General features: G+C 35.7%; 1 protein-coding gene across 2 annotated transcripts; it reads left to right on the top strand.

The window, feature by feature from the left end:
• The first annotated feature begins 878 nt into the window (after positions 1-878).
• On the top strand, positions 879-50,653 carry LOC142354377 (uncharacterized). 2 transcript variants are annotated; one of them, XM_075406652.1, is made up of 5 exons: positions 879-1,281; positions 7,344-7,519; positions 47,547-47,677; positions 49,689-49,785; positions 50,429-50,653. In XM_075406652.1, the coding sequence occupies exons 1-5, from the start codon at positions 1,136-1,138 to the stop codon at positions 50,572-50,574; spliced, it is 696 nt and encodes a 231-aa protein (XP_075262767.1). In that variant the 5' UTR covers positions 879-1,135; the 3' UTR covers positions 50,575-50,653. The 2 variants fall into 2 exon arrangements, with proteins under 2 accessions (XP_075262767.1, XP_075262768.1); XM_075406653.1 differs by having other exon boundaries at positions 50,497-50,653.
• Positions 50,654-58,414: the final 7,761 nt, after the last annotated feature.

Below are 58,414 nucleotides of genomic sequence, written 5' to 3' on the forward strand. Positions count from 1 at the left end.
TTCAGTAACGTGTCAACGATTTTCGAGTTTCTTGTTATTCTCTCATTACAATTCAATAAAACGTCTTGTGATTGAATAAAAATACCAATACTGCAAAAATTGGTCTTTGGCATCTATGCAATTTCAAAAACAAGTCAGAAAAATTGACTTTAGTTAATTTTCGGAGGGTTGCGGGCTTGTTTTTAGGAACATTTCAATATCCCAGCTGTGGAAAAACAAAAGAGCTAATTGTTTTCCAGATTGTTGTTAATGAGCGAAATTGGCTACCCAAAGATTTCTAGGAGCCTTTGGAAAGCATCTTGTAACTCCTGTTGTAAGGTTTGAAGTTGAAGTCTGAAATAAGTGAAATAACCTTTTAAAAAAGGTTTCTCTCAAGCCATTGCTTCATTTGTTTCTCTTAAACAAATCGTTTTTTATATGACATGTTTTCAAATTTGTATGTATATTATTTTCAGAATTTTGCGGTTATAGTAACAGGCAGCATTGCCTTTAAGGCCTTGGAGTGAATCTCTGAGGGACAGTCACGACTGCATACACACCAAACACCACATTCAAACACTCGCTCAATCACGCGTGCTCACAGACGCACAGAACACGTTCATACACTTTCTTAAGACCTCAAAGCCCAAGTTGAGGTTTAAACTTGGATATGTAAAATCTTGTTGTTGGTTCGTGACCAGGGTTAAGTCTAAGATCAAGCTTGGACTGTCATAAGACTTGAGTTCTCAAATCTGATTGGGTAATGTCTCCTTTTGGGCTAATTTTCCTTTTGACTAATTCTCCTTTTGGCTTATATTCACGGCACCGGTCTGGACTAATCGACTTTTGGTTTTAGACCTCTCTCTGGGAAATATTAACATTAACTTGATTCCCTTTGAAATAGATCATACTGCAAATCGATTAAACCTTATTGATACCGGATTAGTGTCATAAATTAAACTATTGTTTTAACTAGGCCTAGTTATAACAAACAAGCCATTAAGCAAACTTCCAAATTTGTCTTATAAACCATTGCTATCATAGAAGACATTTAGAATATTGAAAATTCTAGTTATCGAGGATAAGTTAATTAAAGTTCAAGGTTGAACTTTGATTGTTTTTAGTAAAAATAATAAACGTTCAAATCTAGTTCAGAATGAAATTGAATTTGGCTCCTGTTTTGTTTATAACTGCTGTGCTTTTTTTGTCTGCCGAGACAACTTTTAGGCCAGAGTGGGGTTCACTTTTGTTTTTAATTCCCAATCAACTGACAGACTTGGGGAGAAAATGCGCAACTAAAAGGTACAGCTATTTATCTATTTACTATCCTTCACCTGGGTCGAATTTTTTCGCCCATAAGAACGCAAGAGTGGGGCTGCAATGGGAGGATTTTTTAATGGAAAATGCAGCTCAAAACTTTTACATCTTCTTGGTCTGTCAAGGAGGGTAAAACGGTTTAAGAGTCGGGGTAGTTTCTCCATTACCCTCCGATTCTTACATCCTTTTACCCCCTTTTAGGCCCCCGTTTTTAAACCCAATTTTAGGTCATGGTAATTCCTCAAAAATCCTCCCATTGCACCCCATTGTACCCGACTCTTACATCTAAATTTTGATCAGGAGGATATTTCCTCAAAAGTCCTCGCATTGCAGCCCATTTCAGCCCACTCCTACATCGCAATTTTGGCAGGGGGTAATTCCTCAAAAGTCCTGCCATTGCAGACCTTCTCTTACATCCTTTTGCCCCTGACCAAATTACCCCCTCACTCTTACATCAAGTTACCCCCATAAACAATCTTCCTCTTTCTCCTACTTTTACAACAAAATGGAAGGATCTAAGGGAGGACTTTCGACCCGGGCCAGGAACTAGTAAGAATATACGACATAGCCCGAAAAAGCTGGACTGAAAGCCGAATAGGTTAGATAAAAAATTTTGGAAAACCGACCACTGCAGATAAAACAGATTCATGCAGATAATTCAACTTTAATTTGAGAACAAAACTGATTTCGTCCCCAAAGAAAAAATTTGAGAACAAAATATAAAAACACTCGGAAATCTGCTGTCAAGCACAGTTCTGCAACAAACGGCACAAGAAACTTGGACTTAATATTTAAAATCAACAAAGTTGCAATTAAAAACGTTGGCGAAAAACACAACTACTGATAAAAGGCACATAACAGAACAAAACTGAAAATAAGACGATTTCAGTGCAACATAATCACTTAAAAAAGCTACAATTTAAAAATAAAATTAAGTAGCCCAAAATCTCTTAGTAAGTCACAGCGTAGAACCCAACAAATTAGAGCGAACAACAGCCATATTGGCAAAAGTATCTTTAAAAAGCAACTAATTAAAGCTCTTATTTTTAAGATAAAATTTATGAGTTTAGAGCATTATTATTTTGAAAAAAAAATAGTGACACAAAATCTGAGTGATTGAAATGAGATGAGGAGAAATCAAGAAAGAATTTAAAAAAACAATGCCGAATTTTTAGATCGTAGATTTGCTTTCAGACTTTGGAATCATTGTAATGGGCTTGATCGTTTTATCTTTTTTCCTCTTGTTTATTATAAATGACAGTTTTATTCCGTTTTTATTTTTTCGCTAATTTTTATTTTGTTGTCATGATGCGTAGGTGACAATCTCGAGTGGTGTCAAATTGTGTCAAAAAATTGTTAATAAACCTTTATTCGTGGCACTCCTATTTCAATAATTATGTCTCCTTATTATCAAATTTGACTTTCAAACGTGACGAAACTTCTCACGCCCTCCCAAACAAAAGTCAACTGATAACAGGTTTTGAAATCAAATATACTGCCAGCTGTGATTAAACGAGAAATCCATGAAAATGTTGCTGTGGGCATTCGACATACAAAATTTTGAGATTCGCAAACCTGCAACGCACCAAAATTTGATTTAATTGTTTTTTAGCCGATTCCAATTAGATCAGAACCTATAAAACAGTGCTATGCATGCTTGTTTTCTACTATAACAATAACTATAAAGTATAAAAAATTCTACTACTGAAACATTTTAGGAACCCAATGTTTTCGCCTTGTAAAGTTTTAAAGTTTTCAAAATTGGGCAAACTAAAAAAAAAACAGTAAAGAGAGACAAATTGAGATGAATTCTCGCGATTGGTTTGATAAAACGTTCCTAATTATAAAAAAGAGCCTTCAGATCTACCAATTTATTGACAACTATGTGCATTGTCATCGCCAGTTAAAAAGTTTTTGAGGACTGTAAGTCACGTTTGTCCACATATACCCGTTAATTGGGCAGTGTTGAGAGCAAAACAGGAAATTCATGCTAAACATTAAGTCAAAAATCCCCGAAAATACCAATTTTTGTTTGTCAACAGGCCAATAAAACAGCCTATTACAACAGCTGTCTGTTGATAGGTAAAAATAAACTTTCATGTCAAGGAAAAGCTCTATTTGTAAGACAGCTTAATTAACTTCGGTTGAAGTCCCAGACCAAATCAAGTATGTTTGGAACTAGGATGAACTCACAATGGGGGCGCCGTTCGATAAAAATTGTATAGTCTAAGAACATAAAAAAACGTGCAAAAATCTGCACGTGAACACAAAAAAATCTGGTGAGCACAAGAAATTTTAGACACAACGCTGCAATCTCCGTGGAGTGAAGAAGGCCAAAGGAAAAGAAACTAAATTTAAATGGGATTTCTCAACAGATACTTTTTATAATTTGAAACCAAAGATTTGTAAGGGGGTAACGACGCAAAAATCTGGACACACAATGCTAATTAAGCATCAAGATCTGAACAAAGACGAGAAAATGTGTATATGAAAGTCTGAAAGTCTAAAAGTCTATTTGAGCACAAAAATTTGAAAATAAGCACGTTCCGTCCGGGACGCTCTCGACGTAGATACTAACTATTGGTCTGGGATGGTCTGGATGTGGGAAATTTTGGTCTGTGTTGATGTTGATATTGACAAATTTTATCGGCTACCATGTTGACATAGACACCTTTGTGACATACCAGATTTCATTTTTACATCTAAGAATTTAGCTCGGCTTTTGGTCTCTTTTCCAATAATAACCCGTTTAATATACATTAATACGTACAAGAAGACCGTGGTTGCTCTAATTTTTATTAGAATATACCTAAACTTAGATCATTTCGGAAGTTGGATATTTTGCAAACGAATGTAGTTTGTGTCTATTACTGAAACAATACTGCCAAATTCTCCAATAGAATTGGGCATTAACTCAACTATGCAACAATGGGACTCTAAAATCTTGAATTTTTGACTACAACACTACAAACATTGAAAATACTCCGGTAAAACTATCTAAGGCTAGTTTGGGCCATTTTTATCGTCTGGTCCGATCGTCCAACCAGGATTGACTTTTGCAATTTTGAGTATAATTGTGCCACGGGACAACACCGGAACTTTCACAGCGGAGCTCTGAGTTATTTTACTTCTGTTTGACGATATCAAGATCTGATATGCGCTTTGAGTTCAGTCAATTTGCAAGAAAATAATAATAATGAATAAATTTGTTTTCAGTACCAAATATTCAAGCTTCGAATAATTTCACCAAATTAGAGTATAAAGCGTCGTACTGAACGAATGGTAGGAGGCAATTTGCCTGTTTCAGCACCGTGACAAAGGTATTCATAATTAGATTAAATGTTCGAAATTCATTTAGTTACGTATACTGGGACCATTCAAGAGGAACAGCAAAAGAAGGGGGGTTTAATAACCAATTTTACGCACCAACTGTCTAATTGTTTTTAACTTCACAAAGTTTTCAATACAAGTTTCCCAAAAAATCGGAATCGATTAGGTAATTGTTCAGAAAGGAGTGCAGCAGTTTTTTCAAATCCTTTTCTTTGCAGATTCTCAAAATTTTTATTATATCAAAGTCAAGAGCAGATATGCTATTGTAGAGTATTCTCAATCAAACTGAGATTAGTTTTCGTTTCTTGCGTGGTAATTTTTCTATGAGAGGTATTGTTTTGATTCTCCGTTCAGTGTAGAATAATCTGTCGACTTCCTTGTCAGTTATGAACGAGTTAGTAGATTCACTAGGATGTGATCTTCGGATTACTTTTGATAAAAAATTCCGAAGTCTGCAGCTCAAATGTTGATGGAATTTTGTTTTTTGATCTACAATTACGGAATTCTTTATGTTTTGGGAAACCAAAAACCATTTTGATGAGAAGTTTTGTTGATGTTGTAGTCTTTCAAAAACATTTTTTAATCGCCGTGCCATATTTTAGAATTCCATATTGATACTGTGGTTGAACGTATTGTTTATAAATTTTCAGAGGTAATTCTCTTTGCAGGTATCTTTTTTGTTTGATAAAAAATCGAAATGTATTGGTTACATTTCATTTGAACATAGTCTATGTGCTCTTCAAATGTGAGTTTGTTGTCAATTTTAGCGTCTAAATATTTAACGCATTTGCTCTCCTCAGCTTCATCCCATTTCCAATTAATTTTTTTGTCTGATAAATTGTTGGGTCCTAGCAGAAGTAGTAGTGTTTTCTAATATTTGGTGTCAATTTGTTATTCTCTAGCCAGCTGTAATTAAATTTCAGATCATTTGTATGTTCAGTTTACTCATATTTGCCAAATATGTTTGTGTCATCTGCGTATAACAGAATATTATTGTGCTTTGTATGTCTACGATATCGTTTATATATAATAGAAAAAGAAATGGTCCCAATACTGATCCTTGAGGGACTCCGCACACAATTTTTTTAGTTGAGGATGTTTCTCCTTTATATCGAACGAATTGTTTGAGATCTTTAAGACAAGACTTGAAAAACTCTTCGATTTTGCCTCTCAAACCACAATTGGAACATTTGTTTAGCAATATGCTGTGGTCAACAGTATCAAATGCATTTGAGAGCTGCAGCAAGGTACAATGAGCCCGAACGTTTTTCTCACGTAATCTCTGAATGTTTTCCAGCTTTTCTGTTATGGCATCGACCTTTGATCTCTTACTCAGGAAACCAAATTGTTTTCTGGAGAAAATTTTTTCCCGACAGAAATGACATCAGTCTTCGTTTAATAATTTTTTTTCAAAAATTTTGCCAAAAAGTGGTACTAAATAAATTGGTCTGTAATTGTTAGGCTCATTTGGATCTTCATCCTTGAAAATTGGCACAACTTTTGAAACTTTTAGGCTTTCGGGATAATGTGATTCATCTATGACTTTGTTGAAAATATCTGTGAGGTGTCCAATTATGACTCGATTAATTTTTTTAAAAGATGGTTTATTAAACCCATATAATCGGAACCCTTTTTTCCAACAAGTTGCTGTTTTCGAACTTCACTTCGTCGTTTTGGACCGGCTTTAAAACAAAGGAATCAACAAACCTATTAATCATATTCCCATTATATGGTTTCTCAATTATCTTTGCAAGTGAGGGCCCAGTATTTACAAAGAAAAATAGGGCAAATTCAAGCTGAAATGATTGCAAAACGGTCAAAAACGGCTGAAACCCCTTAATGTGATCGGCTGAAACCCCTTAATGTGATCTCTTGTGACCCTTTGGGTCGTTATTTTATTGTTTCAGATAGCTCTGGGGCGTTATAAAAGCAGCATGAGAAAGTGACTAATGTTTTATTTTGAAAATGTGACACGTTCCAAAGTTTTTCGCAATTCGAAATTTTCTCTGAAGCATATTTGAAAATTTGATCTTGGCTGGTGACTCAACTTGCAAGTGTGATCCAAATCTTGGCCGAGAATTGTCACACTTACAAGACTCGTAATAAAAAGCGCCCTGTACTGGACCCTGTTTTCTGATTTGCCTAAGACCGATATTGATTTGGGTTTCGTTCCCCGGCGGTACACGTGTAGATTTAGACTACTCCTTTCGACATTCGTTATCAATTGTTTCATTTGGTCTTCGGCCTCATTTGAATCAATTAACAATTCATACTTTGCAAAACAGTACTATAATACATACCTGAATAACTTTACCAATTAATTAGTTTTTTAGCTCGTCCGATGATTACTAAGAAAACGTGAAACAATGGTAGCAACAAAAACATCCATTAAACCCATAATTTATATGCACCGTTATAAATATGTAAAATTATCAATTATGGGATAGTCTAGGTTCCTGAAACATATTAGATCCCAGCAAAGATTAAAACCGTTATTTTGTTTACTCATACATAACCTATTCCTGTGCCCCTAGTACGTTATGCACCCCCCCCCCCCCAGTTACAGAGCACGTGCCATTACATAGTAAATCATTATGTCAAAATATAGCACGTGCGTCCGTTGGGGGGGGGGGGGGTGCAAATATTATTCACCCTCTAATTTGGGGGCAAGGGTGGCTCAGAAGGAAAAGAAGTCACCTATGATAACTTGGTTTTAGTTCACATTATTGTCTGGATTGCTACCGAACTTTCCACAGCAAAGCAGAAGACGGTGATTATGAAACCAACATTGATTACGATGCAAGTTTTCCCACTCAGGAAATCGTGACTGAGTTTGGCGTGAAGGTGGCAGAGATTTATGAGAAGATAAATTTCTTCAGCGACTTGATGTCAGGTAATTTTTGAATCCTTTCCCTAAGAATGGGCGCATATTGTTTGTTTTATACGTTTGCTTGTATACAATGCATGCATTTTGTGAAGAGTTTTCGGTCACAAAAAAGCAACCTTCCTAGTTTTTTTTGCACTTTTAAGTATCGTATGAGACAGCATGCTAAGCAAAAAAAACCTGAATTTTTTTTTTGTGCCCCCCCCCCCCAGCTTAGTGGGTGTATTTTATTTACACCCCCAGACACAAATTCCATGTTTTTTACATAATTATTTAGTACGTAATCGCACGTGTTCTGTAATTGTGGCGTGCATAACATACTGGGTGGCACAAACGGGAAACATCCAGAAAAACTATTGGAAACGAATCGGCAGCCTTAATCTAAACCAGCAGAATATTAATAAGGAGCGTTACCAAACAGTGTTCAACAACGGCAAATTAATAAATGCAGCAAAAAAACTAAGAATAAACCTGGGCTGGCCACCCAAAGTGTTTCAGTACTGAACCTCCTTATTTCAATATTAACTTGTTAAATCAGTACTGAAACATCTTATTTACATCAAAAAAGTAGGTCATTATGTCCAGAAAAAACCAGACCTGCTATTCAGACAGTTCAGAAGAATTTCATAGTAAAAACAGTACAGTAAAATTTACAAAAACAAGAAGGCGCCTGCGCATGTCAGAAAAGCATGCCTTGAACTGAAATTTTCTCATTAAGATTTTTGTGTTCTCATCACTTTGCAATGAAAACTCTTTTTGTTGTTGTTTTGATTTTATGTAGCTTTATCAGTACACTTGCATTCTGTCACTATTTGCAAAGTCTCTCGCCCGTCTGCTGAGTTGACTTCTATTCGATGTATATTTACTTTTGTACATTGTCTTCTAAATTGTGATGTGATGTGAAAATGGATTTGGTGTGATGTCGTATGATGTGAATATGCCTGTTGTATGATGTAATACAATATGAATACACCGGTGGTGTGATGCACAATTAGTGCTGTAACTGGTTAAAAACAGTGAGTTTTATGCTCAAATTCAGAGCTGAAACAGGTTCAAAACAGAAAGATTTTAGGCTGACAAGAGTTAAAAGATAACGTTAATCAGGCTGAAAATTGCATGATAATATTTATGAACAGATAAAAATCAGGTTAAAATCAGAATTACAATTTTACTCTGAAAAAGATTTATCACCTTAGGTTTTGACATGAAAAAAATCTATACAATTGTAAAAAATGTATATATACAGTCACTGGATTTACAATGGTTCAGAACTGCAATGTTCAGGGTCAGTCAGGGTAATAATTAAAAACATTAGCTTCACTTTGTAATACATTAATTTATCTTCTAAGTACGTTACCCTAACATATTTGTAAAACATTAAATTGGATTTGAAATATTTTATCTCATTTTTAATTGATTAAATTTTGCCTCTATTAAATCATTAACTCGTTACCTTGTTGTACATTAGGGTAACCTTTTAAATACCTTATCTATTTTTTTAATTCATTCAATTAACTTTGTAATACATTAACTTAACTTTACAATACACAACTTTAACAATTTCATGCAGTAAGTGAAACTTGCAGTATATTAAACTATTTTTAATGCATTATCTCAAAAAAGGTGTGTTTTGACTTCTACAACTTGCTACGTCTGAATATGTCAGTACTAATCGCTCTTGGTTATCTTGCCAAGATCTTTTTTTATGATACCCATGCAAAGATCCTGCAATTTTCCTTATATCTTGATGATATATTGTCATGCAACTTGACAGGATATTGTTAAGATTAACCTACCTTTAGTATGTTTCTTATAAAAATTTCTGTTCATTGTTGTTGCATCAAAAAAGTACGTTGCCTTGCAGAGAAAAATGTAACTTCTAAACCACCATCTCTTTCAAGAAATAATTAATGGTGTTTTTTTATCATTATAACTCAGGGAACCTATTGGTCCTTTATATGATTATTTAAATCAGAGAGTTCAGGTTTGCTCTCTCTCTCTCTCTCTCTCTCGTTTCATTGGATACTGCCAATTATGTTCCAATTAGCTCTTGCTGTCTTGACAATTTTTCATACCCTTTTGATTGAATAATTTTCTAAAATGCTAAATAACAGAACAAAACTTCAGCGTTGTCATAAATCTCTACTTATAATTCCACAATAAAAAGAAAGTGAGATAAGAGTGGCAAAAATTTGCAGCCTGACCAAAAAAACATTGATCCTAGTTGCGTAAGTAATGTAAAGTGTACAGGACCACAACACGGCTGCTATCGCAGTAGAGAGATTCACAAGCAGAGCTTTAACAAAAGTGTAATTGTTTTTTTAAAGTTCCTTTCGGCTTATATTAGTTGCACTACCTACAAATTTCTCTAGATGATTAGGGTATTTTCTCTCAACTTTTTCTCACCGCTGTTAATTTAGCAGAAGTGACATGAAATAGTGACAGAAAATAAAAATGTAATCTAAAAACCTAGTTCTTACACTCCCTACTTTATGTTTTTGAAGTATTAATAAGGAACTGACGATCTATTTTATCAATGAAATTTGCAACTCCTCCAATTGCAACGAGAATGATTTTGCGAATACCGCTATATGGTTTACAGTCAACGAGAAATCATCAAATTGTGAGGCGAATTCGAATAGTTAAATATCCTTGAGAGGGTAACCGTTTGCTATTTTTTCAAATCAACTACCGTTCTGTTTGTAACATCCGCACATTATGCATCTCTGTGTCCTTGATTAGACTATTTTTTCCGGCGTAGCACTATTTTTTTATCAACTCTTCATATAGCATTACTTGACAACAACAGCTAAAAATTGCCGGAATCAGAAAGCAAGACTTCACCGCTGTTTCGGCTTTTTTGTTGAATCCTAATAAGTTATTTCATCAATAATTTTTTGAACAGTTCTTATGGCAATAATAGTTGGCAAAAAAACTACACGGTGGTTGACGCCCGGCCAACGTTAATGTATGACAAATTTAAAGTAAGGTCCGAACTCAAGCTAATGCAGTAATAAGTTAAGTTAATGTATTCGAAACACGAAATAAGATACTAAATTAGTTGAGTTAAAACATTAAAAATGGTTTAATGCATTAAGTGGGCGCAACGCTTAAAACTCCAGCGAAGATTATTTAATGGAAACCGCTAAAAACGATGTTGCTGTGCAACTCACAGACTTACAGATAATATAGTTTGAAAGTACTCTGGTTTTTATACGGTATCTAGGCAACCAATGCTTTCAAGTACAGTGCGACAGATCGCTCAAAGAAATCAGCAAAACCAAACTCAAATCTCAACATTTAAAAACTCAAAATAAGTGGCTTTTTTCGCAACGGCATGTTGGCAAAAATTTAAACATAAAACGCGAGAAAAACGGAAGTTTTTAATTTGCAATAAATTATTCATATTCAATCAACAAAATTAGCACAAACATTTGGCTGGATCTGTGGTATTACCCAACTGTGCTATTAGCTAACTCCATGTAATGTTAAAGAATTAGAGCTTAAATGACCCAAACCTTCTATCCCCATCTATTATTGCGATGAAAGAGAATTACAAATATCATTTATTCCCTAGACGAGCAAGGATGGTTATCTTACAAGATCTTGCAAGATTCTTGCAAATAACGTTTATCTTGCAAGATCTTGCAAGATACTTGCAAATAACGCTAATCTTGCAAGATGCAAGATCCGGACGCTTACCTTGCAAGAATCTTACAAGAATCTTGCAAGATAGACGTCCCAAAATTTTAAATATAAAAGAAGAATTCTAAACCCCAATTAACTCAAAGACCATGTTATCTTATGATTTCAGTCCATTGAAGGGAGCTCTCGGTTCAACGGAAAGTTCTATATTGATGATATTGACGAAAATCGTAAATGGTCACATTTCTCATCCTTCTAATCCTTTCTAAGTTCTTCCTATAGCCAATTGACACTCCCACTGAGGTTTGCACACAGTTTAAAATCAAAAAATGGGGTCCAAAAATTTTTTGCCTTATATTAATTTTTCTCTCTGTCCTCAACGGAAAGTTTCATATAAACTTTGCCGTCGATAACGTATTTGACATACTCTTTTCCACAAAAATAATTCAATGATCATTTTAATGGTTTGTTCTGTTCACACCAAGCGTGAATGATGTGTTAAGCACTAAAAATGGTCATAAGAAAGCCCCCAGAACGTTTCAGTTTATCATATATAATGATTTAATCGACTTTTTTTTATCTGTAAACGATAATTTTCTGTGAGTGCATTCGCTTTGGATCATTATTATGTTGCCATTACCACCAGAAACAATTGTCAGTGTTAATTTGATACTGATAAAAGACATATTTCCTGCTAAAATGTCAATCAAACGTTTTGACTGGTGATAACATAGCATTTTTCACTGGTTCGAGGTGTACCTGGCGAAAATCGTAAATGGTCACATTTCTCATCCTTCTAATCCCTTCTAAATTCCTCCTATAGCCAAAAGACACTCCCACTGAAGTTTGCACACAGTTTAAAATCAAAAAATGGGGTCGAAAAGTTTTTTGCCTAATATTAATTTTTCTCTCGGTCCTCAACGGAAAGTTTCATATAAACTTTGCCTCGATAACGTATTTGACATACTCGTCTCCACAAAAATAATTCAATGATCCTTTAAATGGTTTGTTCTGTTCACACCAAGCGTGAATGATGTCGTAAGCACTAAAAATGGTCATAAAAAAGCCCCCAGAATGTTTCAGCTTATGATATATAATGATTTAATCGACTTTTTTATCGGTAAACGATAATTTTCTGTGAGTGCATTCGCTTTGGATCATTATTATTATGTTGCGATTACCACCAGAAACAATTGTCAGTGTTAACTTGAGACTGATAAAAGACATATTTCTTGCTAAAAAGTCAATCAAACGATTTGACTGGTGATAACATAGCATTTTTCACTGGTTCAAGGTGTACCTGGCGAAAATCGTAAATGGTCACATTTCTCATCCTTCTAATCCTTTCTAAATTCTTCCTATAGCCAAAAGACACTCCCACTGAGGTTTGCACACAGTTTAAAATCAAAAAATGGGGTCCAAAAATTTTTTGCCTAATATTAATTTTTCTCTCGGTCCTCAACGGAAAGTTTCATTAAAACTTTGCCTCGGTAACGTATTTGACATACTCGTCTCCACAAAAATATTTCAATGATCCTTTTAATGGTTTGTTCTGTTCACACCAAGCGTGAATGGTGTCGTAAGCACTAAAAATGGTCATAAAAAATCACCCAGAAGGCTTCAGCTTATGATATATAATGATTTAATCGGCTTTTTTATCGGTAAACGATAATTTTCTGTGAGTGCATTCGCTTTGGATCATTATTATGTTGCGATTACCACCAGAAACAATTGTCAGTGTTAATTTGAGACTGATAAAAGACATATTTCTTGCTAAAAAGTCAATCAAACGATTTGACTGGTGATAACATAGCATTTTTCACTGGTTCAAGGTGTACCTAGCGAAAATCGTAAATGGTCACATTTCTCATCCTTCTAATCCTTTCTAAATTCTTCCTATAGCCAAAAGACACTCCCACTGAGGTTTGCACACAGTTTAAAATCAAAAAATGGGTTCCAAAAATTTTTTGCCTAATATTAATTTTTCTCTCGGTCCTCAACGGAAAGTTTCATATAAACTTTGCCTCGATAACGTATTTGACATACTCGTTTCCACAAAAATAACTCAATGATCATTTTAATGGTTTGTTCTGTTCACACCAAGCGTGAATGATGTCGTAAGCACTAAAAATGGTCATAAAAAAGCACCCAGAAGGTTTCAGCTTATGATATATAATGATTTAATCGACTTTTTTATCGGTAAACGATAATTTTCTGTGAGTGCATTCGCTTTGGATCATTATTATGTTGCGATTACCACCAGAAACAATTGTCAGTGTTAATTTGAGACTGATAAAAGACATATTTCTTGCTAAAAAGTCAATCAAACGATTTGACTGGTGATAACATAGCATTTTTCACTGGTTCGAGGTGTACCTGGCGAAAATCGTAAATGGTCACATTTCTCATCCTTCTAATCCCTTCTAAATTCCTCCTATAGCCAAAAGACACTCCCACTGAAGTTTGCACACAGTTTAAAATCAAAAAATGGGGTCGAAAAGTTTTTTGCCTAATATTAATTTTTCTCTCGGTCCTCAACGGAAAGTTTCATATAAACTTTGCCTCGATAACGTATTTGACATACTCGTCTCCACAAAAATAATTCAATGATCCTTTAAATGGTTTGTTCTGTTCACACCAAGCGTGAATGATGTCGTAAGCACTAAAAATGGTCATAAAAAAGCCCCCAGAATGTTTCAGCTTATGATATATAATGATTTAATCGACTTTTTTATCGGTAAACGATAATTTTCTGTGAGTGCATTCGCTTTGGATCATTATTATGTTGCGATTACCACCAGAAACAATTGTCAGTGTTAACTTGAGACTGATAAAAGACATATTTCTTGCTAAAAAGTCAATCAAACGATTTGACTGGTGATAACATAGCATTTTTCACTGGTTCAAGGTGTACCTGGCGAAAATCGTAAATGGTCACATTTCTCATCCTTCTAATCCTTTCTAAATTCTTCCTATAGCCAAAAGACACTCCCACTGAGGTTTGCACACAGTTTAAAATCAAAAAATGGGGTCCAAAAATTTTTTGCCTAATATTAATTTTTCTCTCGGTCCTCAACGGAAAGTTTCATTAAAACTTTGCCTCGGTAACGTATTTGACATACTCGTCTCCACAAAAATAATTCAATGATCCTTTTAATGGTTTGTTCTGTTCACACCAAGCGTGAATGGTGTCGTAAGCACTAAAAATGGTCATAAAAAATCACCCAGAAGGCTTCAGCTTATGATATATAATGATTTAATCGACTTTTTTATCGGTAAACGATAATTTTCTGTGAGTGCATTCGCTTTGGATCATTATTATGTTGCGATTACCACCAGAAACAATTGTCAGTGTTAATTTGAGACTGATAAAAGACATATTTCTTGCTAAAAAGTCAATCAAACGATTTGACTGGTGATAACATAGCATTTTTCACTGGTTCAAGGTGTACCTAGCGAAAATCGTAAATGGCCACATTTCTCATCCTTCTAATCCTTTCTAAATTCTTCCTATAGCCAAAAGACACTCCCACTGAGGTTTGCACACAGTTTAAAATCAAAAAATGGGTTCCAAAAATTTTTTGCCTAATATTAATTTTTCTCTCGGTCCTCAACGGAAAGTTTCATATAAACTTTGCCTCGATAACGTATTTGACATACTCGTTTCCACAAAAATAACTCAAAGATCATTTTAATGGTTTGTTCTGTTCACACCAAGCGTGAATGATGTCGTAAGCACTAAAAATGGTCATAAAAAAGCACCCAGAAGGTTTCAGCTTATGATATATAATGATTTAATCGACTTTTTTATCGGTAAACGATAATTTTCTGTGAGTGCATTCGCTTTGGATCACTATTATGTTGCAATTACCACCAGAAACAATTGTCAGTGTTAATTTGAGACTGATAAAAGACATATTTCTTGCTAAAAAGTCAATCAAACGATTTGACTGGTGATAACATAGCATTTTTCACTGGTTCAAGGTGTACCTAGCGAAAATCGTAAATGGTCACATTTCTCACCCTTCTAATCCTTTCTAAGTTCTTCCTATAGCCAAACGACACTCCCACTGAGGTTTGCACACAGTTTAAAATCAAAAAATGGGGTCCAAAAAATTTTTGCCTTATATTAATTTTTCTCTCGGTCCTCAACGGAAAGTTTCATATAAACTTTGCCGTCGATAACGTATTTGACATACTCTTTTCCACAAAAAATAGTTCAATGATCACTTTAATGGTTTGCTCGGTTCACACCAAGCGTGAATGATGTGTTAAGCACTAAAAATTGTCATAAAAAAGCCCCCAGAACGTTTCAGTTTATGATATATAATGATTTAATCGACTTTTTTATCTGTAAACGATAATTTTCTGTGAGTGCATTCGCTTTGGATCATTATTATGTTGCGATTACCACCAGAAACAAATGTCAGTGTTAATTTGAGACTGATAAAAGACATTTTTCTTGCTAAAAAGTCAATCAAACGTTTTGACTGGTGATAACATAGCATTTTTCACTGGTTCGAGGTGTACCTGGCGAAAATCGTAAATGGTCACATTTCTCATCCTTCTAATCCCTTCTAAATTCCTCCTATAGCCAAAAGACACTCCCACTGAAGTTTGCACACAGTTTAAAATCAAAAAATGGGGTCGAAAAGTTTTTTGCCTAATATTAATTTTTCTCTCGGTCCTCAACGGAAAGTTTCATATAAACTTTGCCTCGGTAACGTATTTGACATACTCGTCTCCACAAAAAATAGTTCAATGATCACTTTAATGGTTTGTTCGGTTCACACCAAGCGTGAAGGATGTGTTAAGCACTAAAAATGGTCATAAAAAAGCCCCCAGAACGTTTCAGTTTTTGATATATAATGATTTAATCGACTTTTTTTATCTGTAAACGATAATTTTCTGTGAGTGCAATCGCTTTGGATCATTATTATGTTGCGATTACCACCAGAAACAAATGTCAGTGTTAATTTGAGACTGATAAAAGACATTTTTCTTGCTAAAAAGTCAATCAAACGTTTTGACTGGTGATAACATAGCATTTTTCACTGGTTCGAGGTGTACCTGGCGAAAATCGTAAATGGTCACATTTCTCATCCTTCTAATCCCTTCTAAATTCCTCCTATAGCCAAAAGACACTCCCACTGAAGTTTGCACACAGTTTAAAATCAAAAAATGGGGTCGAAAAGTTTTTTGCCTAATATTAATTTTTCTCTCGGTCCTCAACGGAAAGTTTCATATAAACTTTGCCTCGGTAACGTATTTGACATACTCGTCTCCACAAAAAATAGTTCAATGATCACTTTAATGGTTTGTTCGGTTCACACCAAGCGTGAAGGATGTGTTAAGCACTAAAAATGGTCATAAAAAAGCCCCCAGAACGTTTCAGTTTATGATATATAATGATTTAATCGACTTTTTTATCTGTAAACGATAATTTTCTGTGAGTGCATTCGCTTTGGATCATTATTATGTTGCGATTACCACCAGAAACAAATGTCAGTGTTAATTTGAGACTGATAAAAGACATTTTTCTTGCTAAAAAGTCAATCAAACGTTTTGACTGGTGATAACATAGCATTTTTCACTGGTTCGAGGTGTACCTGGCGAAAATCGTAAATGGTCACATTTCTCATCCTTCTAATCCCTTCTAAATTCCTCCTATAGCCTAAAGACACTCCCACTGAAGTTTGCACACAGTTTAAAATCAAAAAATGGGGTCGAAAAGTTTTTTGCCTAATATTAATTTTTCTCTCGGTCCTCAACGGAAAGTTTCATATAAACTTTGCCTCGGTAACGTATTTGACATACTCGTCTCCACAAAAAATAGTTCAATGATCACTTTAATGGTTTGTTCGGTTCACACCAAGCGTGAAGGATGTGTTAAGCACTAAAAATGGTCATAAAAAAGCCCCCAGAACGTTTCAGTTTTTGATATATAATGATTTAATCGACTTTTTTTATCTGTAAACGATAATTTTCTGTGAGTGCAATCGCTTTGGATCATTATTATGTTGCGATTACCACCAGAAACAAATGTCAGTGTTAATTTGAGACTGATAAAAGACATTTTTCTTGCTAAAAAGTCAATCAAACGTTTTGACTGGTGATAACATAGCATTTTTCACTGGTTCGAGGTGTACCTGGCGAAAATCGTAAATGGTCACATTTCTCATCCTTCTAATCCCTTCTAAATTCCTCCTATAGCCAAAAGACACTCCCACTGAAGTTTGCACACAGTTTAAAATCAAAAAAAGGGTCCAAAAATTTTTTGCCTTTTATTAATTTTTCTCTCGGTCCTCAACGGAAATTTTCATATAAACTTTGCCGTCGATAACGTATTTGACATACTCTTTTCCACAAAAATAGTTCAATGATCATTTTAATGGTTTGTTCGGTTCACACCAAGCGTGAATGATGTGTTAAGCACTAAAAATTGTCATAAAAAAGCCCCCAGAACGTTTCAGTTTATGATATATAATGATTTAATCGACTTTTTTATCTGTAAACGATAATTTTCTGTGAGTGCATTCGCTTTGGATCATTATTATGTTGCGATTACCACCAGAAACAAATGTCAGTGTTAATTTGAGACTGATAAAAGACATTTTTCTTGCTAAAAAGTCAATCAAACGTTTTGACTGGTGATAACATAGCATTTTTCACTGGTTCAAGGTGTACCTAGCGAAAATCGTAAATGGTCACATTTCTCACCCTTCTAATCCTTTCTAAGTTCTTCCTATAGCCAAACGACACTCCCACTGAGGTTTGCACACAGTTTAAAATCAAAAAATGGGGTCCAAAAATTTTTTGCCTTATATTAATTTTTCTCTCGGTCCTCAACGGAAAGTTTCATATAAACTTTGCCGTCGATAACGTATTTGACATACTCTTTTCCACAAAAAATAGTTCAATGATCACTTTAATGGTTTGTTCGGTTCACACCAAGCGTGAAGGATGTGTTAAGCAGTAAAAATGGTCATAAAAAAGCCCCCAGAACGTTTCAGTTTTTGATATATAATGATTTAATCGACTTTTTTTATCTGTAAACGATAATTTTCTGTGAGTGCATTCGCTTTGGATCATTATTATGTTGCGATTACCACCAGAAACAATTGTCAGTGTTAATTTGAGACTGATAAAAGACATATTTCCTGCTAAAAAGTCAATCAAACGTTTTGACTGGTGATAACATAGCATTTTTCACTGGTTCAAGGTGTACCTGGCGAAAATCGTAAATGGTCGCATTTCTCATCCTTCTAATCCTTTCTAAGTTCTTCCTATAGCCAAACGACACTCCCACTGAGGTTTGCACACAGTTTAAAATCAAAAAAAGGGGTCCAAAAATTTTTTGCCTTTTATTAATTTTTCTCTCGGTCCTCAACGGAAATTTTCATATAAACTTTGCCGTCGATAACGTATTTGACATACTCTTTTCCACAAAAATAGTTCAATGATCATTTTAATGGTTTGTTCGGTTTACACCAAGCGTGAATGATGTCGTAAGCACTAAAAATGGTCATACAAAAGCATCCAGTACGTTTCAGCTTATGATATATAATGATTTAATCGACTTTTTTATCTGTAAACGATAATTTTCTGTGAGTGCATTCGCTTTGGATCATTATTATGTTGCGATTACCACCAGAAACAAATGTCAGTGTTAGTTTGAGACTGATAAAAGACATTTTTCTTGCTAAAAAGTCAATCAAACGTTTTGACTGGTGATAACATAGCATTTTTCACTGGTTCAAGGTGTAATTGGCGAAAATCGTAAATGGTCGCATTTCTCATCCTTCTAATCCTTTCTAAGTTCCTCCTATAGCCAAACGACACTCCCACTGAGGTTTGCACACAGTTTAAAATCAAAAAAAGGGGTCCAAAAATTTTTTGCCTTATTTTAATTTTTCTCTCCGTCCTCAACGGAAAGTTTCATATAAACTTTGCCGTCGATAACGTATTTGAAATACTCATTTCCAAAAACATAGTTCAATGATACTTTTAATGGTTTGTTCGGTTCACACCAAGCGTGAATGATGTGTTAAGCACTAAAAATTGTCATAAAAAAGCCCCCAGAACGTTTCAGTTTATGATATATAATGATTTAATCGACTTTTTTATCTGTAAACGATAATTTTCTGTGAGTGCATTCGCTTTGGATCATTATTATGTTGCGATTACCACCAGAAACAAATGTCAGTGTTAATTTGAGACTGATAAAAGACATTTTTCTTGCTAAAAAGTCAATCAAACGTTTTGACTGGTGATAACATAGCATTTTTCACTGGTTCAAGGTGTAATTGGCGAAAATCGTAAATGGTCGCATTTCTCATCCTTCTAATCCTTTCTAAGTTCTTCCTATAGCCAAACGACACTCCCACTGAGGTTTGCACACAGTTTAAAATCAAAAAAAGGGGTCCAAAAATTTTTTGCCTTATTTTAATTTTTCTCTCGGTCCTCAACGGAAAGTTTCATATAAACTTTGCCGTCGATAACGTATTTGAAATACTCATTTCCAAAAACATAGTTCAATGATCTTTTTAATGGTTTGTTCGGTTCACACCAAGCGTGAATGATGTGTTAAGCACTAAAAATTGTCATAAAAAAGCCCCCAGAACGTTTCAGTTTATGATATATAATGATTTAGTCGACTTTTTTATCTGTAAACGATAATTTTCTGTGAGTGCATTCGCTTTGGATCATTATTATGTTGCCATTACCACCAGAAACAATTGTCAGTGTTAATTTGAGACTGATACAAGACATATTTTCCGCTAAAAAGTCAATTAAACGTTTTGATTGGTGATAACATAGCATTTTTCACTAGGTTCAAGGTGTACCTGGCGAAAATCGTAAATGGTCACATTTCTCATCCTTCTAATCCTTTCTAAGTTCTTCCTATAGCCAAACGACACTCTCACTGAAACTTGCACACAGTTTAAAATCAAAAAATGGGGTCCAAAATTGTTTTGCCTTATATTAATTTTTCTCTCGGTCCTCAACGGAAAGTTTCATTAAAACTTTGCCTCGATAACGTATTTGACATACTCGTTTCCACAAAAATAATTCAATGATCTTTTTAATGGTTTGTTCGGTTCACACCAAGCGTGAATGATGTGTTAAGCACTAAAAATTGTCATAAAAAAGCCCCCAGAACGTTTCAGTTTATGATATATAATGATTTAATCGACTTTTTTATCTGTAAACGATAATTTTCTGTGAGTGCATTCGCTTTGGATCATTATTATGTTGCGATTACCACCAGAAACAAATGTCAGTGTTAATATGAGACTGATAAAAGACATTTTTCTTGCTAAAAAGTCAATCAAACATTTTGACTGGTGATAACATAGCATTTTTCACTGGTTCAAGGTGTAATTGGCGAAAATCGTAAATGGTCGCATTTCTCATCCTTCTAATCCTTTCTAAGTTCTTCCTATAGCCAAACGACACTCCCACTGAGGTTTGCACACAGTTTAAAATCAAAAAAAGGGGTCCAAAAATTTTTTGCCTTATTTTAATTTTTCTCTCGGTCCTCAACGGAAAGTTTCATATAAACTTTGCCGTCGATAACGTATTTGAAATACTCATTTCCAAAAACATAGTTCAATGATACTTTTAATGATTTGTTCTGTTCACACCAAGCGTGAATGATGTGTTAAGCACTAAAAGTGGTCATAAAAAAGCCCCCAGAACGTTTCAGTTTATGATATATAATGATTTAATCGACTTTATATCTGTAAACGATAATTTTCTGTGAGTGCATTCGCTTTGGATCATTATTATGTTGCGATTACCACCAGAAACAATTGTCAGTGTTAATTTGAGACTGATACAAGACATATTTTCCGCTAAAAAGTCAATCAAACGTTTTGATTGGTGATAACATAGCATTTTTCACTAGGTTCAAGGTGTACCTGGCGAAAATCGTAAATGGTCACATTTCTCATCCTTCTAATCCTTTCTAAGTTCTTCCTATAGCCAAACGACACTCTCACTGAAACTTGCACACAGTTTAAAATCAAAAAATGGGGTCCAAAATTTTTTTGCCTTATATTAATTTTTCTCTCGGTCCTCAACGGAAAGTTTCATTAAAACTTTGCCTCGATAACGTATTTGACATACTCGTTTCCACAAAAATAATTCAATGATCTTTTTAATGGTTTGTCCTGTTCACACCAAGCGTGAATGATGTCGCAAGCACTAAAAATGGTCATACAAAAGCATCCAGTACGTTTCAGCTTATGATATATAATGATTTAATCGACTTTATATCTGTAAACGATAATTTTCTGTGAGTGCATTCGCTTTGGATCATTATTATGTTGCGATTACCACCAGAAACAATTGTCAGTGTTAATTTGAGACTGATACAAGACATATTTTCCGCTAAAAAGTCAATCAAACGTTTTGATTGGTGATAACATAGCATTTTTCACTAGGTTCAAGGTGTACCTGGCGAAAATCGTAAATGGTCACATTTCTCATCCTTCTAATCCTTTCTAAGTTCTTCCTATAGCCAAACGACACTCTCACTGAAACTTGCACACAGTTTAAAATCAAAAAATGGGGTCCAAAATTTTTTTGCCTTATATTAATTTTTCTCTCGGTCCTCAACGGAAAGTTTCATTAAAACTTTGCCTCGATAACGTATTTGACATACTCGTTTCCACAAAAATAATTCAATGATCTTTTTAATGGTTTGTCCTGTTCACACCAAGCGTGAATGATGTCGCAAGCACTAAAAATGGTCATACAAAAGCATCCAGTACGTTTCAGCTTATGATATATAATGATTTAATCGACTTTTTTATCGGTAAACGATAATTTTCTGTGAGTGCATTCGCTTTGGATCATTATTATGTTGCAATTACCACCAGAAACAATTGTCAGTGTTAATTTGAGACTGACAAAAGACATATTTCTTGCTAAATAGTCAATCAAACGTTTTGACTGGTGATAACATAGCATTTTTCACTGGTTCAAGGTGTACCTGGCGAAAATCGTAAATGGTCGCATTTCTCATCCTTCTAATCCTTTCTAAGTTCTTCCTATAGCGAAACGACACTCCCACTGAGGTTTGCACACAGTTTAAAATCAAAAAAAGGGGTCCAAAAATTTTTTGCTTTATTTTAATTTTTCTCTCGGTCCTCAACGGAAAGTTTCATATAAACTTTGCCGTCGATAACGTATTTGAAATACTCATTTCCAAAAACATAGTTCAATGATACTTTTAATGATTTGTTCTGTTCACACCAAGCGTGAATGATGTGTTAAGCACTAAAAGTGGTCATAAAAAAGCCCCCAGAACGTTTCAGTTTATGATATATAATGATTTAATCGACTTTTTATCTGTAAACGATAATTTTCTGTGAGTGCATTCGCTTTGGATCATTATTATGTTGCGATTACCACCAGAAACAATTGTCAGTGTTAATTTGAGACTGATACAAGACATATTTTCTGCTAAAAAGTCAATCAAACGTTTTGATTGGTGATAACATAGCATTTTTCACTAGGTTCAAGGTGTACCTGGCGAAAATCGTAAATGGTCACATTTCTCATCCTTCTAATCCTTTCTAAGTTCTTCCTATAGACAAACGACACTCTCACTGAAACTTGCACACAGTTTAAAATCAAAAAATGGGGCCCAAAATTTTTTTGCCTTATATTAATTTTTCTCTCGGTCCTCAACGGAAAGTTTCATTAAAACTTTGCCTCGATAACGTATTTGACATACTCGTTTCCACAAAAATAATTCAATGATCATTTTAATGGTTTGTCCTGTTCACACCAAGCGTGAATGATGTCGTAAGCACTGAAAATGGTCATACAAAAGCATCCAGTACGTTTCAGCTTATGATATATAATGATTTAAACGACTTTTTTTTATCGGTAAACGATAATTTTCTGTGAGTGCATTCGCTTTGGATCATTTTTATGTTGCAATTACCACCAGAAACAATTGTCAGTGTTAATTTGAGACTGACAAAAGACATATTTCTTGCTAAAAAGTCAATCAAACGTTTTGACTGGTGATAACATAGCATTTTTCACTGGTTCAAGGTGTACCTGGCGAAAATCGTAAATGGTCACATTTCTCATCCTTCTAATCCTTTCTAAGTTCTTCCTATAGCCAAACGACACTCCCACTGAGGTTTGCACACAGTTTAAAATCAAAAAAAGAGGTCCAAAAATTTTTTGCCTTTTATTAATTTTTCTCTCGGTCCTCAACGGAAAGTTTCATATAAACTTTGCCGTCGATAACGTATTTGACATACTCATTTAAAAAAAAAATAGTTCAATGATCGTTTTATGGGTTTGTTCTGTTCACAGCAAGCATGAATGATGTGTTAAGCACTAAAAATGGTCATAAAAAAGCCCCCAGAACGTTTCAGCTTATGATATATAATGATTTAATCGACTTTTTTATCGGTAAACGATAATTTTCAGAGAGTGCATTCGCTTTGGATCATTATTATGTTGCAATTTCCACCAGAAACAATTGTCAGTGTTCATTTGAGACTGACAAAAGACATATTTCTTGCTAAAAAGTCAATCAAACGTTTTGACTGGTGATAACATAGCATTTTTCACTGGTTCAAGGTGTACCTGGCGAAAATCGTAAATGGTCACATTTCTCATCCTTCTAATCCTTTCTAAGTTCTTCCTATAGCCAAACGACACTCCCACTGAGGTTTGCACACAGTTTAAAATCAAAAAAAGAGGTCCAAAAATTTTTTGCCTTTTATTAATTTTTCTCTCGGTCCTCAACGGAAAGTTTCATATAAACTTTGCCGTCGATAACGTATTTGACATACTCATTTAAAAAAAAAATAGTTCAATGATCGTTTTAATGGTTTGTTCTGTTCACAGCAAGCATGAATGATGTGTTAAGCACTAAAAATGGTCATAAAAAAGCCCCCAGAACGTTTCAGCTTATGATATATAATGATTTAATCGACTTTTTTTATCGGTAAACGATAATTTTCAGAGAGTGCATTCGCTTTGGATCATTATTATGTTGCAATTTCCACCAGAAACAATTGTCAGTGTTCATTTGAGACTGACAAAAGACATATTTCCTGCTAAAAAGTCAATCAAACGATTTGACTGGTGATAACATAGCATTTTTCACTGGTTCAAGGTGTACCTAGCGAAAATCGTAAATGGTCACATTTCTCATCCTTCTAATCCTTTCTAAATTCTTCCTATAGCCAAAAGACACTCCCACTGAGGTTTGCACACAGTTTAAAATCAAAAAATGGGGTCCAAAAATTTTTTGCCTAATATTAATTTTTCTCTCGGTCCTCAACGGAAAGTTTCATATAAACTTTGCCTCGATAACGTATTTGACATACTCGTTTCCACAAAAATAACTCAATGATCATTTTAATGGTTTGTTCTGTTCACACCAAGCGTGAATGATGTCGTAAGCACTAAAAATGGTCATAAAAAAGCACCCAGAAGGTTTCAGCTTATGATATATATTGAATTAATCGACTTTTTTATCGGTAAACGATAATTTTCTGTGAGTGCATTCGCTTTGGATCCTTATTATGTTGCAATTACCACCAGAAACAATTGTCAGTGTTAATTTGAGACTGAAAAAAGACATATTTCCTGCTAAAAATTCAATCAAACGTTTTGACTGGTGATAACATAGCATTTTTCACTGGTTCAAAGTGAACCTGGCGAAAATCGTAAATGGTCACATTTCTCATCCTTCAAATCACTTCTAAGTTCTTCCTATAGCCAAACGACACTCCCACTGAGGTTTGCACACAGTTTAAAATAAAAAAATGGGGTCCAAAAATTTTTTGCCTTATATTAATTTTTCTCTCGGTCCTCAACGGAAAGTTTCATTAAAACTTTGCCTCGATAACGTATTTGACATACTCGTTTCCACAAAAATAATTCAATGATCATTTTAATGGTTTGTCCTGTTCACACCAAGCGTGAATGATGTCGTAAGCACTAAAAATGGTCATACAAAAGCATCCAGTACGTTTCAGCTTATGATATAAAATGATTTAATCGACTTTTTTATCGGTAAACGATAATTTTCTGTGAGTGCATTCGCTTTGGATCATTATTATGTTGCAATTACCACCAGAAACAATTGTCAGTGTTAATTTGAGACTGATAAAATACATATTTCCTGCTAAGAAGTCAATCAAACGTTTTGACTGGTGATAACATAGCATTTTTCACTGGTTCAAGGTGTACCTGGCGAAAATCGTAAATGGTCACATTTCTCATCCTTCTAATCCTTTCTAAGTTCTTCCTATAGCCAAACGACACTCCCACTGAGGTTTGCACACAGTTTAAAATCAAAAAAAGGGGTCCAAAAATTTTTTGCCTTATATTAATTTTTCTCTCGGTCCTCAACGGAAAGTTTCATATAAACTTTGCCGTCGATAACGTATTTGAAATACTCTTTTCCACAAAAAATAGTTCAATGATCATTTTAATGGTTTGTTCGGTTCACACCAAGCGTGAAAGATGTGTTAAGCACTAAAATGGTCATAAAAAAGCCCCCAGAACGTTTCAGTTTTTGATATATAATGATTTAATCGACTTTTTTTATCTGTAAACGATAATTTTCTGTGAGTGCATTCGCTTTGGATCATTATTATGTTGCAATTACCACCAGAAACAGTTGTCAGTGTTAATTTGAGACTGATAAAAGACATATTTCCTGCTAAAAAGTCAATCAAACGTTTTGACTGGTGATAACATAGCATTTTTCACTGGTTCAAGGTGTACCTGGCGAAAATCGTAAATGGTCGCATTTCTCATCCTTCTAATCCTTTCTAAGTTCTTCCTATAGCCAAACGACACTCCCACTGAGGTTTGCACACAGTTTAAAATAAAAAAAGGGGTCCAAAAATTTTTTGCCTTATATTAATTTTTCTCTCGGTCCTCAACGGAAATTTTCATATAAACTTTGCCGTCGATAACGTATTTGACATACTCTTTTCCACAAAAATAGTTCAATGATCATTTTAATGGTTTGTTCGGTTCACACCAAGCGTGAATGATGTGTTAAGCACTAAAAATTGTCATAAAAAAGCCCCCAAAACGTTTCAGTTTATGATATATAATGATTTAATCGACTTTTTTATCTGTAAACGATAATTTTCTGTGAGTGCATTCGCTTTGGATCATTATTATGTTGCGATTACCACCAGAAACAATTGTCAGTGTTAATTTGAGACTGATAAAAGACATATTTCCTGCTAAAAAGTCAATCAAACGTTTTGACTGGTGATAACATAGCATTTTTCACTGGTTCAAGGTGTAATTGGCGAAAATCGTAAATGGTCGCATTTCTCATCCTTCTAATCCTTTCTAAGTTCTTCCTATAGCCAAACGACACTCCCACTGAGGTTTGCACACAGTTTAAAATCAAAAAAAGGGGTCCAAAAAATTTTTGCCATATTTTAATTTTTCTCTCGGTCCTCAACGGAAAGTTTCATATAAACTTTGCCGTCGATAACGTATTTGACATATTCATTTCCAAAAACATAGTTCAATGATACTTTTAATGATTTGTTCTGTTCACACCAAGCGTGAATTGATGTGTTAAGCACTAAAAATGGTCATAAAAAAGCCCCCAAAACGTTTCAGTTTATGATATATAATGATTTAATCGACTTTTTATCTGTAAACGATAATTTTCTGTGAGTGCATTCGCTTTGGATCATTATTATGTTGCGATTACCACCAGAAACAATTGTCAGTGTTAATTTGAGACTGACAAAAGACATATTTCCCGCTAAAAAGTCAATCAAACGTTTTGACTGGTGATAACATAGCATTTTTCACTAGGTTCAAGGTGTACCTGGCGAAAATCGTAAATGGTCACATTTCTCATCCTTCTAATCCTTTCTAAGTTCTTCCTATAGCCAAACGACACTCTCAATGAAACTTGCACACAGTTTAAAATCAAAAAATGGGGTTCAAAATTTTTTTGCCTTATATTAATTTTTCTCTCGGTCCTCAACGGAAAGTTTCATTAAAACTTTGCCTCGATAACGTATTTGACATACTCGTTTCCACAAAAATAATTCAATGATCATTTTAATGGTTTGTCCTGTTCACACCAAGCGTGAATGATGTCGTAAGCACTAAAAATGGTCATACAAAAGCATCCAGTACGTTTCAGCTTATGATATAAAATGATTTAATCGACTTTTTTATCGGTAAACGATAATTTTCTGTGAGTGCATTCGCTTTGTATCATTATTATGTTGCAATTACCACCAGAAACAATTGTCAGTGTTAATTTGAGACTGACAAAAGACATATTTCCTGCTAAAAAGTCAATCAAACGTTTTGACTGGTGATAACATAGCATTTTTCACTGGTTCAAGGTGTACCTGGCGAAAATCGTAAATGGTCACATTTCTCATCCTTCTAATCCTTTCTAAGTTCTTCCTATAGCCAAACGACACTCCCACTGAGGTTTGCACACAGTTTAAAATCAAAAAAAGAGGTCCAAAAATTTTTTGCCTTATATTAATTTCTCTCTCGGTCCTCAACGGAAAGTTTCATATAAACTTTGCCGTCGATAACGTATTTGACATACTCATTTCAAAAAAAATAGTTCAATGATCGTTTTAATGGTTTGTTCTGTTCACACCAAGCATGTATGATGTGTTAAGCACTAAAAATGTTCATAAAAAGCCCCCAGAACGTTTCAGCTTATGATATATAATGATTTAATCGACTTTTTTATCGGTAAACGATAATTTTCTGTGAGTGCATTCGCTTTGGATCATTATTATGTTGCAATTACCACCAGAAACAATTGTCAGTGTTAATTTGAGACTGACAAAAGACATATTTCCTGCTAAAAAGTCAATCAAACGTTTTGACTGGTGATAACATAGCATTTTTCACTGGTTCAAGGTGTACCTGGCGAAAATCGTAAATGGTCACATTTCTCATCCTTCTAATCCTTTCTAAGTTCTTCCTATAGCCAAACGACACTCCACTGAGGTTTGCACACAGTTTAAAATCAAAAAATGGGGTCCAGAAATTTTTTGCCTAATATTAATTTTTCTCTCGGTCCTCAACGGAAAGTTTCATATAAACTTTGCCGTCGATAACGTATTTGACATACTCATTTCCACAAAAATAGTTCAATGATCTTTTTAATGGTTTGTTCTGTTCACACCAAGCGTGAATGATGTGTTAAGCTCTAAAAATTGTCATAAAAAAGCCCCCAGAACGTTTCAGTTTATGATATATAATGATTTAATCGACTTTTTTTTATCTGTAAACGATAATTTTCTGTGAATGCATTCGCTTTGGATCATTATTATGTTGCGATTACCACCAGAAACAATTGTCAGTGTTAATTTAAGACTGATAAAAGACATATTTACTGCTAAAAAGTCAATCAAACGTTTTGACTGGTGATAACATAGCATTTTTCACTGGTTCAAGCTGTACCTGGCGAAAATCGTAAATGGTCACATTTCTCATCCTTCTAATCCTTTCTAAGTTCTTCCTATAGCCAAACGAAACTCCAACTGAGGTTTGCACACAGTTTAAAATCAAAAAATGGGGTCCAAATTTTTTTTGCCTTTTATTAATTTTTCTCTCGGTCCTCAACGGAAAGTTTTATATAAACTTTGCCGTCGATAACGTATTTCACATACTCATTTCAAAAAAAAATAGTTCACTGATCATTTTAATGGTTTGCTCTGTTCACACCAAGCGTGAATGATGTGTTAAGCACTAAAAATGGTCATAGAAAAGCCCCCAGAACGTGTCAGCTAATGATATATAATGATTTAATCGACTTTTTTTATCTGTAAACGATAATTTTCTGTAAGTGCATTCGCTTTGGATCATTATTATGTTGCGATTACCACCAGAAACAATTGTCAGTGTTACTTTGAGACTGATAAAAGACATATTTCCGGCTAAAAATTCAATCAAACGTTTTGACTGGTGATAACATAGCATTTTTCACTGGTTCAAGGTGAACCTGGCGAAAATCGTAAATGGTCACATTTCTCATCCTTCTAATCCTTTCTAAGTTCTTCCTATAGCCAATTGACACTCCCACTGAGGTTTGCACACAGTTTAAAATCAAAAAATGGGGTCCAAAAATTTTTTGCCTTATATTAATTTTTCTCTCGGTCCTCAACGGAAAGTTTCATATAAACTTTGCCGTCGATAACGTATTTGACATACTCATTTCCACAAAAATAGTTCAATGATCATTTTCATGGTTTGTTCTGTTCACACCAAGCGTGAAGGATGTGTTAAGCACTGAAAATGATCATAAAAAAGCCCCCAGAACGTTTCTGTTTATGATATATAATGATTTAATCGACTTTTTTTATCTGTAAACAATAATTTTCTGTGAGTGCATTCGCTTTGGATCATTATTATGTTGCAATTACCACCAAAAACAATTGTCAGTGTTAATTTGAGACTGATAAAGGGAATATTTCCTGTTAAGAAGTCATTCAAACATTTTGACTGGTGATAATATAGCATTTTTCACTGGTTCAAGTTGTACTAGGCGAAAATCGTAACAGGTCACATTTCTCATCCTTCTAATCCTTTCTAAGTTCTTCCTATAGTCAAACGACACTCCCACTGAGATTTGCACACAGTTTAAAATCAAAAAATAGGGTCCAAAAATTTTTTGCCGTATATTAATTTTTCTCTCGGTCCTCAACGGAAAGTTTCATATAAACTTTGCCGTCGATAACGTATTTGACATACTCATTTCCAGAAAAAAAATTCAATGATCATTTTAACGGTTTGTTCTGTTCACACCAAGCGTGAATGATGTGTTAAGCACTAAAAATGGTCATAAAAACATCCAGAACGTTTCAGCTTATGATATATAATGATTTAATTGACTTTTTCATCTGTAAAGTATAATTTTCTGTGAGTGCATTTGCTTTGGATCATTATTATGTTGCAATTACCACCAAAAACAATTGTCAGTGTTAATTTGAGACTGATAAAAGACATATTTTCTGTTAAAAAGTCAATCAAACGTTTTGACTGGGGATTAGATAGCATTTTTCACTGGTTCAAGTTGTACTAGGCGAAAATCGTAACAGGTCACATTTCTCATCCTTCTAATCCTTTCTAAGTTCTTCCTATAGCCAAACGGCGATCCCACTGAGGTCTGCACACAGTTTAAATGCAAAAAATGGGGTCCAAAATTTTTTTGCCTGAAATTAATTTTTCTCTCGGGCCTCAACGGAAAGTTTCATATAAACTTTCCGTTGATAACGTATTTGACATACTCGTTTCCACAAAAATAATTCAATGATCATTTTAATGGTTTGTTCTGTTCACACCGTGCGTGAATGATGTGTTAAGCACTAAAAGTGGTCATAAAAACATCCAGAACGTTTCAGCTTATGATATATAATGATTTAATCGACTTTTTTATCTGTAAACGATAATTTTCTCTGAGTGCATTCGCTTTCGATCTTTATTTTGGTGAAAACACCACCAAAAACAATTTTCAGTGTTAATTTGAGACTGATAGAAGACATATTTTTTGTTAGAAAGTCATCCAAACGTTTTGACTGAGGATAACATAGCATTTTTCACTGGTTCAAGGTGTACCTGGCGAAAATCGTAAATGGTCACATTTCTCATCCTTCTAATCCTTTCTAAGTACTTCCTATAGCCAAACGGCACTCCCACTGAGGTTTGCACACAGTTTGAACACAAGGAATTGGGTCCAAAATTTTTTTGCCTGAAATTAATTTTTCTCTCGGGCCTCAACGGAAAAAACTTTCCGTTGATAACGTATTTGACATACTCGTTTCCACAAAAATGATTCAATGATCATTTTAATGGTTTGTTCTGTTCACACCAAGCGTAAATGATGTCGTATGCACTAAAAATTGTCATACAAAGCATCCAGTACGTTTCAGTTTATGATATATAATGATTTAATCAACTTTTTTTTTATCTTTAAAGGATAATTTTCTGTGAGTGCATTCGCTTTGGATCATTATTATGTTGCCATTATCACCAGAAACAATTGTCAGCGTTAATTTGAGACTGATAAAAGACATATTTCCTGCTAAAAAGTCAATCAAACGTTTTGACTGGTGATAACATAGCATTTTTGACTGGTTTAAGGTGTACCTGGCGAAAATCGTAAATGGTCACATTTCTCATCCTTCTAATCCTTTCTAAGTTCTTCCTATAGCCAAACGGCACTCCCACTGAAGTTTGCACACAGATTAAGGACAAAAAATGGGGTCTAAAGTTTTTTTTCCTCGAATTAATTCTTCTTTCGCGCCTCTACGGAAAGTTTCATATAAACTTTGCCGTCGATAACGTATTTGACATACCTGTTTTCACAAAAATAAATCATTTATCAATTCAATGGTTTGCTCTGTTCACACCGAGCGTGAATGATGTGGTAAGCACTAAAAATGGTGATACAAAAGCCTGCAGTACGTTTCAGCTTATGATATATAATGATTTAATCGAAATTTTTAAACTGTAAACGATAATTTTCTGTGAGTCCATTAGCTTTGAATCACTATTATGTTGCAAATACCACCAAAAACAGTTGTCAGTAATAAATTGAGACTGATAAAAGACATAGTTACTGTAAAAAAGTAAATCAAACGTTTTGACTTGCGATAATATAACATTTTTCACTGGTGAAGCTTTATCTTGCGAAAATGGTCAGATTTGTCAACCTTCCAATCCGTTCTTAACCCCTCGTATGGCAGTGCAGCGCTCCTGAAACATAGTAAACACAGCTTAAAGATAAAAATAGTAATATCAAAGCCCTATGTTTGTAAACTTTCCATTTAAATTTTTTGTTCCTTTCTTTTTTTTTATAGAAGACTCTTTTATTCCCGTTATATTTATTATTCCTTGGTCTCTACAATTGTCGCAGTTAAATTAAATGGTATTCTCGAATCCCGGGGTTGTATGAAGAAACTCATCTAAGGTTAAAAGTGCTTGAGTAGTTATCAAAAATGTTTTTTTTTGAAATTTTGCTGATTTTTTTTTTCATTTTTTTCTTAAAATTAGCATTACTTTTTGATGTTTTTGACATTTGATGGCCGTAAGTGACCGGAGCTTATAATCTAACAAAGTGCTGCAACTATTAGGAAAAAATTGGATGGTTCATTTTGGTTTAAACAAAAAAATTAAACAGTATTCATTCGAAAGCAAATGAAGATTCAAAACTTGATATTTGCTGATTTCTAATTGTTCCTACGCAATTCGTGAAACACCATTACAACGACCAAATAAAATGTGCAGCGAACCCATGTTGGATCTGCCACTGGCCCGCGAGCTACTACAACTCAAACGTTTCACTCTTATTCTGCTCTTTGTGGGTGCAAAAGATGTTTAATGTCTGTGTTCGGAGAAAAATGTGCTGCATTTGTCCTGCAGTTGTTATTGTTGACTTTGGATTATTTCCCCGGGCCTACCTACCTTTTTCCTTCTATTTCCAAGTAGTTTAAGAGGTTGCTGACATTTATAAACTCGGTGGTTAAAGTTTTTTTTCATTTTTTGTGAAACCAGCTGTTCTCGGTGTAGTGTTCTCTAAAAAACGCATTTACAAAAATTCTACATTAAACATGCATTTGAAAATATTGTGAAAAATGTCTTCACAAACAAGACATAGCGAAACGGTCACCGCGGACCTACTGTACGCCCCCGAATCACGTTGCGTTAGCGCGTCTTGGTCGTAGAGCGTTTTTTGGCAGGAACAGTCCTGAATATGTCTGAAAATAAATTGAGTACGTTTCGGTAGTTTGTTAATATCTCTGTGAGTACCAAACGGATTTAAGCGAACGTAGGCTCGTTTTGTAGCGCATGAGCCCTCCTCACTGATTTGTGCTGGTTGACGTTGTATATCAGCGAGTTCAAGGATGAATTTTGAGACTTAAACCGGAAATAACCCTATTTTGGGTACATATCGGAGAGGCCGATTTTCGAAACTTCAAAATTGGCGCTTTAACTTACAGGAAATGGTTCTTTAGCTTCGTCATTACGTGTGGAGTCCGTTTTGCATGGTTTTCTATACACTTTTCCGACGTTTAGGTCTTCAATTTTCACTCTGCACGTGAAGTACCCCCATTTTTGACGAAAACGTGCCTTTGCTGCAGAGGTTGATAAAATGTTGATAATTTTGTATTTTACTGTCAAATTATGGCTTATTACACCCAGTATTATGTCCTGAAGGAATTACACTATAGTGTGTACACGTATTTCAGTGTTTACTATGAAAATTTTGACGATTCAGGTCACGTACCGGGTGCAATTTTTGACTTGGTACCAAACCTTAATTTTGAAATATCTCCCTGAAAACTTAACGGATTTTGGATTTTAATGGCTCGTTGAACTCGCCGTAAGCTCTAGTTTCATTTGATATACGTTACGTTTCGTTCAGCGGTTGTCGGAAAATTGTCCAGGACACGCACCCCCCCCCCCCCCATTTTACCCCATTTTTGACCATTTTGACGGGTTTCAGCTTATAACTTATGGTTCCGGGCTTCTGTTTGTGTTATTAACGGTACCCATAGCATTGTTATGGTACCGGATAGGTTTGGACAAAGTTTCAGATTCATAACCAAATTTTTGGTTATAATTTTGATCAAATGTTGGTCAAATAATCGAATATACGTGGGATTTGCCATTGCACCTTAAATTGTGAATATCTCCCAGCAGAGTAGTTCGATTTTAATTATGTTTAGAGTTCTGAACAGGTCATGAAACAAGGGTTATTTTGATATAGGTAGCGTTTAATTTGGTCCGGGCGTCGCAGAGTTATTGACCTCTGAATACTCGCCCATTTTACCCATGAAAATGACCTCCGGTACGGTACGTTTGATCCGTAATAAGTTTTGATGTAGTTGTTGGATTTTAATTTTGATTGGTGATCTGAACAGGTCCTGAAACAAGGATTAATTTGATATAGGTAGCGTTTAATTTGGTCCGGGCGTCGCAGAGTTATTGACCTCTGAGTACTCGCCCATTTTACCCATGAAAATGGGATCCGGTACGGTACCTTTGATCCGTAATAACTTTTGCTGTAGTTGTTCGATTTCAATTTTGTTTGATGATTTAAAGAGGTGTTCAAACAAGGTTTATTTTGATATAGGTACCGTTTAAATTGAGTCCTGCGTTGTTGAGTTATTCACCTCTGAGTACCCATGAGATTGGGCTCCGGTACGATACCTTTGATCCCTAATAACTTTTGATGTAGTTGTTCGATTTTAATTTTGTTTGGTGATCTGAACAGGTCCTGAAACAAGGTTTAATTTGATATAGGTGCCGTTTTATTTGGATCGGGCATCATTGAACTATTAACCTCTGAATACCTCCCAATTTACCCATGAAATCGGCTCTGGTACGTACCTCTGGTACGTACCCTTGATTCGCTAATGGTGGCCTTATAGTGACCCAAAACACCCGTGACAATCTCCCAAAACAATTGCTGGGTAGTTCGAGTTGTTTTTACAGTGTTATCTTTGAAATTTTTAGAGATGTAGGTTGGGTACTAGGGGGCATATCAGGACCTGGTACAGTACCCAAATTTTGATTTTTCTTGGTCTATAAACCACATCGTCTGGGTCTGATTGATGTTTTCAACTCGTATCTCAATATACTTTAGCATCCCCAGTGTTTCCCCAGTCTGGTGTTATATTATTAGTGCTCTGTTCTTTATGCCTTATGTACGTTGTCTATATGTTCTCTAAAACAAATTTTTTCAGGTTTGTATTGATTTGAAACTTTAATTTGCAACCTTATCAACTTCAGTTGTCTTACCAAGCTACAAGCCAGAACGACATCAAACTTCCAGTGAGTAATATCCATCTCAATCAATCCAATTATGCAATAATAAAATCTTTGTTGGTGAAGGATTGTCTCGTCTTTTCTTTTTTTTTTCTTGTTTTTTTTTTATATTTGAGTTCTTTATCTTGCGTCTTTCGGCGTCAAAGTCGAATGTCATAACCTGAGCAGAATGATATTGAAGAAGATATATGGGCAGGTTTTGTTCTGTCCGTTAGGTTTTGTTCAAAAATTAACTTTGGACATTATCAGCAAACTGAAAAAAAAAACGAGACAACCCGTATTCACCGCGTAGCTCGCCTGTTTTGGTGCTTTGGTGTTTGAATTGGCAATAATAAGCGGCCACTGGTGCACTATTGTAACAATTTTCGGTTTAGCTTGCTTTGTCTGTTTGGTCAGTGGTAGCACTGATCAACGCGTTAGGATTATTTGTGTGTTCTTGCTATAGCAAGTGGTAGCACTTGTTAGTTTTTTTATCGTTGTTTCTTTCACCTAAGTTGTTCTCTATGTGTTTCAGCGCTTGAAAATGAGGTAAATCAAATTTGATATTGAATATTTAATGCTCGCAGTTATCAGCTAAGTTTTTTCCAAAATTCAAACTGACTTGAATAAAACTTAAATAAATTCAATTATTTTTTTTGTACAATTTTTCGCAAGACAGTTAGTTCAATTGTCCGCCGAGAAAGAAACTTTTGTAAGGTCGTTGTTTGGCCCAAAGTGCGTTCAAATCGCGCTTTATTAATAGTCGCACAAAGATACTTGGTACTTTTATTGGCCTTCTCGGTTTTTTTTAGTTTCGTCGTCGCGATTTTTGTTACGACCATATGACGTCACAACCACTTCAAATCTGCTTTCTGTTCATTCCTGCATGCAATTTCATCTGGATTGCGTGCGTGACGTCATCCTCGCTCTTATTGGAGCGAGTTTTTAGCACAAAGTTATTTGAGAGCAGCTAATAGAGGCAGCAAAATCTTAAACAGATTTTTAATGAAAATAGAACATATATAGCCTTCAATGAGTTTTTTGGTCTGTCTTTTTTATTGTTTGTCTGAGACTGCAGATCTACGAAGCTATTGCGGCTATTTTCTGGCAATCTGCCAGCTATGTTTTTTATTTTTATTCCAAGGATTGTTAACTAAAAAGAAAACCCGAAAAATACCGAATAATTTATTTTAGAATGAGTGGCTCTCAATTAACTCCTGTTTCAAATTCCGGTGGTCCCACTGGTCTCAGAAAGAAGTTTGCTAGAAATGCGAATAAGGTGGACGATGTAGAGTTTCCTACGAATTACGTCTTTCTGGTGTACTTTGACTGCGACAACAAAATTTCTGTCTTGAAACCGGGTCACGGGAGTTGGTCGAATCATCTTACTTATTCAATGAAACTCTCCCTGAAAAAGGAAGATTTGCCGTTTAAGTCTGACAAGAAGCCAAAGGAGTTTATCAATGGGTTGGTCATAACGAGTGGCCCTAGTGAAATATTGGAACGAGTAGCAGTTTTAATGACCTTGAAGCTTAAGAAGGGTATGGCTCCCACAGATATGAACCTGACGCAGGAGTTCGAAGACGCGCGACAGGAAATTGAAACAGAAAAGCAACAAGAAAAGGAAAACGATGATCCTAGGAAAAACGTTGGGAGTCAGAAATCAAGTTCTGGCAGTCTGCGAAAACGTTCTAAGTCTTTCCCTGCTATGCCGGTTGAATCTTGTCCGTCGGATTCCGAAGGTACCGACTCTGATCATGAGGCAGATGAGCCAACTTTTCCTGTCGCGTCAACTGACAAAGTTCAGAAAGACATTGAGTCCGTCGTGAGCAAAGCTGAAGTGGTATGTTTTTGTTTCTTTAGCCGGTAGCGGCTATTGTTTTCGGGTAATTTTGAGTAGGTTGAATTGAGTGGGGTAAAATTGTTTTGAGATATCTTCTGTAAAATTTATCAGCTAAGTTTTCAGCGGTTCTGTAACAATTTTGAGATACATAGTAAGAGTTGTTGATAGAGCATCATATCGAAGTTGTTGGATTTGCGATGGGTTTTACTTGTTTTTTTTTTAAACTAAATTGTCTTTTTTTCTTAGCTTGCTCTTGTCAAACGTTTTGAACGACTAATGGATCGAATGGAAGCAAGAATGGATAGAAGTGATAAAATCTTGGACGATCTGTCGGAGTTCGCTAGACGATCTCTGGACGAAATATATCGGCTGTCAGAAGCTTCGGTTCCAATCTCCAATATTAATGATCACAAAATTGATGAAGTAGACAAAAATCTTCCTGAGCTGATGTATAATGGCGTAAATTTGTACAGCCTGGGTGGATCAACTCCTGTTGAAAAAGCATTCAATATAATTATGGAGCTATGGTCTGCAGATGAACGCAGAAAAATTGTCATAAAGCCTAAGAAAACTCTGTCTAATACCGATCGCATTGCAGCGGATGAGGAGCGGACTGAGCTTTTTGAAAAAGCTTTGACATTTGTATTGGGTGATCAATTTTCCAAGAGAGTATTTTCGAATGTTTTACGATTAGTTAATCAACGCATGCGTGAAAAGCGTTTGAAATAAAGCTCGTGACTCATTTGAAAGAATATTTTGAATTTTGATGTAGGTAACTATCATTGCATAGGTCCTTTTCCGAAATTCAATTTCTGGTTCCGAGTTTTTTATCTAAGTATTTATGTTGCCCTGGGTCTTCTTAGTTTCTGGATTTGTTTTGCTGCCGAAAATCAAATTCTCATGCACATTTGCATTAATATTTCATGTTTTAATTTCTCTCAGCTGTTCCTCAATTTCTGCGCATTTTGTTTTATTTTGATCAATAAAGGAAGATTGTTTTTAGATTGAGCTATGTCCAATTTTGTGCCCGGGTTTAAAATGTCCCTGAGCTATTTTGAGAAGTTGGAACGTGGTGTGCGTAAGAGTAATGGAATTGAAGTTGAAGCAGGAATCGGTTGCTGGATGTTGCACAAGGTCTACAAGAGCTCGTAAGTTTATATAAACGCTAATTTTTCGCTTTTTTTAAAAGTAATCTTTGATCCGGTTGGTAGCAATCGGTTGTTCTCTGTTCTGTTTATTGATACACGTTTTCCTATGTTGGTCTCTTTTAGTGTTTTTTTGATCTGTTATTTTTTAGTTGCCATTTTGAAATTATTTTAACATCTCGTGATAACTGTCTCAAATTCTTATCAAAGGCCACACTACTTTTTTTTATGAACTAACAGCTTTGTTTTTACACGGAAATTCCATACGCTTAAAGGCTTTTTAATATATTTTAGATAGTGGGTAAGTTTTTTTGGTAAGTGAATAATTCTGGCAATAAGAAACTTCTCTTTACAGAGCCCTTCCCTTTTTTTCAGAACGAACGCCGAGCGAAGTGTGCTAAAATAAAAGTCAATGGTGAACTCATGTACAAAGGAGAGAATCTCTTGGCCTATGATGGTCCTACAGATGACTATGGTGCTATTGGAAGGTTTCTGGCGCGTAAAATGTTTACGTTTGATGAGAGAGTTGAGTTTTGCTGGTTCGGTCAGCGATCGAATGCAAATTGTGTAGGGCGGAAAATGGCTTCAAAAGAAGATGAATGGTTTTTCAAAGGTTCGATTTTTTGCTCCATTACTATGTTGCCCGTTTTTTTGTATCAAGTATTTTTAATTGATTTTAGAAGCTGTGAGACGACTATGCGGTGATAGTCTTTATGCCCTGAGAAAAGCCAAAGACGCTGCAAACTCTCTGGGCCGTCACGAACGTTCTCGATTATCTCAGAAGCTAATCTGATTTGTTGTTCGGTTTCAACTTTCTTGAATTCTGTGATACATAAAAGTTGTCAATCGTTTTTTCCTTTGGGCGATTTAAACTTAAAATTTTTTTGCTGGTCATTTTTTTTAAGATCATGTCATTTTTAAGATCAATAATGTCTATCCTTGACTACAAAAAGTTTAAACTTTACGCGCAAGTGGCGAAGCAGTTCTCCAAACTTGATATCAGTTGGCAGGAAATTGCTAAAATTGACAGCGAGCTAACACAAAAATGGATCAACACAAATTTGGTGAGTGCCCATGGTTTAAATCTCGATATCAGTTTGAGAAAAGCTTTTCTCTGTGATGTCAAAATTTTCTTGGATTCTGAATACGGAAAAAGTTTCAAACATGTTGTTTACAAACCGGTTTCTTATCTCCAGGACGCTTCCTTTACACAACTTGGAGTTTTTGCAAAATACAAAATAGATTTTAGTACCGAAATACCGGGCTTGATTGGGTACCTAGTGCCAATAGAAGAAGCTGAGATAATACCGGGTTATAATGACTATTCAGTAATGTGTAGTTCGCGCGTGGGAATGCAATGGATTATGTTAGGCCCGATTTCTTTCATTAACGCGTCTTGTAAACCGAACGTTAGTTATGTAAAAGTTGAAAATATTATGGTATGTGCTCCTTTGCGTGTAATTGAGGAGGGCGAAGAACTGACAATATCTTACCACAACCACTTTTTCGGAGAAAACAATAAAGATTGTCTGTGCCCGCATAAGCATTTGCACGGCGATCCCTTCCCTGATATCCCTGTCACTAAAAAGAGAAAAGTAACCAAAATTTCACAAAAACACCAGGAAAATTTCAATTTTAATCAGCGTTTTTCTAGGAAAGGTTTTCCACCGCGTGCTCAAATTTTTTTTCCAGAAATCTTAGATAAAAACGATGATCAACACAGTCACTTAACTTACGATTCTGTTTTTGGTAGCCTTGACGTAAAAGACACTGATGAGACTATACTTAATTTTGTAGGCTGTCGTGACGAAGTTGAACAAAGTTGTGAATCGGATGAAGGATCTCGGGATATTAATCTTTTGGCTATAAATGAAACTCTTGTTGTGCAAAATGTTGAAGATGCTCAGGTCATGTCTACACCTATCTCTCTTCATGTTTTCGAAGATAAACCACCTAATGATGCACCTACTTTTGATCCTGATTCTTTTGACTCGCTTGATTTTTTTTTGTTTGAAGGAGCAGATATTCGACATGACGAGTTTATGAAAAAATTTGAGAAATTAAGTGAAAAACATAAATTATCTGATATTGCCAGAGCAGATATGCTCAAGCTTTTTGCTCAAACTTTACCGTCTCCCAATAAAATTTTTGCAGATCTGCCAATTTACAACCTTCCGATAATAACAACTAATAGTTACGTCGATTCTAAGTTCCTTATTGCTGATTTGATATCTCAACTCGCACTAGTTGCCTCAAAAAATTCGTCTTGTATATTGCAAAGTTGGTCAAATAATTGCAGCTGGGAGTATGCATCAGATGTTTTTTGTCAGGGAGAGCTGCAGTTAGTTCTAAACACAGACGGTGCTCCAGTTTTTAAGTCTAGTAAGCTAGCTGTATGGCCAGTGTGGGTTCAACTTTATAACTTGCCTCCTGTTTTAAGATCAAGTTTCTTAAATATCTGCCTTTTTGGACTTTGGTATGGGGGAAAACCTGATTTTTCGGAGTTTCTTAGCAAACTTGGTGTGGAGATTGAAAATCTATGCAGCGCAGCAACTGACCTGCGTCCACCATTGGGGCGTGTAACATTTAAAATAAGATCAATTGTTTGTGACATGCCCGCTACAGCGTATGTACTGTGCATGAAGCAGCATATGGGTTATAGTAGTTGCCCTCATTGTTTTATTAAAGGCTTCCATAAAAGTAATCGAATGTTGTTTAAGGTTTCGAAAACTTTCATACTGCGAGAAAACGATTCTTTTAAGCGATGTGGCGACTTGGCAGACAAAACAAAACTAGTTGTTAATGGAGTTAAATCGTATACACCTTTGAACAAATTTTTAAGTCTTCCCTGGGATTGTCCAATTGATCCCATGCACCAGGTTTTCCTAGGAACAGCAAAGGTTTTATCAAAAATGATAGTTTCACTTGTCAAAGGTCCATCAGCTTTAGAGCTCGAGAAAACAATTCTAAATTGTAAAGTTCCTTTCGAAATACTTCATAGACCAAAAAAGTTATCTGAACTCAATTTCTGGAAAGCTTTTGATTTTAAGTTGTTTTTCTTTCATCTTGGACCTTTGGCATTAAAAAATGTGCTCTTGCCTAATGATTACTACGAAAGTCTCTGCAAATTGAGCTTTGCAGTTCGTCTTCTAAGTGATAAAGATATTCACTCCTCGGATCTTCGACACGCTGATAATTTAATAGAGCTTTTTTTTTCAAAATTTTGTTAATCTCTATGGAGAGGAATCACAATCTTTTAATTTTCATACCATGCGTCATTTAGTGGAACAAGTGAAGCGGAACGGACCACTATTTCTTTTTTCAGCTTTTTGCTTCGAATCGGCTAACCATATGCTGCTTTCTGCGCTTTCAGGTACCATCAAGAATCCCGAAAAAATGTTTATCAGGTTTTTGAAACATCAAAGATTATTTGAACAACAGTCTATGCAAAACGGAACGACTGAGAAAAATTCTATAATAACTAGTCTAACAAAATTAACTGATTGCTCGAAAAAATTTGTTAGTGAAAATTCAATTGAAGCAGCTGGAGGACGATTCGTTAATGAAAACGGAAAAAAACTTTGTTCCCTTTCTTATATGCGTGTTAATGAAAATTTAGGAGAATGCATTCTTCAAAAACGTGACGGCAGTTTTGTGTTGATAGAGTGTTTTGTTTTAAAAAATGGTTTAAATCATGCTCTCTGCCTTCCATTTGTAGAGATGACAAATTTGAAAATGTTCAATTATTCTGACCCCTTCCCATTTTTTTTCCAAATATCTAATCCAGGGTCTCCCGTTCTGATTTTAGTAGATGAACTTGCTTATAAAACAGTTGTCCTCCCTGCTTCTGGCTGCTATATTGTCAGCGTAATCAAAGAAGGCTATGAGCACAATTAAAAATATTTCAGAATACAGATTTTAATGTTTTTTGGCAATGTTGGTTGTAGAATCAGCATATTTTTTGGATTTAGATTTTTTGTTTGCTTGTGTTCGGTATTTCGTGGAAAAAAATTAAAAAACACAAATGCTTTGAGTAACATTGATACTGCCCTCTAATTTATTTATAGGCTCGATCGGTGGATGGTTACCTTCACCTAAAGGTTAGATATTTCATTTTTTTATGGAAAAAACTTTGCTGATAACTATGTGCTAATTTGAGTTGTTTGCTTTTCGTTCAAATTTGTGCAAATTGCTTTGATTTAGTTCAATACTGCTGATTGGCGATTCCAACACCAAACGGATGAAAGATGACATCAAAAGCGATCCGTTAATATCCAAATATGGTGTTGATATTCTTAGTTTCGGAGGCATGCGATCGAACGAACTCGGATCGCATGTTGTTTTGGCGGCATCCCAATACAAGTTTGTTTTAGTTGCTGTCGGGAATAATGTAATGACTTGACAAAGTTCTTCGACAATGAGGCAAAGCCTCCAATTGAGGTGGCTGCCAATCTAATTGCGTTCAGTCGTGTCTTAGGCAGAAAGGGTGTCAAAGTTCTAACGCTGGGTCTGATAAAAAGACGCGATGTTGATGAAAAACTTGTTCAAGAAGTAAACTTTTATTTATTCAAAAACTTAGGACGCCAGTATGTCCCTTCAAAACTAAAAGAGAAGCATATTGATAATTTCGATAAGTGCCATTTGAATAATGACGGAAAACTTGATTTTAAACAATTGCTGCACCGCTCTATTGTTAACCGGTTATGTTAAATTTGTTAGCCCAACCTTTGCGAATGTGATAGTTGAGTAATAACTCCTTGATTTTTTCGCTTTGAGTTTTAATTGATTTTTGAAGCTCTTAAGATGTTCTTTTTTTTTATTTACATAAGGCACTGTTGGTTCATTTTCTGCAAGTCGATTGTAGAATCGGCTCTATTTTTGATAATGTGATGTCTCTAAATTTTGTTTGTTTCGCTTGGTTGTTGCATTTTTTCCATTGTTCTGCTGAGTAAAATTTTGGTCCTTCATTTGATGTTGAACCCTATCTTCAATCCAATCTTCTTGCTTTTTTTTTGATGGTTCATTGGGTTGTTTGATGTAGAATGATTTAATACCTTACTCGATATTTTATAAAATTCAAACTTTTTATAACGCCACTCAATGTTGAACTCTGAACAAATTACTGTAGCTTATAATTTGTATCAAATCATGATAATTGATTTGACTGCTTTTCCTTTTTTAGTGTCTTAATGTTTTTGTTTTCTCAATATTTAGTGCAATTGGGTTTTTGGTAGGCAGTTCTTCTTTCTGGTTTCTTTTTTTATTTGGTGGCAGTTACTGTCTGCCTACTCATCAAAGGTGCGAGTTTCTTGTGCTCAACTGTGATAAATTTTGTCTGTATTTCAATTATATTAGTGTTCTCTCGATTGTTTTTGAGTTCTTGATTCTGATAGCTTTCAAACCGTTTGTTACTTGATGTGCTTTTTTGGTTTTCTGTATTTGATAAGTTATATCATCTTTGGGAATTAGATAGATGGGCTTGGTTGTGGTCTTCTCTTTTTAGTGCTATGGTGTCCGTTTTTGTTCGTCGTTTTTCTCTCCAATTACGACGTTTTGTGATAAGCACTATTTTAAACTGTTAAATTGTTCCATTTTCCTTTGCTCAGATGACTTTATCTCTGTCATTTTTTGTTCTTCTCTGTTTTGTTTTGGATACGTTAAGTGACATTTGGGACTTGGCTGGGCAGGTTTTGTTTTTCTTCGTTTTTTTTGCTGCTTTGTCATTTTTTCGGATTGTTTTTCTCTGCTGGGCCAAGTCCGGCCTCTTGCGTGATGCACAGTGATTAAACCGACCGTTCTGTCGGCAATTGTTGTGCTTTGTAAAACTGTCTCTATTTCCTTTGATCAGTTGAAAATTTTTCATGTCGTTCCTTCACTTTTCTTTTATCGTTAATTAGTGACTTTAGAATTTCAGTGGCCATTTTTTGTGTTGTTCTCTTCTGTTGTTTTGTCTATTTTTTGTTTTTTCTCTGCCTGCCCGGCCAAGTCCCGCATTTCGCGTGAAGCACAATGATTAAAACCGACTCTTCTGTCAGCAATATGAGTGCTTTGCGAAACTGTTTCAAGTTCCTTTAATCCGTTGACCCCTTTTTTCCTTTGTTGTAGCTTGTTCCTGGTATTTGATGTATTTGATATCTGATTTGTCTTTTCTGATTACTTGTTGTCAGCCTTTGTCTGCTTTTGTTTTGGTCTTCCCCTCTTTTCTCGGCTTAAGTGTTTCCTCTGTCGTTTCTTGTTCTTTTTTTGTGTTTTGTTTTGGATAAGTTAAGTGACATTCGGGACTTGGGTGGGCAGGTGTTGTTCCAGTCTTCGTTTCTTTTCTGCTGTTTTGTCCTTCCTCTGGGTTGTTTTTTGTTTTTTTTTGCCTGCCCGGCCAAGTCCCGCATTTTGCGTGAAGCACAGTGATCAAAACCGACTCTTCTGTCAGCAATATGAGTGCTTTGCGAAACTGCTTCAAGTTCCTTTGTTCCGTTGACACCTTTTTTGCTTTGTTGTAGCTTGTTCCTGGTATTTGATGTATTTGATATCTGATTTGTCCTTTCTGGTGAGTTTTTGTCAGCTTTTGTCTGCTTTTGTTGTGATCTTCCCTTCTTTTCTCAGCTTTTGTTTTTCCTCTGTCGTTTCTTGTTTTTTTATGTGTTTTGTTTTGGATAAGTTAAGTGACATTTGGGACTTGGGTGGGCAGGTTTTGTTTGTCGTTTCTCTGCTGCTTTGTCCTTTCTCTGGGTTGTAATTTGTTTTTTTTGTGCCTGCCCGACCAAGTCCTGCATTTTGTGTGAAGCACAGTGATTAAAACCGACTCTTCTGTCAGCAATATGAGTGCTTTGCGAAACTGTTTCAAGTTCCTTTGTTCCATTGACCACTTTTTTCCTTTGTTGTAGCTTGTTCCTGGTATTTGATGTTTCGTTCCAAGCTGATTAGCTGCTCTTGGTTGGCCTGTTCTCTTTTTTTTCTGGTAACTATTTTTTTAAGATATCGTTTTTAAGATCTTTCCCTTTTTGTAGGTTTGCTTTGTTCTTGATTTTTCCGCTTGTTTTTTAAGTTGTTGCAACAATATGCTGTGATGGAAACATCAGTTTTCTGAGCACTCATAGTGATGACAACCATTGAAAACTATAGTCACTGATTCTGAAATTCTCTGAATGCTTAGTCCTTTTTCTCTTTTGTTTTCTTTTCTTGGTTTGCTTAAATGATACTCGTTCTGCCATTTTTGTCGGCTTCTCTTGTTTTTTCAAAGATGCGCTGTGATGGAAACAACAGTTTTCTGAGCGCGGACGGTAATGACAACCATTGAAAACCATGATCTTTGATTATCAAAGATGCGCTGTGATGGAAACAACAGTTTTCTGAGCGCGGACGGTAATGACAACCATTGAAAACCATGATCTTTGATTATGAAAGACTCTGAAGTTCCATACCTATTTTAGATTTGTTTTGCTGCTTGTAGGTTTGTTTGAAGCATCCTCTTTCTACTTTTTGTTGTTTTTCCATGTTGTTCCATTAATGCGCTGTGATGGTAGCATCAGTTTTCTGAGCTCTGACAGTGATGACAACCATTGAAGCTCATGAATAATGATTATGACAAACTCTGAATGTCTATTGTTTCTTGTTGTTTTAGTGTTTTTCTTTTCTCTCCTTGCCTCTCTTGCCCTTTTTTAATTTCTGGTTGCTTTCTTGCTGTTCTTTCTGTTACTTTCTCTTGCTCTTTTCTTTCTCTCTCTCTCTCTCTCTCTCTCTCTCTCTCTTTCTGGCTCTCTCTCTCTCTCCCCTCTCTCTCTCTCTCTCTCTCTCTCTCTCTCTCTCTCCTCTCTCTCCCTCTCTCTCTTTTCGCTCTTTTTTCTCTCTCTCTATCTCTCCTCTCTCATCTTTCTCTCTCTCTCTCTCTCTCTCTCTCTCTCTCTCCCTCTCTTTCTTTCTCTCTCTCTCTCTCTATCCTCTCTCTCTCTCTCTCTCTCTCTCTCTCTCTCTTTCTCTCTCTCTCTCCTCTCTCGCTCTCTCTTTTTGGCTCTTTCTCTCTCTCTCTCTCTCTCTCTCTCTCTCTCTCTTTCTCTCTCTCTCTCTCGCTCTTTCTCTCTCTTTCTCTCTCTCCCTCTAGGTGAACTTGCTCCTTTCGTCTCTCTAGTTTCATTCTGTTTGTCTAGGTATGCCTTCCGGGCAATTTTTTCTCTTTTTTTTTCTGCTTTTTTTCTGTTTTTTTTTTGTTTTCGCGCGTGTTCTTTGTCCCCGACGCTCCTGCTCGCTCGTTCTCTCGGTCGTTTGCGCTCGCTCTTTCTCCCTCCTGCGCCTGCTCCGTCTCCCTTGTGCGCTCGCTCGTTCTTGCTCGTGCGCTCGCTTGTTTTTTCTCTTTGTTTCTTTTTCCTCTTTGCTTTTTTTCTTCCCATCCCCTTTCGCCTACGGCGATCTGCTTTTCTTCGTGCCTTTGTGTTCAGCGCGTTTTAACCCCACCCTTCTCTCTCGCTCCTTTTCTTTTGCGCTTCAACCCCACCCCTTTTCTGTGCCCCCTCTCATGTGCTTGTGTTTTGCTGATGTTCTTATTTATATTTGTTTGCTTTCTTTTGCAGCAAACAAACCCCCTGCCCTTTCTGTGACCCCTGCTGCAGCGCAAAAAACCCCCTGCCCTTTCTGTGACCCCTTCTGCGCATTTAGATGATGTTCCTATTTATACGTTTTAGCCTTAGCAATTTTAGGGTCTCTCTTCTTTTCTTTGACGGTTAGAGAATAGGTCGAATCCTATTCTCTAATCTTCAAAGAAGCCAAAGAGGCCCATGCAGCAGCTAAGGCACGTTTCCGGCGCTTCTTGCAAGACGGTTATCTTGCAAGAGTCTTGTAAGATGGTCGGTTATCTTACAAGACTCTTGCATTTCGGACGGTTATCTTGCAAGATCTTGCAAGATAACCGTCCTCAATCAACTAGGGTTATTACGTAAAATTTCATTCAAAATAAAACAAGCATGAGTAAACCAAACAAAAAAATTGCGAGAAAACTATTAAGCAGCATTGAATGTTTTCTTGAAAACCGAAGTGATCGTATGATTCTCTGCATATGTTGCAAAAATCTTTCATTTTTAAATAAAATTTTTGTAAGTACCCAACGCTTTCATTGGCAAAATATTTAGTTGAAATATATTATATTTTCGTGAGGGTGGGGGGGGGGGGCTAATAGCTATTTTGGTCCACACCCCAATGATCTTCCCAGAACAATTTTGCAAAAGAAAATTTTTACGGGGGGAAAGAAAATTTTTAGGGGGGGGGGCTATTAGCCCCCCCCACCCTCACGAAAATATAAAATATTTCAACTAAATATTTTGCCAATGAAAGCGTTGGGTACTTACAAAAATTTTATTTAAAAATGAAAGATTTTTGCAACATATGCAGAGAATCATACGATCACTTCGGTTTTCAAGAAAACATTCAATGCTGCTTAATAGTTTTCTCGCAATTTTTTTGTTTGGTTTACTCATGCTTGTTTTATGTTATTTTTTTTCAAGATTCTTGTGAGATTTTTTTTGTTTTCAACTAATGTCTCTTTTTGAGAAACTTTTTCCGGCCTTTTTTCGACGAAATGTAAACTTTTTTGACGTTTCAGAAAACTGCTGTGAGGATCAGACCGCCAAGTATATTCTTCACGGGTACATGAACAGAAATATGACACCTGACGACTATCTGGATAAACTGACAGACTACACTGACGAGCACTTAGGAATTAACTTTATAGGGGTAAGATCATCATCAGAGTGAAGGACAAAAATCGCTGTCACCTATCAGGACCAATTTTTCAATTAATCCAATCTTTTTGATGATGCTTTCCGCTTTTTAGATTTTAAAACTTGCAAAATGCGGCCCGTACTTTACTGGGCCCGTACTTACTTTTGCCTATTCCCTAACTTAGTTCTTAATTTGTTTTTATTCAATAAGTTCACATGCATCGCATAGGCGCTTTGAAAATTATCTACAACGAAAAAACGTTAGTTCATCGTTATTACTTTCTATATAAGTTTCCTCATATTGGTACCGGTGCATGCTTTTAATGATCGGAAAATTGATGATACATTTTGTTATCGTGAGTTTCAAAGAGCTCTGCTTTGTTCAGACTTTGACAAAGAGACTTACAAATTGAGAAAATCACAGCCGACATTATATTTAAAATGCGTAAAATTATCAACTCTGAAGCTATGATTGGCCATTTCGAAACGGTACTCCGTAAACGGGTGAAAATGCGGCACAGTTTTTATTAACTAGCATAACGACTGTCTATCCGTGGTTGTATCCTTCCTCCCCCGCCAGGGGTGCAGCCACGGAGAGGCCGGCTGGAGCGTCACCCGATCGCACACCGAAGATAATGGTCCACCGACTGATTTTTCGACCAATGAGATTGGTTGAGTGTCTTTATAATTAACCTAATTAAGCTTCAATTTTTTTCATTAATTGAAGTAATTACAATCTATTTGTGTAATTGAAGTTTTTGTAGTTTTCGTTAATGCACTGTTATGCTTTTTTATGAACAATTCAGCTAAAGCTACTGAGACTTCTCAATAATGTTTGAAAAGCGGAAACAATGAAATTCTGAATAATTCCACACGATTTTAATTGCCATCAAGAAGTTCCAAACTCCGAGACGAACCCGAGTTGCATAACTTAAACCACACTGCAGCCGATTAGACTGATTTTTTTTCTCTAATTAACAACAGTGTCGAAAGAAGTCGGCTCCAGATTTTTGAAGTATTCATCTGGCGCAGACCATTTCTTTTATTGTTAAGTTATGTAGCTGTTGTCATTGCAACAAGAGTTGATTAAAGTTGTTTTACTTAGATGGCGTGTTTTTGACAATTTTGAACTCAAGCAAAGTGTTAGGTCATGCCTTTTTAAGTCCTAGGGGCCTTTTTAAGTCTTAAGTCCTTGAAAACTACACCTTTGTAACTCAAACTTTAAGCAAATTGCCTTCTAGTTTGTTTTACTACACGTCCAAACTTTTTTCAATTGAATAATACTACCTAACGTCGACTGGTCGGTCAATCACACCAAATTGATAAAACGATGTCGAGTAAGCTGAAAATTTTGGATTGGTGTTTTACTGATGACCTTGGACGCGACAGATAAACGCTTGGTCGCTTGACCGCTTGGTCGCGATAAACCGGAATAGGTTTCGAGATTTTATCATACAGCAATTGAGATGCATAGACACCGAGTTTTATAGTAATGCTCGATATCACTCGCTATCGATTCCTGAATAAATGAATAATTTATTGGTTTCTTTACCGCGATTGAATAAATTATATTTAGAAAAAAATTATGCGAACTCTTGATTGGAAATGTTACCGCTGAAGAATTTCCGAAAATGTTACGTACGTAACTGCTAAATTACTATGAAATACTTTTTTTAATCTTCAAAAATGTAAATTTGAAGTTATAACCACAACAAAAACGTTTGGATAAATATTTAAATTTTCAAAATCACCTCGTAAATATATGAATAGTTTGTTCTTTATACTTCAGTAGAAAAAATTCCTAAAATCTCTTACTTGTCTATCTATTGGAACACGTTCATGCAGTTTGACCATTTCGCAGCTTAGTTTCTCCGTAAATTTATTTTTAGTTTTTTTCTTTTTGGATCTCAATTGGTAAATTATTCCACTTCCTAGAAAAATTTCTGATCAGTTTGCATAGGTTTCTTTAAACATCGGCTTACTTTGCGGTCATATTTTGTAATTGTTTTCAATTATGTTTTTAGGTTCATTATGATGAGGAGAGATGCTTGAATGTGATCACAGAGATAGGTTTTGGTGACCCTCCATTTCTGCAATTTCCTCCAATAACTTCATCTGCCGGTAAATTAATGAAATTATGGATTTGTAATCAAGTTAAAATTGTGTAAGTGAAATTCAGGAAAAAATCAAAGCACAAAGTTTGAAAACGTTTTAAAAAATGTAGCAGAACCTTGAAGAAAAAGTATTGAAACAAACGTTAGGGTCTGGAAAAGGAAAATTAAATTTGAAAAATTTTGATGACAATAAATTTGGCATAAATTATGCATGAATGACTTGTTCTAAACCAAGATGATATCAGGGTAATATAATGCTGGTCTCAAAGTCATCACTTACGAGATAAACCTGAAAACTTTGATAGTGGACTTGTTGTATAAAGAAAAAAATCTTCAGTTTGCTGGACTGTCATCAATAAGACTTGCAATAGTATTCTAATTTAAGGAGTATGATCCCAAAGGTGAAAGTTACTAAAAACTGTTGACAATAACTGGTTGGAGGTTTCCGGTGACTCTTCAAATAAAAAACGTGGGTGGATTAGAGTTTTGGGGCGGATTAGGTGGAATGAGCAAAAGTTAACAAAATCCGCGTACGCCGCTCAGCATTCCTTTCATTGAACTCAAATTGTCACTCTTTCCCCGAAAAATCCTCGACCGTAGCAACTATGAGATTTGATGGGGTGCTTCTCATTAAAAGTGGGTTTTTTAAGGTGGCTTTGATAAACCCTACGTGTTCCCTCCCCAGCCGGGATTCGAACCCTTGATTCTGACACTTCAGAATTTGAGAGCCAGATGGAGATTCGGGTGGTTCAAACACAACATCATGTGCAAAGACCAGCCATGGATATGCGAGTGATGAAAGAAACAGACAGTTAGACCCCCCAAAGACAGCCTTTAACGAACACAAAAGATAATTGGAGATGCTTCCTCCTCCTAACCCCCCCCCCCCCCTCCCCATCCAACTTGAACTATAATTTGGTTTTCATTATCATAAAAGAACAAACTAACGCTTCTTTTCAAAGATATTATTTTTAAAGCTGATCGGTTGGTTGGTAGGAGTACGGGAGAGGAAAAATTTTGAAGGATTTGAGTACTCACAGAAATTTATGTATTTATAATGCATTGTTACCATAGAATAAAGGTTTTGTGGCTTCAATGGCTTGGAGAATATCTTTCGGTGAAGTCATAAAACAGTTATGGATTCAGCGTTAAATTTCAATTGCATGGTTGCAGCGTAATCATAAAATGGCATTCCTTAGTCTATAACCGACGGCTATCTTGCAAGATCTTGCAAGAATGTTGCAAGAGTCTTGTAAGATTACGTAACATCTTGCAAGATCTTACAAGATTCCTGCAAGATCTTGCAAGATAGCCGTCGGATATGCAAGAATCTTGCAAGATAAGCGTCGGTCTTGTACGATACTTGCAAGATAAGCATCGAACTCTTACAGGATTCTTGCAAGATAAGCGTCGAACTCTTGCAAAACTCTTGCAAGATAATCATCGAACTCTTACAGGATTCGGATCTTTTCCGTTTGTGCCCCCCCCCCAGTACGTTATGCTCCCCCCAGATATGTTGCAAATAATATGCACCCACTAAGCTGGGGGGGGGGCACAAACGGAAAAGAACCCAGGATTCTTACAAGATAAGCGTCGAACTCTTGCAAGATTCTTACACGATAAGCATCGAAGTCTTGCAAGAATCTTGCAAGATAAGAGTCTGATTTTTGCAAGGGTCTTGCAATATAAATGACGAGTTCTTACAGGGCCCTTGCAAAATGGGCGTCCGGAAATCTAGTCTTAACGTGGTCTTTTTAGCTTCTTTGTTAACTAGAGTCGGTGCATTACCGCGCTCCAGAAAGAACGCACCTGACCTAGCAATAAAAAAAACCATAAGAGCGAAGACCAATGCGCAAATGGGTCACAAACAAGGGCGGGGGGTTATTGCGCTGAAGAAAGAAACAGACAAACACAAGAGAAGACGATCTTTGAGTTAATAGGACTTTAAAATTGCACTTTTTTCTGGAACATTTTTGGACATCTATCTTGCAAGGTTCTTGCACGATAGGCGTCCAGATCTTGCATCTTGCAAGATAAGCGTCATTTGCAAGAATCTTGCAACATATTGCAAGATAAGCGTATAAAATCTTGCAAGATAAGCGTTGGAGTTTGACTAGGGTTTTATGAAAACATCGTTACTCTGGTAAGATAAGAAAATGAAAATTATTGTGGTAGTTATGAACCATAATATGGTCATGTTATGGCAACGCTGGAAGCTCAACCCAGGTATGTATTCAGATAAAACAAGAATTTATGTACTCATAAAAAAATACAGCATTACACAAGAAAAGTTAGATCTGTTCTGTTTTGGCCCCCAGAGTTTTTATGACCCCCCGCTTACAAGTTGTATCGTTATAAAGCAAAAACTTAACTATGTAAACAATAAGCACATGTGTCTGGGTGCTTAAAAGGGGGGGGGGGCAAAAATAACACATCCAGAAAATTTACCAGCGCCAATTCGCCTGTCTCTCTTTGCGTTGATAACCATCATGCATACGACATAATATAACCAAACAGATTTATAGTACCCCACATATGCACAGATGGCCAAATTTTAAAAGTGCTGGCCTTTTAAAAATTGTATAGCGCGCATTTCATCAAAGATTACATTCCATTGCCAAACTTAATTGACAAACGAAATTCTACTCAGTTACCTCACGGGTTTCTCAAAAGTGCATGTTACGTGACTCTGAAAACGTCAGTAGTAAAAATTGGCAATAATGAAGAACCGGGTAGTGTTGCAGAGTATAGGCCAGAGTTTCAAAACGACGCTAGCAGAATGCACCTACGCGACTCTTATGAAGTCACTGAGAATATCTGGCATTAATCAAAGACCGCGTAGAGATTTTAGACACAAGTAAAAATGCCAAAGACAATATCAATTCCACATAATCTGGCATCAATGACGCACATTACAAGTTCAAAAATGACAGCAGTTTTGAACTCAGTTACTACACATCGAAGCTCTATCACTGGCCAGAAGCTCAAAATATTCATAAACAGTGATTTTGAATAACTTTGCATGCTCGAAGCTATGTTCTTTCACCGAGTACTCACTAGGTAACTACAATTTTCTTTCACTGAGAATTGACTGCTCCCCTCGAGCGGTAGCTCTCTCAATTTTGTAGAACTCTCCCTCAGCCTCGTAAAACTCTCCCTCAGACTCGCTCTCTCGCGTCTGATGGCTTTTCTTGTGCATAAGTAAGCTCAACATTATCAGTTTTTTTTTCAGTAAAATGCAAGGTGTCGTTCAGTTTGGAAAATTTTGACCTATTGTAGAAGTTCAATAGTAGGCGTATAATGTTGGTCACGCACTCTATTTTGTCTTAAGTAATTTTTGCTTAGGACGACCGGAATATCGAGGACAACTCGCTTTGACAAATTCAGGATCCAACAAATGTTAAATTTCATGCTCAACAGTTTGTATATAAGTACACGACTTCTGTTTTTATCCCTTCCCTGCTACTGATACTCCTTCGATTCAGCCCATAATTACTTTTGCTCCCCTATGAACCTTTGTTTGTTTTAACCATTTTTTAAATTATTTTCTTATTCTGAGTTTCACTCTGACTGTTACCGACAATTTGATCGCTTTGTGAAGCTGTTTTATCTTTTATTTACATAACAAAAAAAGACTCATTCCACTTCAACTTACACACCTCAAACTCGTTCCCTTGTTTGCATAGTCATTAAACTCAAGATTAGCTACTAAACTCTGCAATTTAATTAACCGCGTAATATCAAAGCTTCAATGTCATATAAGTTCAACAATTTAAAGTAGACATTCCACACCCCTCCCTCCTGGACTATTTTTCTCCCAAACAATAAAAAAACCGTAGGTCCCTGTGATATAGCACAGTTTCCCCTTTGCACAGAGCTGTTTTTCAAGATATTAGTAGACTTACGTTATTTTGAACTAATTAAATAGAACTGCAAGAAGAAAAAGAATGGATACAGCCAGAGCACGGCTTAGTGATAAACTAATTATTAGAAGATATAAGCAAGATCATATATAAAAGTCAATCCGTCAACAAATTGTTTTTGGACAAAAACACTGGCTGAAAAAAAGCTCACAGTCCAATCATTCCTATACCAACAACCCTAACTCATTTGTCCAACAGTATATGTCATTTAGAGTATATGCACTTCATTAATAACAGCAGTTTTATTGATTCAAGCATATACTTCAAATTTAATGTATGGCACTATAACTATTAATGCATAAGAGCTGCAGAGTCAGATTACAATTACTAGCTCTCACATTATACAGTTGAATTTTACCGACTTTGTCAACTCTTATTTCCTCCTCCGATGATTGGAAGAATGTCCACCTGCAGTCTCATTCTTCAAACTTTTCATGCGTTTGCGCCACATTCCCCGGGTCAACTGATAACCCAAAATCAGATGTTCAATTTCTCCTTCCGATTGACATTTTGATTTCCAAACAATAGCCTGCTCAACTCAGGGTACGCCAAATCCGAACTTCTCTGATCGTCACTTGCGCTCAACAATTTTGAAGAAAAACTACGTGACACCCCCTCCTATTTTGAACTATTTCTTCTTGGCCGGATAAGCCCATCCCGAATTGATTTCGATCAGTACCCATTGCTCTCGAGACTTCGATATCTGAGGACAGTTCCTGTTCATGACCTTGCTTCCAATAAGATCTCTCAAAGTGTACTACCACTACACTCTCTCAAAAATCAAGTAAACAAGCGTTTTTCCCATCATTTGTCAATTTCAGCTCAAGATCATTTGCCTTTGAAGGTGACAAAGAGTTATCGTCACCGAATTCTACCTTCTGGATGTGCAACACTTCACACTCCGATTCGCTATTTGAAGTTTTTCAGAAGAAGATTTTTGCAGTAGTAACTTTGCTTTGCCCCACATAAGTGGCTGCTCAATTGCTTTTTCTACAATTTCTTCACTCTGAACGATTCAAAAGATTCAATCATTTGCAACATAGGACGAACTCATTTTCAAGTGTTTCTAGTCCGAATGGACTAATTGAGGCTCCGATTTTAACGAACTATTTTTCTTGCCATCAGGCTCTTCCAACTTCATCTGAACTAAGCAAAAAATTTCATCACATATGCCAACACCACTTCCGTCTTGGCCATAAACGAAAGCCTCAGGTATCACTGAAGATTCAGCAGTTGAATAGTCAGAAACATCATAAATGACTGATTCATCAGCCATCGCTTCTTCTGAATCGATGCTCTGATTCTCCACCATTTTGAAAGTTTCAGGCACTAGCTGCTGACGCGAAGTTCTAAAGACATTTTTAGCTTCGTGCATAATATCACCGCTGCCTCCAACAGTCGCGAAATTGTTTGAGTCCTCATTTTCGATTTTGTCTGTCTCATCAACTGCGTTTTCTTTTCAAGTCTTGGCGACAACATTTTTGCCCAATTTTGCTGGTGTAGTCATTATTTTCCTCTTTGCTCCATTCTTTAAGTTCTCCAGTGTTTGCTTTTGTAGTCTGGCTATCACAATCTTGAGTTGCGGAGCAATGCGCATCGTCTGATGGGAAAGTTACAAAACTGTCTTGTAATTTCTCACAGATATCATCAGATGAAGTTCGGGTCCAAATAATTTGATCAGTGTGCTGCGAACCAAAACAAATTATACCCTGGAGTGAATTAATAGCAGTCAATTTTCCCTTAAAGATATCTTCTGATGCTGTGGCCAAATTACATTTTTGAGCAAAATTAAATTGCGGCATAGCTGTTTCTTCAACATGTATCCATTTGCCAAATGGCATTGAAGTACCGGACGTGATGTTTTCACTCGTTATCAACCATTTAGATCACGGTTTTCCAACCGTCAATTCGTTTTTAGGAGTCGACTCAAAAGATTCTGAATTACTGGGCCGCTCACGAGTGTTTGGAAGACACATCGTCGTCCCAGCAAAAAAAATTGTTTAAATCGTTGTTATCGAAGAAGCTGTTGTCATCACTAAAAATTGCATCATCTTCCAACTCTTTGTTAGCAGATTTTTTGATTGCTTCGCTTCTCAGTTCTGCAAATTTCATGTTCTTACCATTGTCTCACTGTGCAATGCATTGATCCATCATTTCCTTGAACTGTTCATTTTGGGAATTTGTCTTTACAGTAATCTTCTCCTCCATTTCTCTGTCAAAATGTACTTTTTGACTACCAACAATGACGTTTGGATCAGAAACAACTTCACAACGGACAAACTGTCAGTCCAATCAGAAGGGCTTCATTGCCTTACGTCTCTGACCCTGTGCCTTTCTTCAAGCACTGCTTTTTCTACAAAATCAATAGCACTTATGGCAGACCAATGTTTTTTCGAAGACCTTTTTGCTGTTTTTTTGTTCTTTGCTGATTTGACAATAACACCGGTTGAATAAAGTTCATCTCTTTTAAAAATTTCAGGTCATTTTTTGATCGCTAATTCTTCTCTGTCAACAACGTCACTTTCAAAAACTGGTTTGTCGATTTCACACTGTGAAACGGTTTCCTCATATTCCTTCTCTCTTCTGTAAATTAATTCTCAAAGGCATCTTCAAACAACTTTGGAAAATTGGACAACTTTAAGTCAAAGAAGTATAAAGTTTTTTGAGAATCCAAGCACGACACTTTTGATCAGGTTTCCGAAATCCACGTGGCAAATAGTTCAACGAAACAAATGCCCAACCACACAAATTCTCTGGCGAATGTCTCTTGAATTCTTCCTCTTTCCACATGAAGACTTTTCAAAAATCAAGTATAACCCACACCAGTACTCCCAAATTCAAATTCAGGAGAAGGAAAACGCTTTCCAAATCCAAATCCTGCCTTTGTTTGCCATTCATTCTGAATGGTTCTCTGACGCTTCAACCTCTGCTGCATCAACTCTTGCTCTCGTCTTTGTTTGATTAATCTCTTCAATTGTTCTGCTTGGGTACTTCAACCACTACGATGTGTTAGAATCCTCGTCCCGAAGAAAAAAACTGACTGTTTTCCAAAATAACCGTCCCTCAAAAACCATTGTCTCCGCTGTTCAAATTCAGTGAAAGGTTCTCTTCTCGCAAGCCTTACAGGGTCTTCTTGAATATATTTGGCCTGTTTTTCTGACTGATCTATCGATAGGTTTGCCAGCTATGTGGACTCGTTAATTTTGCCATGGAACCAAGTCCGGTTAGTTGTTTTAAATAAAATCTAAACACTTGTTGATTTACACCAAAAACAATACGAGTTCTTAATCATTAAAAAAGTCTTTGCTCCAATCATTCGCAAAGAAAACAATTGTAAAGTCTAATCCTTACCATACAGTACGCTTTAATTTTTCACACAATAGTAAATGTGACAGAACTTTTATTGGTATTGCTTCGTTTTCTATTTTCTATGCTATGAGTAACCGTTAGTGGGCACATAAACATTCTTTTTCTCGGAGAAATTCAAAAGTTGGCCTACAAATCCTTCAAAGCATATTTTTTTGTTTTTCTCCATTTTTTAAGCAGTAATTTTTCACTTTTACACTCACATTATATCCTTCCTGAAAACAGTAAAAAATAACCCAAATTTTTAGCTGCTCAGAGGAAACATATACCCCTTTTTGTCATGCTTCATGTGGTACACTGGACAGGGAATCAAAATGACAGTGATTCGTAAATTTTGTCTCCTGAAAAACAAGTGAAATTTTTGTAATCCAATTTGAAGCACCAGGAACATTGAATAAAGATATGAAGAAAATCCTCTTTTGCTGGATTCTTTTTTTAATGATACGGCTAAAATATTTAGGCCACCATTTTTTGAATCAAAGCTATCCAAATTGTGAACTCACTTCACATTAAAGATTGCAGACTAAAATTTCTTTCGCTCTGATTAACAAGAATCCGGAAAAAGTATTATCAAGACTGTGGGATATCTCCAAATGGGACAGTTTCAAATTTTTAACCTGTACCCAAACAATAGATTTTCATCATGCTAGAAAATTATCAGAACGTCGATTTAAATTTGACCGGAAGCAATTTGAATACTATTCAAAGTGTAGACACAACTAGGAGCACATCTACCTACCCAGACATTAAGTTAAGTTTGCATCCTTACTTCAAACACTGTCCATGTATTTTGTTATAATCTGACCGGAGCGGAAACTGGAATCTTTTCATTTTTGATGTTCATAAAAATTAAAACTTGAAGATATTCAAATTGAGTGCTGATTTGATGGAATATTTTAAAGTTTTTCTGAGCAGAGATCCAAATATAGTTTAAATTCAGCTTAAAATTTAGTCCAGATACTTAGTGATCAGAGCCAACTTTTCTGAACAGACATTTCCGATTAATTTTGATTCGAATGCAACATATAGACTGGACATTCTCTGACTGTAAAAAAATCTGTATTGTTCACCATCAGAAAAAGTTTCCTCGTTGATTTGGGATCAAAATGCGTCCTGTCGAACTCTGGATTACATCTAAACAAAAACTTCTTTACTTATAGCTTTTATAGTGGTCGACAAGGAAAAAAAGACTAAATTTAATATCCATAATCACAACTAAAATTAACGTCCAAAAATTTTGTTTGAATGTTCTGGTCGATATTTGGTGCGAGATCTGGAAAACTGGCCTCTGCTTTTCCTGATCAGAGCGGAATCAACAATCGGAGCAGCTTCTAGCTCAGTCATATT

Source organism: Convolutriloba macropyga, chromosome 15 (assembly GCF_964194025.1).
Source record: "Convolutriloba macropyga chromosome 15, txConMacr16.3, whole genome shotgun sequence".
NCBI classification, from domain to species: Eukaryota; Metazoa; Xenacoelomorpha; order Acoela; family Convolutidae; genus Convolutriloba; species Convolutriloba macropyga.

What these genes read in the sequence shown, in the direction of transcription:
- LOC142354377 (XM_075406652.1), top strand. Translation starts at nt 1,136, where the DNA reads ATGAAATTGAATTTGGCTCCTGTTTTGTTTATAACTGCTGTGCTTTTT. An exon ending in AGAAAATGCGCAACTAAAAG is followed by an intron (nt 1,282 to 7,343) that starts GTACAGCTATTT and finishes ACTTGGTTTTAG; the next exon opens with TTCACATTATTGTCTGGATT. An exon ending in TCCAATAACTTCATCTGCCG is followed by an intron (nt 49,786 to 50,428) that starts GTAAATTAATGA and finishes GGGTTTTTTAAG; the next exon opens with GTGGCTTTGATAAACCCTAC.